This window comes from Camellia sinensis, chromosome 8, assembly GCF_055761805.1.
Source record: "Camellia sinensis isolate YWXY chromosome 8, ASM5576180v1, whole genome shotgun sequence".
Classification (NCBI taxonomy): domain Eukaryota; kingdom Viridiplantae; phylum Streptophyta; class Magnoliopsida; order Ericales; family Theaceae; genus Camellia; species Camellia sinensis.
In genome coordinates this window covers 126176326-126241641 of record NC_138968.1, presented here as the reverse complement: position 1 = coordinate 126241641, position 65316 = coordinate 126176326, and the positions used below count along the sequence as shown (strand labels likewise).

The window sequence follows — 65316 nt, the reverse complement described above, 5'->3', positions numbered from 1 at the left end:
TAGTCCAATACATATTTAATTGTTACTAAAAAATCCTTTTCTTTTTTTTTTTAATTTACAGACACTGTTCACATCTTACTACCGTAAGACTTCCGTCAAACGGTCGCCGGAGACTCGTCGGAATGTTCAACATCACCGGGAAGTCGCCGGAGTTTCGCCGGAAGTTCGCCGGAGTGTCAAGAACGTTAATGGAAGTCGCCGGAATGTTCAGAACGTTCACTGGACGTTAAGAACATCACTGGAGACTCACCGGAATGTCTAGAATATTGCCGGAAAAAAAAAAAAGAATAAATGGATAAATTATAGCAAAAAAACATAGCAAAATGTGCTAAATATTGATAAACTAAAAGAAAAAAAATGAAATGACAAAAAACAGCAACAATGGGGAAAACATATGTTATTTTTTAATTTTTGTAAGGTTCAAGTAAATAATCTCTAAATAGTGATCAAACTGAAAAGTAAGTTTTGAAACTGTAAAATGTTACAGTTTCAAAACAAAAATCTATTAAGCATTTATCCTTATTAATCAAACTGAAAAACATGTTATGAAACTGTAAAATTTTACAATTTTATACCATGATTCATTCCACCACCAAAAAAATTTGAAACTGCAAAATTTTACAATTTTCACCGCCTGTAACTAAAACTCGAAAACTACTTGTTCAGAATTCGAAAATTTTCTCCATTAGAACAGAAAAACAGAAGTGTATAGCAGAGAAAAAAAAAAGGAGATCGAAGGAGAAAAGCGCATGTAGAGAGAGGATTGTACTCCGGCAACTATTTTTTGTTTAGATCTAGCCAAATCTGATGTAGATCTACTCAGATCTGATGTAGATCTGAGTAGATCTACATCAGATCTAAGTAGATTCACTCATCTTCTTCGTCGAAAATATATCATCTTCTTCGTCGGAAATATATTATCTTCGTCGTCGGTGAGAGTGAAGTCACGAGTTGATTTCGATGGTTGGCGGTTATCAGTGAACTCCGATCAATGGAGAAAGACATGATCACCGGTCGTCGTCCATGACAAAGACGATGAGAGAAAAATACAGAAAAAAAAAAACGAGAGAGGAAGGGAAGCAAAAAACAGAGAGAGAGAGGGGAAAGGACTTTTAGGTGTATTCAAAAAGTTACGGGATTAAATGGTGTCCACATGTTCCACATAAGACCTGTGGGTAATTTCCCTTTTTTTTTTTTTTTTTTTTTTGGGGGGTAAGATACTCAATAGATTGCACGGATACAATTTGAGCTTATCGGCCGTACCATTGGCGATTTGATTTGTTAATTATATATTTGTAAAGAAATTCTTAAATTAAATATTAAAAAATTAAATTATTTTGATAATAATAATAATAAAACCTTATTATATATATTTTAAAATAAAGAATAAATAAAATTTTCCAAATGAACGTTTAAAAAAATAATTATAATCAAATCAAATCAATTTATTTTTTTAATAGTCAATTTACACAGAAAAAATTTAAAATAAAATGAATAATAAATTATTTTGAGTTTGACAATTGTTTTTTTAGAAATTTTATTATTGACTTCTTATTTTTAATATTTAAAAAAAAAAACTAGAAAAACTTTTCAATTTTGTTTCCATTAGACTAAGACAGGTCTGAAAAGTAAAAAAATTAAAGAAAAAAAAAAAGGGAAAATTGGTCTAGGGTCCCTCTCCCACTTTTCATAATGGAAGAGATCCACAAAATTATTTTTTAATGTCTAAGGTCCCTAAACATATCACAGAGAAATTTGACCTTACCAAATCAAAACTCATCTCTCTCTCTCTCTCTAAACTTCTCCATTCTCATACCTGTCCAGATCAACTCTTGTTCCTCACCCCTAACTTCATTCTCCAACCAATTGAGCTCCAGCTTCACCGGATCTGGCCTTCAATGGCGTCGCCGAGAAACAAACAGTCAGTAGGAGACTTCAATTTCTCGAAACCAGATCTAAGGTGCCTTCGTCACTTGTTGAACTGGGTATTTGGGTTCTTGTCTCCACATTGATGATGTGATTGTTGTTGTTGTCTAGGGTTTTGTGGTGGTTTTTCAACTATAATCAAACAGTCACTCTTAGTTATCTTATCTATGGTTGCAAACGTATATATATATATATATATATATGATACATACATATATATATACAATGTCAGCACATATATATATATATATATATATCCAGTGTTGAATATAATATCTTCAGGTTCAGAGAAATTTGAATTTTCTCTGGATTCAACCCAGAGAAATTCAACCCAGAGAAAGTGATCCAGAGAAATTTGAATTTTCTCTGGATTCAACCCAGAGAAAGTGATCCAGAGAAATTTGAATTTTCTCTGGATTCAACCCAGAGAAATTCATACCATTAAGTTTAAAGAAAATTTATCACAAACTCATAGAAGAACTATTAATTGCCCAACTATTGTAACATACAACACGTACATTCATGGGCTTTGTAGAGTTGGATGTGTTGAATTTGCTTTGAACCTCATTCTCTGGATTTTTCAAATTTCTCTGGTTTTTAACTGAATTTTCTCTGGGTTAAAACCAGAGAAATTTTCTGGTTTTTGAACTAAATTTTCTCTGGGTTGGTCCAGAGAAATTCTTCCCAGAATTTCTCTGGACCAATTTTCTCTGGGACTGAAATTTCTCTGGATTGATGTTGAGGGACCTTAGACATCATGAAAATATTTGATGTCCTTTTTACTATAAAATCATAATATCAGGGACCTTAAAAAAAATACCCCAAAAAAAAATACTAAAAGCAATTTTTTTAAAATATTGATTTTTTATATTTTTGTTTTTAGTAAAATTTAAGTAATTTAAAAAGAATACTTTTAAGACTGTTTTGGACAAGGCATACTTAAAAGTTAATTTTTTTAAACAACATTATTAAAAAATATTAATTTTTTAAGCAAAGACTTTTTATTTTTTTTTATATTTTGAAAAAACAAGACTCGTGTTAACTCCACGTCACATGCGCCCTCCAATCAAATACAAATTATCACATGAGTTCTAAAATTGTGTACTCGTAAATTAATATTTTGTGATTTATTTAGAAGAAATTATCATTTAGACAGTATTTTTAAAAATTATTATACATTAATAAAAAAAATTTATAATTATAATTATTATTATTAATATTTTTTATTTTTTTATAATTATTTTTTCTGACCACCACATTTCTGTTATTTGCCATTTATTTACCCTGAAAATGTTTTTATTTTCTTAACGGAGAGAATCTAATCTTCTAATAATTTCTGTATCTTTTGCGTACCATCAATAAATCTAAATAACTATTAGGTAGACATTATTATATGTTCTCACCACTAAGCAATCGCGACTTGTTAAGTCCTCTTATTATTTTTCATTCCTCAACATAAAATTTTAAAGGGTTAATTATACTGTGTGGATGATTTTCTGATCACACTGCCTGTTTAGTAATCAGTTAGAGAACACCGGCAGAATAGATGGCTTCAGCTAACCTATAACAGAAAGAGAAGGCTCCGACGGTGGTTCTACCACTCGGGGGCACTCCGACGATCAAGTCAGTATATCTCTCAAAGATAATCAATAATGCTAAACTTAATGCTCAAAGCATAAATTGCCTACCTTAGACCCACGGGGGTGCCTCTCTTTTATAGTTAACTCAATCCTAGTCCCATTAGAAGCCTGACTTCTATGGACTCCAATTCAGTACTTACTTTGGACTCCTCAAGAGATAAAAATAAACTCCCTAAGAGCTTTATCCTCATCTTGACTAAGTCTCCTCTTCATTCTAGGACTCTTGTCCCTTATCCGTTTATCTCGGATTCCGATATCTTCGGAGATAACCTCGGCAACGCCGAGATAAACTCGGCATAATGACCAGGACACGTGGCACCTCGGCTGACACATCGGTGTCACCTTGCCACGTGTTGGTACTCAGAAAATATATCTCAACAACTGCCCCCTAGGTTCTATTACCTCGACATTTTGAGGTGATGGAACCTATATCGGTACTTCCTCTTGTATATCGGCTCAAGAACTCCTCAGCCGAGATCATTCATTTCAGGTCGACATGTTTTCTTCAGAGAACAAGAATTCCAGTGAACTTTTTGACGTGTGTGAGCTGTCACGTATCATTTACTCAACCGTTTCATTCACGCGTCTCCACCTCATTGGACCGTACCCATGACGCGCTTGCAATCTGTCTTGCATTTGTGGGCGCCGTCTGATGTATGCGTTGTTCCAGGCGTATTTAATGCTCCATTTTGCCGCCATTTCAAATTTTTGACAAAATCTTTTCCCCTTTCTTCATTTTTTCACTTTTGCATTCGATTTCTCTTCGCTTTTTCTCTCTCTAGCTCTTGAATACGCCATTGTTTCAGTCTCAAGTTCTGCAATTGTCTTCATTCGTCTTTCTGGTGAAGCTTTCGCTACTCTGTTACTCCTGTAACCATCGTTTGACTTCGGCGAACCTTATTCCGGCCTTACTTCTTCTGGTAAGCTACTGTTCCTTTTGTTTTCAATTCTGTTGATATTCTTCATTACTTGTTGCCATTATTGTTTCAAATCTTGCGAATCACATATCTGAACATATTTATTCAAATGGTTTTGATCTTGCCCATATCTTGAATACATACTGTTCACCACTTTGTTGCTTTCTTGTTACTGTTCTTGACCCTTTATTTCTCGTTACTGTTCTTGACCCTTTATTTCTCGTATTCTTTATGCGCTTGACATCCCATCCCTATTCTTGATTCTAAAGCACGTCTTTGTCTTTCTGTCTTCTAGATCCGTGCCTTCAACCCTTGCTTTCATAGATCTAGGTTTGGGATTTGTTTGTGCAGAACCCATAATTTAGGAAAAAACTGGAACTAGTACTTTACCTAGGTTTTTGCCGAGGTTCCATCAATAAAAAACATCTTCTTTCTGAATTTCAACCCTTCTAATTCAGGCTGGTATTATGGGTATGTGGAGAAATAGGGTAGACACCCCGACTAAACTTGAATACTTTAGGCAAGAGTTCTCCATTCCTGCCGATGTCCATCTGAGGCTGGCTGGAGATGATGACTCCATCATGCCCACAGATGATTCAATGCCCTTTCCCATTGTGGCTTTCACTGAGTGCGGACTCCGGCTTCCATTCAACATCATTTTTCGTGAGATTCTTCACTATTATAAGTTGAACCCTATGCAACTGGCCATTAACTCTTATCGAGTGATCCATGGTGTCATTGCCTTAGCTAAACAGGAAAACGCTAGGATCACCCTAGCCGATATCCAGTACTGCTATATCATGTGTGCCCTTAATTTGAAAGAAAAAGGCTACATTTATTACCTTAAGCCGAGGTCTACAGAATTCAAAATCGTAGCCGACCTCCCAGACTCCAACAAGGGGGCTGGAGATGACTATTTCATTACTTCGAAAAATTGAGAGTTTGCTCTAGACGAGGACGTCCATCTCTACCCTCTTCCTCGATCAGTTTTAGAGGGCAAGGGTAAGAGCCTAGTATTCAACTTTGCCTGTTTTCTTTCAAAGTCTTAAATACTTTGTCTGTTTCTGACGTCTATTCTTCTTGCAGCTGTTCGTAAGCTACCGAAAATTTTTTGCCAATCCTTTGTTCCCAGCAAGGATTTGAAGAAACTTCTGGATTTGCCAGTCTATAAAAGGAAAGCGCCTGTGCTTCTCAATTTTATTCCAACATATAAGTCAACTTTGCCCGACGTTCCCAAAAGGAAGAAGAAAAGCCTTTCTCCACCCTTTGCTACAACTCCATTGACTACATCCACATTACGAACAGATCAAGGATCAACATCCGATCCAGCTGATCAGCTATTAACTTCGGCTCCATACCTGGTCCCAATATCTGAACGAAAATGTCGGCGACGACTTGTCCTTACTGCCGAGATGGGTTGCCCAAAACCAGTTGCAAAAGACCTCTTAGCCAGCATTCCATCATCTGTTGACGATCAACCAGCACAAATCCAACCTCCACCGAAGCTGAAAGAATAAAGAAGGCTTAACCAAAGGCTAAGATAGCTCAGGTTGAATCTGAAGACACCTTGCCTATCTCAAAGTTGGCTGAGAGTGATAAATCTCAGCCTTCTGCTGGGAAGAGGCGCTCTGAGTCTCAACCACCAGAATTCCAAAAACCAAAAAAGCTGAGGTCTTTTTCTGCAACAACCTCGGGATCAAAAAAACCTGATGCCCCCTGGGCCCCCTCAATTACTCTGGAAGACAAGCCTGTTATGACAAATGACAGTGCCGAGGATATTAATGCCGACATTGCGCTCAATACTGCTCTGCTGTTACCAGGCGATTTGGAGCGAAACGCCCAGTAAAGTGAGTATGAGAATTACGCTATAATGCTTCAGCACTCCGTTCAGGTAGATGTCTTCTATTTGGTAATTTTCTTCTTTCTTTCTCTTTATTTCGTACTTTGAATATTCTCTAATACCTCTGTTTTCTTTCAGGCCATCCAGCATGCCCACTCTTTCTCAATGCAGTCTTTTAAGAATCAGGAGAGACTTGTCGAGATGAAGAGGGAGCTCTCTTTCCTCCAAAAGACCAACAAAGGTCTTCAATCAAAGATGAAAAAATTAGAGGACCAAGCCGAGGCTGCAATCAAAGCTCAGACCAATGCCGAAGAGAAGGCTGAGGCTGCTGAGGCTATCAGGAAAGTGGCTGAGTCTCAGAAGAGAGAAGCCGAGGAAAAAATGGTCCAAGCCGAAAAGGAGCTTCAGGAGGCACTGGCCACCAAAAAAGTCGAAATAAAAGACGCCGACGAGAAGGCGTATGCCCAAGGCATAGTCGACATTACAGATGCCTACGAACAACAAGTGAATGAGGCATGCAACAAGGGTTTCACCCTTGGTTGGATGTCCCTTCTAAAGAAACTTAATGTCCCAGAGGACTCACCACTGAGGAAAGCTGATGCCATTCCTCTTCCATTCCCTCCACCTCCTCCTCCAGCTCAGTCCGATGAAGATTCAGAATCTGAAGATGAGAAAGAGGATGATGCCTTGGTGAGAAAAGCAAAGGAGGCTACTGCGTCCAAGTCTCCTTCTCAAAATGAGCAAGTCCTAGACTTAACTCAAGACGAGGAGGTTGAGGAGGGTCCCAAGGATATGATTCCTCCAAAGGTATCATCGGATTCACTTCTTGCTGATAAGAGTATTGATGAGACCCTTGCCCAAATTGATGCCGAGATCGCGGCGGAGAAGGCGGCCGAGGTATCTTCTCAGCAGTCCTCTGACGTCCAAACCCAACCTGCTGCCGATGTTGGGAAATCTTAGTTTTGATGTCATGTCTTTTATTTTCTCGTCTTTTGTACTCTTGTACTTCTTTGTTTCTTTAGACGATGAAAGTTTTGCATATGGCCGATTGCCTTTTTGTGAATGCTAACTCAACTTTCTTTTTCTGAATGCTTGTATCTTTGTCTTCTTCTAACTGCTCTTGCATGATTCTATACTTAGAATATTTTGCATGTCTTACGTACTCTTCCTTCTTTGTGCAATCTTCTCGAGGTGACACACCTCAGTTATACCACCTGACGATTTACCTCGGCAAGTACTTGTCCTGTAAATTGCTTACAAATTTCAATAAGGATTAACATATATTGTTTTAATTTCTATTTTGTAAACTTTTCTTAAGTTATAACAAGTGCCAAACAATGATTTTGGTTTAGCTTCAACTTGTAAATTGCTACAAATTTCAACAAGCGTTAAGCATTACTTCGGTTTAACTTCAACTCGTAAATTGCTACAAATTTCAACAAGTGAAGATAAACAATAATCTCGGCTTAACTTCAACTTGTAAATTGCTACAAATCTCAACAAGTGAAGATAAACAATAATCTCGGCTTAACTTCAACTTGTAAATTGCTACAAATTTCAACAAGCGTTAAGCATTACTTCGGTTTAACTTCAACTTGTAAATTGCTACAAATTTCAACAAGTGAAGATAAACAATAATCTTCGGCTTAACTTTAATTTGTAAATTGCTACAAATTTCAACAAGCGTTAAGCATTACTTCAGTTTATCTTCAACTTGCAAATTGCTATAAATTTCAACAAGTGAAGATAAACAATAATCTCGGCTTAACTTCAACTTGTAAATTGCTACAAATTTCAACAAGTGAAGGTAAACAATAACCTCGGCTTAACTTCAACTTGTAAATTGTTACAAATTTCAACAAGTGAAGGTAAACAATAATCTCGGTTTAACTTCAACTTGTAAATTGCTACAAATTTCAACAACTGAAGGTAAACAATTATCTCGGTTTAACTTCAACTTGTAAATTGCTATAAATTTCAACAAGTGTTAAACATTTTTGTCTTCTCTCTGCCCCCAATGTGAACCTAAGTTCCACTTGGGTTCTCATTATTCAGAAACAACATTATGCATCTTATATCAATTCACAAGTCTTGGAGAATTCTGCTAAGATTTTATTGATGACGTCGGCAAAAAATAACAAGAAACATCTAATGATAGAAAAATTTCAAATTACAAGTGTTCCAGGGTCTTAGCAATGCTTTGCCCTCATTATCTTCGAGCCGGTATGCTCCATTGCCCAATACCGAAGTAATTTTGTAGGGTCCTTCCTAGTTTGGGCCAAGCATGCCCTCTCTGGGATCCTTCTTGTTGCCAACAACTTTTCTTAGGACTAGGTCGCCGACCTGAAAATCCCTTGGATTGACCTCCTTATTGTAAGCTCTAGCAAGCTGCTGCTGGTATGCTGCGAGCTGAATTGCAGCTTTCTCCCTTCTTTCTTCTAAGAGATCCAGATCTCGGGCTAGAAGTATATCATTAGTCCCATTCTCTATTCCCTGGGTTTTGATCCTTGGGATGCCGATCTCCAGTGGGATGACTACTTTTGTGCCGTAAGCCATGGCAAAGGGGGTTTCCCCTGTTGATCTTCTCGGCGTAGTCCGATATGCCCAAAGTACATTGGGCAACTCGTCTACCCACTTTCCTTTTGCTGCCTGCAGTCTCTTCTTTATCCCATCCAAAATTACTTTGTTGGATGCTTCTGCTTGCCCATTGCTTTGGGGGAAACTTGGTGTTGAAAAGTAATTCTTTATCTTGAATTTCGCACAGTAGTTCTTGATGAGTTTGCTATCAAACTGTGTTCAGTTGTCGGCAACTATTGCTCTTGGAATACCAGATCTGGTGATGATGTTTCTCCATATGAAGTTCTTTACGTCCATATCTCGGATTTTGCAAGAGATTCTGCTTCTATCCACTTCGTGAAGTAATTTGTTGCTACCAGTAAGTACTTCCTTTGCCCAGTTGCTTGGGGTAACTGTCCAACGAGATCCATGCCCCATTGGGCAAATGGCCATGGATTGGACACAGGGTTCAGGTCAACAGTTGGCTGGTGTATCAAAGGTGCGAACCTCTGACATTGTTCACACTTCTTTACATAGGCTTCTGCATCTTTTTGCATGTAGGGCCACCAATACCCTTGGGTAATAGCCCTGTGAGCTAGTGATCTACCCCCAGCGTGGCTTCCACAAATCCCTTCATGAATTTCATATAGGAAATCTTCAACCTACAAAGGGTGTACGCACCTTAAAAGGGGTCCAATGAAGGACCTTCTGTAGAGATGTCCGTCCGCTGTCAGATTGAATCTTGCCGACTTCAATCTGACCTTGTGTGCTTCCTTATGGTCTTCTGGCAGCTTTCCCTCGTTTAGGAATGCAATAATTGCATCCATCCAGCTTGGTCCTAAGTCCACACACATTGCTTTTTGTTCTGTGATTGGTGGTTCTATGCTCGAGCCTGACAAATAATCAATCATTATTGTCCTTGTTTTTCCAGTTTGTATTGAACTTGCCAAGTTGGCCAATGCGTCGACGTGGCTGTTATCATCTCGGCTAACTTGAAGAAGTCGGCAGTTGTGAAACAAGGCTGCCAGCCTGATGACTTCCTTTACGTATGCCGACATTCTCTCATCTCGGGTTGCAAACTCTCCTGTTGTCTGATTCACTATAAGTTGTGAATCACAAAAAATTATTACCTCATCTGCTTCTGCTGCCACTGCCAGCTTTAGTCCTGCAATCAATACTTCGTATTCTGCCTCATTGTTTGAGGCCTTGAACCCTAATCGAATGGACTATTCCAATATCTCCCCATCAGGAGATATTAACACTACTCCTGCCCCCGCTCCTTGCCTGTTTGAGCTCCCATCGACAAACAGACGAAAGGAGTCACCAATGTAAATGCTGCAGGGTCTGAGTTTTTCCTTTCTTTGTTCTTTTACCTTTGGCTGGGCTTCTCCTTGTTTGCTTGGACATCGTTCATCTTGGCTCAACGGAACCCGATGTTCGATGGATTCTAGCGTGAATTCGACCACGAAGTCGGCCAAAACTTGGCCCTTAATTGTTGTTCTCGGCCTGAACTCCAGGTCGTACTGGCCTAACACCACTGCCCATCTTGCTATTCTTCCAGTTAAGTCTCCTTGTTGTAACAAGGACTTCAGTGGGTGCTCTGTTAGCACTATAATCTTGTGCGCTTGAAAGTAATGGTTCAGCTTCTTTGAAGCCATTACTAAGGCCAGCATTAATTTCTCTAGTGGTAGGTACTTTGTTTCTGCATCGGCCAAGGTTTTGCTTACATAATAAACAGCCTTTTGCTCCCCTTTTTCCTCTCGAATTAGCACTGCATTTACTGCGTGTTCTGAAATTGCTAAATACAAAAACAGTTCTTCTCCAAGTTCAGGTGTTGAGAGGACTGGAGCCGTGGTCAGATATTTCTTTAGGTTGGCCAAAGCGGCCTCACATTCCTCAGTCCATAGGAAGTCCGTGGCCTTCTTCGCCAGGTTGAAGAAAGGTTTACATTTGTCTGAGCTTCAGCTTATGAACCTGTTTAGGGCCGCGGCCCTTCCAGTAAGCATCTGAACCTGTTTTGCCGACGTCGCGCTTTTCAGCTCTAGGATGGTCTTGATTTGATCCGGGCTGGCCTCAATGCCCTTTCTTGTTACCAGGTACCCCAAAAACTTGCCTGATCCAACTCTAAACGCGCACTTCGATGCGTTGAGTCGGAGCCGGTATGTTTTGAGTATATCAAAGACCTCTTTTAGGTCGGCAAGATGACCCTTACGTTCCTTGGTCTTTACGACCATGTCATCGATGTAGACCTCCACTGTTTGGCCAATCAAGTGTTTAAACATCTTAGTTACCAACCTTTGGTAAGTTGCTCCTGCGTTTTTCAACCCAAAAGGCATTACCTTGTAACAGTACAGCCCTTTCGGGGTGATAAACGCTGTCTTCTCCTCATTTAGGGGGTACATGGCTATCTGGTGGTATCCCCTGTAAGTATCCAGGAAGCTCATCCTTCCATGCCCAGATGTGGTGTCTACCAACTGGTCAATCTTGGGTAGAGGAAAGCTGTCTTTGGGACAAGCTTTGTTCAGGCTTGTAAAATCTACGCAGACCCTCCATTTACCATTCTTTTTCTTTACTGCCACAGTGTTTGATAGGCATGTCGGATAATTGACTTCTCTGATGGCCCTGGCCTCCAGAAGTTTGTCTACTTCCTCCTCCACTGCTTCGACGTGTATCAACGTTGGTCTTCTGGCTCGTTGTATTACTAGTTTGGCTGTCCTGTCAACGTTCAATTTGTGGTATGTGACCTCGGGGTCAATGCCAGGCATTTCATAAGGCGTCCAAGCGAACACCTCTATGTTTGCTCTCAGAAAAGTTTCCAGTTCTCTTTCTTCTTCTTCGGCTATGCCCGAGCCGACAAGAAAGAAGCGTTCTTCATCATCCTCCTGGACGAGGACTTTCTTCATTACTTCTTCACTCTTCGTGGCTGGCTCCTTGCCGACATCCTCTAGGACCTTCATGTCATCGTCTTCAATCTCTGCCTTCTCCGGTTCTCGAATGTTGCAGGTGGATTTCATTGCTACCATGGAGCAATTCTTTGCTTGTAGTTAATATCCTCTGACTTCTTCAATCTCATGCTCTGTTGGGAACTGTAGTAGTTGATGCAACGTTGAGGGAACTGCCCCTATTGTATGCAACTATGGCCTTCCCAAGATGATGTTGTAGGGCGAGGGCGTGTCAATCACCATGAATTCTGTCTTGATCTTCTTAGTGCCAGCATGTACTTCCAAGCTTGTTGCGCCCAGTGGCCACGTCGGCGTTCTATTGAAGTCGACCATCGGGCCATTGGACTGCTCCAAGTCATCAGGATGAAGGCCCAGCTCCTTGTAACATCTAACATACATGATGTTGCAAGACCTGCCTTGATCAATCAGGATGCGTTTCACTTGGCACTCCCCAACCTGGAGGGATACTACCAAGGCATCATTATGTGGATGCTGGACCATCTCTAGGTCGGCTTCAGTAAAGGCTATCGTCGGTCCCTGGCATTCTTCAGGCTGAGGTCTTTTATGTCCGACCTGGTTTACGTGCTATAGGTGTTTTACCTTTTGGGTCTCCCCTCGTATGGCGTTTTCGTTCACCTTTGAGTGAATTACATTAACCACCCGTGGTCCTCCTGCCTGTGGTTGCTTTGCTGGGGGAGGCAGAGCTGCTGGTGCTTGAGGCAATCTTACATGTTCTTCTCTTGTCCTAGCCTCATCGATAAGGTCCCTCAGATGGCCTTGCCTCACCAAGTCTTCTAAGTGTGCTTTTATGGCTCTGCAACCCTGAGTTGGGTGCCCTTCTTCATTGTGGTAAGCACAACGCCTACCGACGTTTCTTCCCATAAATTCCCCTAGTGCTCTTGTCGGTGCTTTGAAATAGGATTGGTTTCGTATTTGATCCAGGACTTTGTGGATCGGAATTCGGAACATAGTCGTCACTGCCTGTTTAGCCCTCAATTTTGTTTCTTGTTTGATCGATCCATTGTTACCTCGGCTTCGCTTCGGCGAGCCGTTTCCTTTCTCCTGCTTTGTCTCGTTGTTTCCCGACATATCCTCCTCGGCTCTGGCGTACTTCTCGATTCTCACCATGAGTTCTTCCATGCTTTTCGGCAATGTCTTTGCCAAAGACTTCTGTAGTGGGCAGTCATCTTTCAGGCCGTTCTTGAAAGACACAACCGCCACCTCTTGGTTGTATTCGGGTATTCGATTGAACACCTCATAGTACCTTTTTGCGTAGGCCCTAAGGCCTTCATCCTTGGTGATTTTTAAAGCCATCAGTGCGTCGACCCTCAAGGGCTGTAGTTTGTTCGTCACAAACCTGGCCACAAATATCTCGGCCAGGTCTTCCCAAGTCTTTACGCTTCCCTTCGGTAGTTTATGGAACCAATCTGATGCAATCTCCCCGAAGGATGAGGGGAATACTTTGCAGAGCAACGGCTCGTTCCCACTATATAATGCCATTGAATTTAGGTATAATCCAACGTAAAAGTTGGGATCTGACTTACCATCATATATTTGGAACCTCGGCATACTGAATCTCTTTGGTGCTTCAAATTTGTCCAGTTCCACCGAGAATAGTGTCCTCGGCTTCAGCATTCTGTTGCTTCCTCTTGAGGTAATCTCTCAAGTCTTCTTTACTCCTCCCTGGAGCTCGGCTATCTTTGGACTTCAATCTTTTCGGCACACTACTTTCGGCCTTGTGGTGGGCCCGTTTTGATCTTTCTACATGGGTTGTGTCAAAGCAGAGCGCCTGTCCTTGAACATGCCGATGTTCTTTGGGCTTTGGGTCCTTCGTGTGATATGTCATTTGGGACTTCTCTCGTCTCGGCTCGGCTACTCTCGTCTCGGCTCGGCTCCTCTCGTCTGACTTCCCTGGAAGGTCGGTGAAAGTGCCTTCCGCTTCTGGTGTGCTGAGGGGCTTCGGGGATTGTTTTTTTTCCTCCCTTCTGGGCATTAGTTGCTGGAATCGGCGTGCCCTGCAGCGGGTACGGTGGCTGCATGACATTGTTTTGCATCATGAAGTTGACGACCGACTGCAGGTCTGCCAACTTGTTTGCCAAGTCATTTACTTCTTCATCCCTCCGCAGGCACCTATCCCTCAATACTTGGAGGTTATCTTCGTTATAGTACTTGCTTTGGTCTGTCTTCTTCGAAGTGTCATCCTCCTGGTCGACATCTTTCTCTCCGTGGCCCTGGTCACGAGTTTCTGCATTGTGGTTGTCTCCTTCGATATCAAGGTCGATTGGTCTGCTACTCCCAGCAGAAGTGTCGTCCCAAATCTTTTTCTTCTGTCCATTACTGGCCATCTATTCTTCTAATTTCCCACAGACGGCGCCAAATTGTGTGGGTGATTTTCTGATCACACTGCCCATTTAGTAATCAGCTAGAGAGTACCGGCAGAATAGATGGCTTCAGCTAACCTGTTACAGAAAGAGAAGACTCCGACGATGGTTCTACCACCCGGGGGCACTCCGACGATCAAGTCAGTATATCTCTCAAAGATAATCAACAATGCTAAACTCAATGCTCAAAGCATAAATTGCGTACCTTAGACCCACGGGGGTGCCTCTCTTTTATAGTTAACTCAATCCTAGTCCCACTAGAAGCTTGACTTCTAAGGACTCCAATTCAGTACTTACTTTGGACTCCTCAAGAGATAAAGATAAACTCCCTAAGAGTTTTATCCTCATCTTGACTAAGTCTCCTCTTCATTCTAGGACTCTTGTCCCTTATCCGTTTATCTCGAATTCCGATATCTTCGAAGATAACCTCGGCAACGCTGAGATAACCTCGGCATAATGACCAGGACACGTGGCACCTCGGCTGACACATCGGCGTCACTTTGCCACGTGTTGGTACTCAGAAAATATATCCCCACATATACTTTTACCTTCTAAACTATTACAATTTTGTTTATGTAGTTCCTAAAATATTAAATTTGTCTTCTTGGTCCCTAAACTTTCAAAAACTTATGCTACTTAATCTCTAATGGCAGATGACGTTAATTATTTAACAGAAAATGGGATCATGTGCACTTCACATGAGCTACAAGGATGGTAAAAGGGCTAAATTAGACATTTTACATATACCTCCATTAAAAAAAAAATAATCTGTAAAATGGTTTGATTTGGATTTGATGAGCATATATAGAAACTGGTGGGAACGTTTCCCTCCTATTGATTTCCTTTTCTTTTTTTTAATAGAGATATATGTAAAATGTCTAATTTAGCCTTTTACCATCCTTGTACATTTTCTGTTAAATAATTAACGTCATCTACCATTGGAGACTAAGTAGCATGAATTTTTGAAAGTATAAGGACTAAGAAGACAAATTTAATAGTTTAGGGACTACATAAATAACATTGTGATAGTTTAAGGAGTAAAAGTGTAATTAACCCAATTATAAATATCATTTTTTTTATCAATCACAACCTATTTAAAATTCTAGGTGACAGAATACTGAATAACCTCTCCAATAAAGCTAAAGCTTCGCTGTTTATCAACCATTTAAATGAGAAATTTTTAGACATTAGTAAAATAGGTGCTATGTGGCATATTGTTTTAATGTTTTTTTTATATTATGATTGAATTTAATACTTGTGTTCAGTACATTTTGGAAGACAGTGAAAAATATATGCATTTATAATAAATAGAAGGTCCAATATCACGTAATAGTCTCTGAACATACAATTTTTTTTTTTTTTTTTTTTAATTTGAAGAGAGTACAATGATTTATTGCACGTCATCCACTATCAAAATTCATGTACGCTACTCATGAAGCAAGTTCTCGTACTACTAGCTGTATTTGAAAGCTACGTGTCAAATGATATTATAATCATAATTTTTTTTAGCTAAATTAAAAATATATATAATTTGAGATTTATTTAAAATATGAATTACTTGATATAATTGTAAAAATTAAATTCGATCTCTGTAATTTTTTAATTACATAACAAATGACTTTTTTATTAATCAATTATTAAGTCAATTAATTTTTTTAAATAATATTATGAATGTATTTTAATTAACAATTAATGATATTTTGTTGTTAAATAAAAAAGTAATAGAAATTGCGATTTTTATGTTCATTCTAGTAAATAAAAGTTTTAACAAGGGATATATACAACTTCCAAAATTATATGAAATAATTCATCCTTTAAGTAAATTTTAAGGAGCATTTGTAATTGACCTTCTCTTTTTTTCAAGAACCACCTATTTTGGAAAATCCCAATTTTAGCCAAAAATTAACTCTAAAAAAGATTACTCTTATCTATTTTATACACATCTTTTTTTAAAAAGTTAAAAAAATTATAACAAATAAAAAAATTCAATCAATAAAAAACGCTGAATTTAATGATAATTCATGTCAACAAAATGAGAATTCTATGGTACACGTTCCCTCTAGGGTGAATATCATATGAATCTTTAGTTACGATCTTCATGTTTTTGGTTATGATTTATTGTGTTGTTAGTTATGACACATTAGCCTTATTTGGAAAGACAGTTAGGTTAAAATAGTCAATTAAAATATAAAATAGATTAAAATAGTCAATAAGATAAATGTCACATCTAACCCATAATTATTTTATTTTTTCTCACAATCATCAAATCAACCAAAAAAAAAAGGCAACCAACTTTCCAAACACACCTTTTTTAGGCTGGCTAAAATAATCACAAAAATCAAATAACTAACTAAAGTAACTAACTTTCCAAACAATGCCATTGTAATATTAGTTATGACATCATATATATATATATATATATATATATTTATATTATTAAAAGTAATGTTTTTCCCATGCTTAGAGGCACATTATAAGAACTTACTTTTTTTCTAAGAAAGTCACGTCAATATATATTTTGTTAATTACGTATAGAATTCTATACAATCCAAACTTAATCTAAATTATACTAACTTTACCTATTTTATATAGATTCTATTTAACAAATATTTCATTTCCATATATTTTTCATCATAAATTGAGATAATCCACAAATCCAATACCAATTTTGGATTTTATGTTTTTATTCTTAATTCTTTTCAGGGTATTAAGATTTTTTTATTGCTAAATTGCCTTTTTTTCTTCTTCTTATTTTTCTGTGCATTATTCTATGCACAATATCAATTCTATATTATTATATATTATAGTGATTCTATATATAAAATTATACTTCATTTTCTACATTATTTTATATAAAAAAATTTGCACAACAATAATACTCTTGAGAACCCTCTAAAATTTGTATTTACTGCTTGAGTTACATTTTCAATTGTTGAACAATAAGTTATTTTATGTATGGATATCATATTATAGATGATTAATTATTTCACACATTATGATATATTTATCGTTTGGGCGTTTTCATTATTTATTTATTTATTTTTTTGGTTTAGATGTTATGTAACTCTTTCTTAGTTAGTCGTTGTTGAATTTCTTTTATATAGTTAATATTTTAATTTGATTAAAAATGTTTATTTTACAATCTTATAATTTAATATCTATATATATATTATATAAAATCATTATATGATAATTCAATAACAACATATTTATATTTATTTTTTTAATAAATTTATATAATTTCTATTTCTACATATTTTTCTTTTCCAAAGAAATATAAAATAAAATAAAATAGTTAGAATTAATTTTAATTTTATATTACTAATTTTTTTTTTCTAATTTAACTATTATTTTTAATATCAAATGAGTATTTATTTTACTATTTTATAATTTAATATATATCATACAAAATTATTATATAATAATTACATTTTTATAAAACGATAAAACTAAAATTATCAAAATACACAAATACTTTAACCAAAATTAATATATATAAGTATTTAAGTAATAATTTTATAAAACAATTGCACCAATATTATCAAAATAAATAATTAAAATCATGCTTTAATTTTAATTTTAAATTTAAATTAAAATTATTCTCTTATAATATACATTATACCATCAAAAAAATATATAATTTAATACATTATCTTATTTTGTTGTACTCAATGGATTTTTTCAAATTTTCTTGTACAAATTTTATACTTTTTAAATATATTTAGATTAAATTGATCTAATCTAGATATAATGGTAGAAATAAAAATGAGAAATTATGTTCATACTTAAAAATTTATACAAAAAAAATATCATAAAAATGTTGTGATGGTGATATTATTGTAAATATAAATAATGTTTATGAGTGTTTTGTTTTAAAATGAAATATTACAATTAAATTATATCATTGTGTTTGAAAATTTTATATAAAATTTATGTTTGTATATTATCACTTAATAAGAATATGTTTAGGTAAAATTTAATGATGAAATGTTATAGAATGTAGGCTATTTTGGAAAGATGGTAAAAAATCATCTTCCAATTTTTAACTTATTTTGGGTCACATTGTATCTCATATTTTTTAGGGTGAATTACACTAATAGTCCCTATAGTTTAGGGCTTACTTTTTAATTGTGACACATTTGACTCTGAATTTTGAATCTTGTTTTAAATAAGGACAATTGAAAATATCATTAGATTTTTCAAGGGTAAAATCATCAATTTGATAAAATATAAATTAGTTTGACAAAAATAAATGTCAAACAAATATTTTTAAATTTTTAAAAATTATTTATACCCACTAAAAATAAAATTATGTAAAATTGATAAATCTTTTAGACATGTATTTATTTTTTTACCAAATTAATTTTTGTTATGTGTTTGGATGATCATGTAAAATTAATTTTTAAAAAATAATCATGTTATTTTTATTAATTTTTATCAATTTTACATAATTTTATCATTGGTGGATAAAAATAATTTTTAAAAAATTAAAAATATTTGTTTGACATTTAATTTTGCCAAATTAGTTTATATTTTATTAAATTGACAATTTTGCTCTTGAAATTAAACAATGGTATCTTCAATTGTTCTTATTTGGAACAAGATTTAAAATTCAGGGTCAAATGTGTCACAATTGAAAAGTCAAGCACTAAAGTGACACGAGTTCTAAACTATAGGGACTATTAGTGTAATTTGCTCTATTTTTTATACGTTTTTTCAAAAAAAAGTCAAAAAATCAACTTTTAACTATCTTCTCAAAACAACCCATAGTCATGATGATAGGAAAAAAATGATAGGAAAATGACAAGATAATCATTTAAAAAATTTTAAAACATGACAAAAGTAACTCAAGAGATAATTTATAATAAAATTACAAACTTAATAAAAAATAATATAATTTTTAAAATATTAAAAAAAATCTGTATTAATTTTTTTTTCAAAAATATCAATATAATTTATCCTAAATTTTACTACTGTATTTATAATGATCAACCACACAAATCGCAGATCTGTTTCCCCAACAAAACACCGCGAGTCACGACTCAACTGGTTTGGGTTTTTTTTAATGATTATTATTTTTGTAGATGTATTTTTTTAATAAAGTAAAACAAATCAAGCTAAAAATCAACATATATTTTAGAAGTAACAGCTGGGGATGATGAGGACATGACTCACTTTAATGGAGTGAGCCTACTTTTTAAGTACAATATGCTCCACTCAAAATTATTTAAGGACCTACTAAAAATAAGTGTTTTTATTTAGGGTATGACTTCTGTCTAGTTTTGGATCGGATTGGACCGTACTATTAGGTCCATAGGGGTCTACTATGGGTCCCGTTTTGATAATCTGAATCTTTCAATGTGTAGAAATCGTCGAGTACTATATGCTTATAAAAAATTACGTTGATCGGATATCGATAGCTATGTGATCAAAACAGTTTTTTGTCAACTGTTAATTTGTTCACTGTCTAATTTTTTTTAATACGAAACTGATTTGATCAAATAGCTATCGATATCTGATCAACGTGATTTTTTACAAGCATATAGTACTCGACGAGTTCTACACATTAACGGTTCAGATTATCAAAATGGGACCCGTGGTGGACCCCCACGGGCCCAACATCACGGTCCAGTCCGATCCCGGACTGGACAAAAGCCATACCCTTTATTTAAGATATATATATATATATATATATAAAATATTGAAGTGTAAACAAACTTGTTTTAGTTCAGTATTTTATAAATTGCAAGTTGCTAGTTTAAAAAATAAATAAATAAAAGTTAAAATTATTTTTTTTTCTTTTCAATAATTATTTTTTAAAATTTATTTAAATTATTTATGTCTCATACATAATAAATAAAAGTTGTAACTAATATTCTAATACTAACAAATAAAAAATTATAAATAATTCAATAAATTACACCAAATAAGTTATAACATACTTTTACTACTCTTAAAACATTTTTTTGCTGATTTTTAATTTTCATAAAAAAATTCCATTATTTTAAAACACATTCTAAACAAATTTTAATATTAAATAATTTCTTCACTGGTTGTCATTTGTCAATTATAAAAATTGTAATTTCTTCGCTCATTGTTTTTGGATTTCGCTTAATACCAATCATTATTTGTTATAAAATAATGATATGCAAATAATAATAAAATTTGTAAATAAATTGATATGATTATTTTAGAAAAAATTAGTCTAAGGTCCCTCTCATATTTTTAATAATGAAAGAGATCCACAATATTATTTTATGATGTCTAAGGTCCCTCAATCCCCAACACTCATATATCACATAGAAATTTGATTCTTTTAAATCAAACTCCCTCTCTCTCTCTCTTCTTTTCTCTTTGCTCTTCTCTCTCCGACAAACTCTACTTCCATCATCTTAGTTCATCGTCGTCGTTTGTACTGGACCGGACCGGATACAGTAATCAAGTATATGACAGATAGTATGCTTCTAAGAGAGATTTTGATTGATGAGAATTTATCTCAGTATTCAGTTATAATGCTTGATGAAGCTCATGAGAGGACAATCCACATTGATGTCCTTTTTGGATTGTTGAAGCAGCTTGTAAAGAGGAGACTTGACCTTCGATTGATTGTCACATCTGTCACATTAAATGCAGAGAAATTTTCAAGTTATTCCTTTAACTGCAATATCTTTACAATTCTTGGAAGAACTTATCCGATGGAGATACTCTATACCAAGTAGCCAGAAAGTGACTACCTAGATATATCTCTAATCACTGTTATAGAGATCCACTTGACAGAACCTGAGCGTGATGTCCTCATCTTCTTGACTGGTCAAGAGGAGATTGTTCTCTCTCTCTCTCACAACTCATACACATATAAACATCCATGTATATAGTATGAAGTTAAACTATTTGACAAAATGCTTCTTAGAACTCCAAAACACATAACTGTGAGATTTGGTTTGACAAAACTCTTTTTAGAACTGTAAAACATATAGCTATGAGCTTTGAAGCTAACCTGTTTGATAAAATGTTTCTTAGAAAAATAATCATAGAGAAAAATAATTACAATTTTCTCTAGTTTGTTCAAAACACAGAGAAAATTATAATTGTTTTTTTGTTTCTAGGTAGCCCAAATTTCTCTAGTTTGGTTTGATTTTGAATGACCAATAATAAAGAAGTTTAGATAACCAAGAAATATTTCCTGGTAGGTAACTAGAGAAATTCTTTGATTTTGAATGACCAATAATGGCTATGAGAAATTTGGAGAATCAGAAGCTTCTTCTGGAACCATATATCCAAAGAAAAAATATTAGAGAGTGAGAGAGAGTTTAGGTTAAGATGAGACTTGAACTTACTTTGTCCAAAGAAATTAGAGTGGGAAATCGAGAGAAATTTGGGGACAGTGGGAAGTCTAGAGAATTTGGAGAGAAGTCCAGAGAAATTTGGCGAGAATTTCTCTAGACAGTGGGAAGTCCAGATAAATTTGAAAAGAAGTCCAGAGAAATTTGAAAAGAAGTCCAGAAAAATTTGGAGAGAATTTCTCTGGACAGTGGGAAGTCCAGAGAAATTTGAAGAGAAGTCCAGAGAAATTTAAGTCCAGAGAAATTTGGAGAGAATTTCTCTAGAGATTGAAATTTCTCTAGATCAATGTATGAGGGACCTTAGACATTATGAAAATATTTGATATCCTTTATGCTATAAACTCTTAATACCAGGGACCTTAAAAAAAATTCTTATTATTTTAAAATTTATCATTTTAATAAAAAAGAATTCATTAAATTATATTTAATTACAAAAATATTACTATCACGGTGCTTTAATAACAAGTTATGCCTTCATTTTACATAGGCTTAAAAGCCTTAGGTTTAGGCCCTTAGCTCAAAGCAACTCCATTGGTCAACTCAAAGAGTATATTAAATTTAGAAATGAGTTAGACCTCACAAAAGAACTTCTCATATGCCACCTACACTAGCTATTAGCTAATCCTTATTTTTTAAACGCCACCTAATCCTCATTTTTTAAACTGTTGTACATGTATGTATGTATATCATCTTTATCTAGACAGTGGAGGTCTGGTGTAGTGACCTGAGAGACTCCCTCCACACATTTGCTCTCCAATGTTTCTTTGAGTTTCTCGAAAGCCATTAAAACAAACAAAAAAATAAAAATAAAAAATAAAAAAATTGTGGGTTATACTTACAGTTACAGGGTTAGTTTCCCAATGCGTTTTCTTTCTCTCTGATCTGACAATTTTCCTTATTCTTTTGTTTTTACTCAAAATGCCCTTTCTTTCTTTCTTTTTTGTATAAAATGTATATATCTTCCTTTTTGCCTATTTTTTATTTTTCATTATATTTTGGTGCCTTTCTTCTCTCAATTGAGTTCTACTTTTCAATGAGGATAATAATAGTACAAGTGTCTCTCTGCATGCTTTCCCTTCTTGGATGATACCCCTCACTCATCACTTGCTCCTCTGTGTTCTCTCTCAATCCAACTGCAAGGTTTCTTAAAGGGCGATTTTTTTAATTTCATTTTAAATTTTTTTCTATTTTTCTCTTCATACTTCGTGTACTCTACTCTCAAAATTGGTAGGGCTTGTGTGATCCTTTAAATATATGGGTCTTTGATTGATCAAACTCTATTTGCCAAATTGGTATTATACATATATATATATATATATATATGTATGTATATATATATATATATTTTCCTTCCTACCCATAATAATTAGTCCTTGGTGATTGCTTTGTATCAATATTATGGCATGAATTTTTAATGGGTTTTTCATTATTTGTTGCAGTTGGAAGGAAAGTACAAGAGGATCACCAAACTTTGATTCTATTCTTTCTTGAACCACTTGGAGACTAATCTTCCTCGAGCTCTGTGGTTTCTGATCATCACTACAATCCAACTTATGGGTTTTGCTTGTTTTCAATCTATCTCAAATGGGTCTCAATTAGATTGTCAGAAAAAGATGGAAAATTCAACACAATTTCATGTGATTTGTAGTTAGGAGTTGGTTGGTTGGGAGGAAAACAACAATATTTAATAGCAGCAAAGCTTGAAAAAAGGGCATTTGGGGGAAAGAAATGGAGGAATCAAATGACAAGGGTCTTGAAAGAGTAGTTTCACAGAAAGCTCTGCAAATGGGAAGTTCATTTCCATGTCAGATTTGTGTGGTTGGTTTTCTCAGTGGGGTTTGTCTCACAACACTCTTTCTGGCTGCTTTCACTTCATTTGATACCTCTCAGTTTGGTGGGATTTCATTTTCTTCTGGAATTACTTCTTGGAATTCAAGTTCAGATACTATTACTAGTAAGTTCCATTTTAATTTATTTTTCTATTTTTGTTATTCAATGTTCTGCTTCTCATGTTTTCATTGCAGTCCATTTACTGTGATCCATATTGGTAATCTTTTGGCTATGATATTAGAAAAATGCTATCTACACATAATTTTTTATCCCAAATAAAGTTAGCCTCCGTTTGGGAAGCGGGTTGGATTTTTGTTTTTTTTTTTTTTTGGCTATTTGAGCCTGGCCTTTTAAAAGCTTCGTTTAAGAAACACTTTTTGACTTTTTTGACTTTTTTTGTGAGAGAAGAGTATAATGATTATGAGTTAGGTATGATGGCTCAAATAGCCTATTCTGTCTTTTGTGGCTCAAAGAGCCAAAAAGCCCAAATGAGCTCTTCCCAAACGACACCTTAGTGTGATGTGGTTAATGTCGTCCATGAGTTTACTTTTCTGGGTAATTTAGTATTGTTATTGTTGAAGATTTTAATATGCGCTTTGTTGTGAGTTGAATTGCCTCATCTCATGTTCAATTTTCATTAAATGCTTTATTTTTGGGGGGTTATCCGTAAAACTGAGAAATTTATCTCTGTTTTTGTGCCTTTGTTAGATGCTTCTTTTTCCTGGTTACTCAATAGAACAGAGGTTTTTTTTTCCACAACAAAAAACTATTATTAATCAATTTTAAGGCCAAATTGCTGTGAAAATTTGATTATTAGCTTTGGAAAACAAAGTGTGGGCACTGTGACAAATGATGATTAGAAAAAATAAAATAAAATAAAATAAAAAATCCTGAATTCATTGAAATATATAAATTTCAGATAATAGTATATTGAAGATTAAACAAATGCTGTTTGCGAAAATTTGGCCACAGCTGCGAGAAATGTAATTTAGATTTTTTTTTTTTGAGGCCCAGTCAAACTTCAGTGCAAATTCATGAGTCAACACTCAACATATGTAATTGAGAATCCTCAAAGAGTGTACTTAAAGTAGTCTAAAGTGGGAATTACTTCTAACACAAAATTTCATTATTTCCTTATGTTTATACTTTACACAAAGTTGCTAGATCATGGTCTAGTTTAATGACTATCTGCTATAAAAAGCAAAGAAAAAAAAAGTAAAATAAAAGAAAAAATTAGAAACTAGAATAATCATTTGAGAGTTAAAATTTTCAATTCTTATGATTGTACGAACAGATTAAAAATTATATATGGCTGAAATTTGGGGTGTTTAAATAAATTTTGACTATTAAAAATGCATCATAAAAAATTGATGCATTTGAAGCCTATTAAAGTTGGAATAATTTCTAATTCATAATTTGTTTCTTTCATTATGTATCAAACTTGTTGCAAAATTTGATCCATCATGGTCTAGTTTAATGACTCATCCATTAATTTCACAAATGTTTCTTTCATTAGTGAAATATAGTTTTGATGGTAAGTATTTGCTAATGATCACAAATGGAGATTGTATTGCAGATATGGTTACAAATGGAGATTGCAATCTTAAACTGAAAGAAACGGAGAGAGTGATGTATTCACATGGAAGCTTCGACCATGAAATTGACGAGAGAGTGTCCTCCTTGTACTCAGCTTGGACTGCTTTATTAAATAATCCAACAAATAGTGAAGGCGAGTTGTTGCAAGGTGTTGGACCGAGCAGATTGAATGTGCCAAAAGCCCCTCACTTGGAGAACTGCAAATTGAGTGCACAATTAAATGAACGTCTCGATAAACATGTTGAGAATGAGAGCTTCCCTCTTTGGACAACATGGAAGGGATTCTTAGATACCTACCCGTTCTCAAATGATGCGCAGCTCAAGTTCTATAGGCGTCAAGCTATATCCGAAGGTGCTTATCCTCCTTGGGTATGTTTCCTGATATTATTAGTTTCGAGATAATTGGAAATGTAATTTTAGCTTCATCGGTTATATATATATATATATATGCAAATGCATCCACATATATGTATGTTTTTCTCATTAAGTTCATTTAAGTTCAAAACATAAAATTCATCAATATTTGGAGATAATTGTTTTAACTGTCAATTCAGTAAAGTCAAAAGCAAAAGAAACTAAAGATGATGAAATGATTTAGGTCAAGTTTGGTATCCCCTAAAAAATCCAAAAAGTCAAAAAGTCACTATCCTATTTAAGTCACATCATCTTATTTAAGTCACATCATCTCTCTAACACATCACTTCAAACCCAACCCAAATCCAACCCATATTTCATAAAAAGTCAAAAAGTACACTTATTTAGTCTTCCCAAACTTGGCCTTACTTTTGCTTTACATGAAATGTAAAGGCTCCAACTTGAAATGCAACAACAACAAGCCGAATCTCTTATATTTGAAATGTCATTGTTTTGACAGCAAATCTTTGGTTTTCTTTTTTCACATTTTCCCCCCAAATTCCTAATCTTCATAATTTTTTTTTTTTTTTTTTTTTTTTTTTTTTTTTGCAGATAACAGGATCGGATGAAGAAAATTATCCCTATACTAGGAAAGTGCAGCGAGACATATGGGTCCACCAGCATCCTGTGAATTGCAGTGATCCTAATGTGAGGTTTCTTGTAGCTGATTGGGAGAGACTGCCAGGATTTGGTATTGGAGCCCAGATTGCTGGCATGTGTGGGCTTCTTGCTATTGCAATCAATGAGAAAAGGGTCCTTGTTACAAATTACTATAATCGGGCTGACCATGATGGGTGTAGAGGTATTACTGGCAACCGTCAACCATACTAGCTCTATGCAAATCCCTTTATATACTCCCTCCGTCTCAAAATATTAGTCCCTTATTCTATTTTTCATTGTCTCAAAATATTAGTCCCTTTTCAAAAGTCAAGTACAAATGTTAGAATTTATCTCCACCTACCACCTCCACTATCACACACTCCACACCTACCACCTCCACTATCACACACTCCACCTACCACCTCCACTTCACTCCTACACCTACTACCACATTTTCTTCTATATATAGGAATCCTTGTAATTGTAACATCAATCATACATAAATCAATAATACATCAGTTTTTCTTTCATGGTATCAGAGCAATAGGTTAAAGATTTTAGTGTTCTTCGCCTTCCGGCGGGCGGCAACCTTGCCTTGACCGCCCGCCGGATCTCAACCAATTCAAATCTCTCTCTCTCCCTCTCTCTCTCTCTAGTTCGATGACGTAAAATACACAAAAAAGTTCCGTCTCTGCCATCTTCTACTTTTCTCTCTCTCCACACAATATTTTGCTTTTGGAGATGTTTTTGGAGCCGCATTTGTAGATATGAATCGGAATTTGAAGGAATCTATGATCGGCGGGAGGAATATTCCGGCTGGAACTCAGCACCGTCGAGGTCTTAGCCTCACCGGAATGTCCAGAGATGCCGACGAGAACTTGGATTTATTCTCTAGGAATCGCCGGAGCCTCTCCGTCGCTTCCTCCGATGAATCTGACGTTTTGGTGAAATTGGGGAAACTTTCAGTTGGATCAGCAAAATTGGCTAAGAGTGGAATGGATGATCTATTGTCATCGGCCGAAGGAGGAAAGCATGACTATGATTGGCTTCTCACTCCTCCTGGAACTCCTCTTTTTCCTTCATTGAATGGAAGTGAGTCTCAACCACTGTCAGCTGCTCCAAGAAGCAGTTCCACGGTTAGATCAGTTTCTACAACTAAGGCTTCAAGGCTTTTAGTGTCACAATCAGAGAACAACCATCACTCAAGACCAATCAGAAGCAGTTCAGTGACTCGCCCTTCAATCTCTAGTACCCAATATAGTACCTACTCAAATAAATCCACCTCAGTCAATAGGTCAGCTTCTCGCCCATCGACCCCTACTCGTCAAAATTCAGCACCTTCTTTACCTTCCGCAGCAGCAACTTCTTTGTCGTGCTTTAAGTGCTCCAGCTTCTGGCAATGGAAACCTGCCTATCGGCAGTAACGGTGTCATTTCAAAAACGGAAACCATATCATTAGGTCTCCTGAAAACGGGACCAAAGAAGAGAATTTTCGGGACTCTGCAAAACTGAGTGAATTGGACATCTATGAGAGCTCGAGGTAGGTTCTCTCTCCAAGTGGTCTGCAAAGGAGGTATTACATTCTCCAAGTGGTCTAATTTTTATTTTTTTATTACTATTATTATTATATTAAATAATCAATGCACTCCACTTTCTTTTTTTTTTATCTTTATTTTATTCCATCTTTTGCAAAGTAACCGAAAGTTTGCACACCCATCATCATTATTTTATTTTACCCACCTTTTTTTTTATTTTATATCTATATATATATATCTCTCTTTTTTTTATTATACTATATTACCCATACTTCTCTTCACCTTTATTTTCTTTTCTTTTCAAACCAACAACCCAGATACATACTTATCTCTGCTGATCCCGCTTTTCCCAATTTTATTTCTTTTCTTTTATCTTCCTTTTTTTCCTTTTCATTAAAAAAAAAAAAAAAAAAACAAAAAAAAAAAAACAAAAAACAAAACACACAGAGGCATAAACTGCACCCCAAACTCCTTTTATTCATGTCGGGGCTCCCCCCGATCACCATTTTACACCAAAAAACAAAAAAAAAAAAAAAAAAAAAAAAAAAAATACAACAACACACCCCAGTGGGATTTTTCTTCTCTACTCTGCTGCAGACCTCTTCTTCTTGCCTCCGTCCTGGACGGTCCTTGCCGGTGTTGCCTCCGTGTTTCCTTGTCCACCGAGCACGTTCACTCCCCCATACTCCTCCACTGCAGCATATGGCGGCCCTCCAAATCGGAACATAACGGTAGCCTTCCGCTTAAGCTCCTTATTTTCTGCCTTCAGCACACTTATCTCTGCTCGCGCATCCTTATACATGCGTTGGAGCAGAGCCAGCTGGGAGTTTAAATGCTGCACCTCATTTGTCCTACTCTGCAGCCGGTTCGACAGGTTTGTGACCGCCGTCATGCTTTCCACACATGCCTTCAAAGTATACTGATTGGCCTCCACATCCGACTGCACTGCCATTCTTTGCTCCACCGACCGCATCGGAAAGTTCAACGGAGCAAACTCCGGGGCGCTTGGTTGAGGTTCTAGTGCCACCGCACCAGTTCTCTCTCTCGTTGACTCGTTGAGGTCGGGAAAGAGGGTGAGCAGTGCACGGGAAGACGAGGACGAGGCCATTTTTCTGGGCAACAGAGTGTTACAGCGTATTACAGAGTTTCTCTCTCAGCACAACAGTGTTACAGCCTCTCTCTCTCAGCACAACGAAGAGTTTTACAGAGGATTTCGCAGGTTTTTTGCTTCTGCCTCGGCCTCAGGCTCTGTCATGGTTAAATAGCCGAGGCAGCCACGCGCATCGCGCGCCTCTTGACGCCCGACACACTGGCACGCCTTTTCATGGCACATCTTTTTAATAAAGTGGACACGCCTTTTTATGGATTGGGCACGCCTTTTGATGGCACGCCTTTTAAAAAATTGGGCACACCTTTTGAGGGTGCACTTTAAAAGGGTCCGACAAGACTCTGTAAACTGTCCCGACATTGATTCCGGTTAGTTTCTAAAAGGGTCCGACAAGACTCTGTAAACTGTCCCGACATAGATTCCGGTTAGTTTCTACAAGGGTCCGACAAGACTCTATAAACTGTCCCGACATTGATTCCGGTTAGTTTCTACAAGGGTCCGACAAGACTCCGTAAACTGTCTGCTACAACGGTCCGACATGACCCCGTAAACTGTCTTCTACAACGGTCCGACATGACCCCATAAACTGTCTTCTACAACGGTCCGACATGACCCCATAAACTGTCTTCTACAACGGTCCGACATGACCCCATAAACTGTCTTCTACATCGGTTTGACACCACCATACAGTGTCCTCTACAACGTTATGACACCACCATACAGTGTCCTCTACAACGTTATGACACCACCATACAGTGTCTTCACCAACGGTCTGACACGACCATACAGTGTCTCCTATCCTTTTTTATTTTTATGTATTTTCTTGTTTTGTTACTCTCTCCAAACTCAAGTTGGTTAGTTTCTCTCCTCCTTGAGTTTGCGGGGGGCTGTTAGAATTTATCTCCACCTACCACCTCCACTATCACACACTCCACACCTACCACCTCCACTATCACACACTCCACCTACCACCTCCACTTCACTCCTACACCTACTACCACATTTTCTTCTATATATAGGAATCCTTGTAATTGTAACATCAATCATACATAAATCAATAATACATCAGTTTTTCTTACAACAAAAATAATATAAATTTCCTACCATTCTTTTAAATTCATTAATAACATAAAAAGTACAATTATGACATTGATATTCCCCAAAAAATGTACTATCAAAGGGTAATTTGGAAAAATCAATTTTTTTAAAGTGCAATAATTGTACTACCAAAAAAAGTTGGATTCCTCAAAAGATACAATTATTTTGGGACGGAGAGAGTATATCTTTTTTTAACTGTGATTTTATTGTTTGAACAACAATCGTGTAATTTATAGGGTTAATTATACTTTACCCCCCTCAACTTCAAAACCGTACATTTAGATCCCTCAATTTTGACAGTTACGGGGTCTAAAGGGGTCTAAGTGTATGGTTTTAAAGTTGAGGAGGTAAGGTGATATTCAGTGATAGTGTGATTGATGAACATTTTTAGCAATTACTGATAATTTTTTATATCCCATGATGCTATAGGGCCATCACGCTCGAGTTGGTTGTGCTACTTCTTTCCAGAAACGTCCCAAGAATGCCGAGACCGCGCGTTTCAGTTAATGGGGGAAAAAGAAGCATGGGAAAGGGGAATCATAACGGGAAGAGATAACTATAAATCAAAAGAAATATGGGCGGGACGGACTCCTAGGCAAGCTCCTTGCACAATTTAAAGTCTTCTTTAATAAATTTATGCACGAAGAGAATGAGCATAATCATGATTTCTTTATGTCTCCCCGTGTAATGTTGTGCAAATAGGGTTTGGGGTATTCCTTGGAGTTATTTACAGCCCACAACAGATATAAATGGGACTCTGCTCGCTTATCATCACAAAATGGATAGAAGATGGTGGCGAGCTCAGGTACATTGAAAAGTTTCATTTGGAATGAGAGATTTTTTTAACTCGAATACTACCATTCATGCACTATTATTTTTTTAAAAATTATAATTTTCTTTTCTTAGCGATTGTTAAATATAGTAACTATATATTCTATCCGTCAATATACCATATTATATTCATTATCATACTTAAGATTACCATACTTAGGTTTCTCTCCTCCTATATGAAGAAATATTGTTTACATTGTTTAATCATTCAATATAATACAGATTTCTCTCTCTCTCTTTCTCTCTCTTAGATATTGTAACATGGTATCAGACTTAGGTTAAGTATTTAGTAATTTTGCTCTACCGGCGGACTGTAGTTTTGCCCCGGCCACCCGCCAGAACTTAGTCCATTCCCTGACCTCTTTGTTTTTCCTTCCCAAAGTTCGTGGGCGTCAAATTTTTTTTTTTTCACCTGAACCGCAGCGCCGCTGCTCTCTTTGCTTGTGCGCCAACGGTCCATTACTTTTCGTCTCACTAGCCAAATCTGTGGTGCTGCGGTTAAAAGTTGCACGACCATGGTAACTACGCTTATATCCACTGGCCGCCGGTGTTCTTGACCTTCGGTACGCAAGGGGAGTCCGATACTGGCTGCTTACTAGTCCTTCCATTTTTTATAAAACACTCCAAATCTTTTATTCTACTCCAAATCTTTTATTCTACAAATTCTACAGATTCTCTTACCTCTGCTAATCCTTCTATTCAGACATTTCAGCTTTGATATTTTTTCCCTCTGCTCCTTGTACACCGGAACAAACTTAGCTGAAGCTGACCGACGGCTCTCTTCCCAAAGTCCTATTTGCCACGTCAAAAAACGATCTACACACATTTGAGTGAACTGCTCGTAATTCTCGGGATACCCTTCTAAGGAGTACAATATTATATAACAATACAATCAACAAAAAAAGAGGGACGAAACAAGGTACCAAAAAACGACGTCACCACAATATCTATCCCACTGCAAAAGCATATTCCTTTCTGCCATCAAATGTTTTCTGGTACCAAATAAATAGCAAAAGTAGCCCGTGTGTAAGGACGAAGAGTCCCCATTCAAAATAATTCAAAAGCATAATCATTTTCCCGCCTTTGCTTTATGTCAATCATTCTGCAAGAATCTTTCTCTCCCGTGGGTCTGACCTCCTCTTCTCTCATAACTTTGCATCTCTCTCTCATAAACACGAACCCATCTTTGTTTTTCCTTCAAAGCACAGACCAATAGGCAGAAATCCACTTTTTCCCACTTTTCATTATTTTTATTTAATTTTTATCATCACACCCACATGGACTTTTACACTTGTCCTTAATCTTCAGCCACTCTTCATTGAAATAAATAAAAAAAATTTCCTTTCTACAATATATATATATATATTTTTTTTGAGAACATCATCTCTGTTTTCTGCTCCACTTTGTATTTCTCTCTGTTTCAACCTCAAATATGGTTCTATTTTCAAACCTATTTGCATTTGAGAGGGGTATTATGTCTATATCATGGTGAGCATGGTTATACACCATGCAAACCACCCAAGTCGCCCCTTGGCACACTACCTAACTCACCGCCTTGAAGCATCACCTAAGTCAACCCCCTTGGCACACTACCTAAGTCACCCCTTGGCGCACTCCTTAAGCGCCCCCCTTGGCGCATTTCTTGTTCCTTTCCAAGTAGCCGCCCTCTGGTGCACATGGTTCATTTGTTGCTATCACCTTTCAACACCACATCATGTTATGTGTGTGTCACGTTTGCGGGTTCAACATTTAGTTCTTCTTCAACGGTCCATGACCCTAAAAATTGTCATTTGGTTGGGATTTTTTTGCTCCTGGCTTCTTCTATGACAATTCGACAAGACCTCACAAAAAATTGTCTTTCGAGTGCACCTTCGCCGCTCCTGGACAGTCCGGCACGACCTCACCAAAAACTGTCTTTCGGGCACACCTTCGCCACTCCTGGACAGTTCGACATGACATCACCAAAAACTGTGCTTGAAGCACATCTCTGGCCAAGCTTCTATAACGGTCCGACACGACCATAAACTGTCCCCCGGTATTAGCTCTTGCCCTATTCCTACAACGGTCTGACATGACCATAAACTGTCTCCTGGCATTAGCTATGTTAGTTCCGGCCCTGTTCCTATAGCGATCTGACACAGCCATAAACTGTCTTCCAGCATTAACTTCTGCCTCTAATCTATCTCAAGCGCCCATGTGCTTCCATTCAGACTTTGCAATTTATTTACCTCGGATCTATCTATATTTTTAGTTTTATTTCATGTTTTAGTTTCTCTCTCCAAACACAAGTTGGTATCCCTACTTGAGTTTGCAGAGGGTGTTAAATATAGTAACTATATATTATGTCTCTCATACGGACCATATTATATTCATTACCATACTTAGGTTTCTCTCCTCTTGTATACTTTGTTAAATCATTCAATATAATACATATTTCTCTCTCTTAGATATTGTGACGACGACAATAAATGTCCTGAAATGATTGGGATAAAAGTTAACGCAGTTTGAGATTATAAAGTTATATGTTGTATGCAAATTGTTGATGTGCATTGTTCCGTTACTGATATAATTATGTCATTGGTGGATCATTGTCAGGCAGTCCGGTACCTAATGAGATTTCAGACAGAGTATACATGCAACTTGCTAAATGCTGCACGCCACGCTGCGTTTGGACGGGAAGCTGCAAAACTGGTTCTTGCGACTACTGTCGAAGGATGGCCCGAGGTTTGTCAATCTTGATTCTTATGTCCTTTTTTTCAAGAAAACAAAATAGTATAATACTCGGTATTTTTGTTTAGCCGTCAAACATTTGTGTGTGTTAAAAAAGTTTTTTTTTTTATGTTTTTATTTGTGACGGGTTTAAATATCCAATTTTGATTTGTCACTCTCTCTCTCTGTGTTGCTCTTTCTCTGCAGGATGTTGTAAGGGACAAGGGTCGAACTGAAATGGAAGAATATGTATGGTCGAATCACAAACCGTGGATGCCGAGGCCATTGCTAAGCATGCATGTGAGAATGGGAGATAAGGCTTGTGAAATGAAGGTTGTTGAATTTGAAGATTACATGCTTCTTGCTCACCGCATCCGAGCCCGCTTTCCCCAACTTAACACCATCTGGCTTTCCACTGAGATGCAGGTTTCCAATTTTCTCATGCTTTAGAGCCTTCTGTTTTCTGTTTTCATTTTCATTTTTTTTAATACTGGAAACAGAAACTTATTTGGAATATATATATTTTTTAATAATGAAATTGATTACAATTTTTTTTTTTTTTTAAATTTGGAAATGAAGAAAAAGTGTTTTACTTGTTTTAGAAAAATGGAATTGATTCTAAAATTTTTTGAAACAAAAAAGGTGTTTTCAAAACAAGTTTTCACTCCTCCCTTTCCCCACCACCTCCGACCTCCACTTACATTTGCCACTGGCCACCACCAGCCACCTTCGGTGAGCTCTGACAAGCTCAACAAAACTAGTGGGCTTCAGCAATTAGACAATCATCGCCCATGACCCTCTGGCTACCTCCATTGTTGACCACTACATCTGTCCACCCTCCATCGCCAGCCACCTCCAGTAACTTACCACCAAATATATTTCTTTATTTTTGTTTTCAAACCATTTATTTCTTGTTTTTATAAATAAAAATAGGAACATTACACCCATACAAAGCTTTTGCATTCAAGTACTCATATTATAGCATTCTTTGTGTTCAGGAGGTCATTGAGAAATCAAAATCATACCCCCATTGGAATTTTTACTACACAAATGTGACACGCCAAGTGGGGAACATGACGATGGCTACTTACGAATCCAGCCTAGGCCGGGAAACCAGCACGAATTATCCCCTCATGAATTTCTTGATGGCTGCTGAAGCAGACTTCTTCATCGGAGCTTTGGGTTCAACATGGTGTTTTCTCATAGATGGAATGAGGAACACCGGAGGAAAAGTCCTGGCTGGATACTTGAGTGTCAACAAGGACCGGTTCTGGTAAAGAGTCCATCGATAAGTATGTAAATTTTGCAGTGACGGGTCTCTACAATATATATATATATATATATATTGTATATGGGTATTATAAGGGTATATTGATATTTTTGTATATTGTTGTATATTTACTAGCCTAAATGCACACAAAATTACCTATTAGGACCGCCATGTGAATAATGTATGTGTTACAACTATTTTTTGATCAATTTTTGCTAGTGTATTATTGTGAAATTTTCCAGGTAATTGTTTGTTAATCATTTTTTGGTTTAAACCTTGATATCATATTTCAACCCAAGCAATCCAATGCTGACCCGACCTACCTTGACGGGTGGGTTGAGAATCTACTGGGGCTTGGGTACTGCTTGCCCCATTTACATTGGCAGGCGGGTTGAGAATATAGCTGGGTTTGGGTACTCCCAAGGAGTGAGCTGGAGATTATTGTGAGGCTATAATGGCTGATTTTGAGAATGAATCAATTCCATCCTCTGAGCTTGTTTGGACAGGAATTAATACACATTATAAGGGGAGATGCTTCTCTCCCGTAAGTGGACTGTACTGGAGGGTGTTGTTGGGCCATCGTGTGGCATCCAGACTTTTTAAGTATAAAGGTATTCTTTTTTTTACAATAAATTATAAATATATTTTTTGAAATTTACTTAAAATATAAATTGTTTTTTGTAGTTTTAGAAATTGTATCCTGTCTTTTTAAGTTTTTAATTGCATAATAAATAAATTTTTTTATTAAAATATTATCAAGTTAATTAATAATTTTTAATGATATCAAATATATATTTTAATTAATAATTTAACTAATTTTATTGTTGTATAAGGTAGATAGTAGTCATGAATTTTATTTTATTTTTTTATTAATTTTGGAGATATTTGTAATTTTTCAAATCATATAATGCCATTTATATTTTAAGTAAATCTCAATGGTGTATTTGTCATTTATTCTTTTTTTTATTAGAAAGGATTTTTTTTTTTCGAATTTTATGTCTTATCTATACTATATATTAAGCAAAAGGGGATTTTTAATCTCAAGGCCTGTGGGAGTTTCAATATGCCAATCCTAATTTTCTAATTTTTTGTTTTTTTTTTAAAAAAAAAAATTAACCTCAACATTTATTAATTTCTCTCAACCCACAAGACTTTTTGACTTCTCTCATAATTACTGCAGTACCTTTTCCAAAACAAATAATTTATATATTAAAAAAAATTATTAACTTCTCTCAACCCACAAGACTTTTTGACTTCTCTCATAATTATTGCAATATCTTTTCCAAAATAAATAATTTGTATATTAAAAAAAATTTAAAACAAATATAAATATCTATCTATTTATTTATTTCTATCTCTAATTCATAAGTTTTGTAGGAGTTCCAATATTTGAACCTTAATTTCTTAATTTCTTTGATTTTTTTTTAAAAAAACGTAGCACTTATTAAATTCTTCCAAATCTTTTTAACTTCTCCAATATACACACTCTTTTTAACTTTCACATACCTATTACAAACAGTGAGTCTCCTTTTTGTTTTCTCCTTCTTGACTTCTTACTTCTACACTTTCAACTTCAGTGACCACGTATGCAAACAATAAGTCTTTTTTTTTTGTTTTCTCCTTCTTGACTTTTCCTTTTGTTTACTGTTTCAATAATGTAGTTAGATAGCGCATAAAAATATTTGTGATTTGTCTAGCGAATAAAAAATTATAATTTGATTTTTCAATATGATTGAAGATAGATAAATATAAACCCTCCCAAAGAGAAAAATGTGATTATAATTAGTTGAATGATTCTTTTTTTTTTTTAATGTGATTGTAGTTAGTTTAATAGTTCTTTTTTTTTCATTTATTTATTTTTTTATGTGAAAAATGTAATGTGATTGTAGTTTGTTCAATGACTCTTTTTTTAATATGATTGTTGTAGTTAGTTCAATAGGTTTTTTTTTAATGTTATTTAATCTTTTTATTTACTATTTTAATTTTATTTTTGATTTTTTAATATGATTGAAATTAGATAAATATAAACCCTTACAAATAGAAAAATGTAATTATAATTAGTTGAATGGTTCTTTTTTTTAATGTGATTGTAGTTAGTTTAATAGTTTTTTTTTTCATTTATTTATTTTATTATGAGAAAAATGTGATGTGATTGTAGTTTGTTCAATGACTCTTTTTTTTAATATGATTGTTGTAAGTAGTTCAATGATTTTTTTTTAATGTTATTTAATCTTTTTATTTACTATTTTAATTTTATTTTTAATATGACTGAAATTAGATAAACATAAATACTCACAAAGAAAAAAATGTGATTGTAGTTATTTCAATGGTTCTTTTTTTTTTTAAATGTGATTGTAGTTAGTCAATGGTTTTTTTTTTCATTTTTTTTTTAATGAGAAAAATGGAATGTGATTATAGTTTGTTTAATGGTTCTTTTTTTAAATGTGATTTAATCTTTTATTTACTGTTTTAATGATTTTTCTTTACAATTATTTATGAAAAAAATATGATTGTAATTAGATAGCATAAAAATGTTTGTGATTTGATTTAATTTTTTTTCTTATTTGATTTTTAAAGTATCAATTATTGATAATGATTATATTATATTTTGAAAAAAAAAATTGTAATTGATTTTTTTAACTCACTGTGTTTTTTGAAAAAAAATTATTGTGTTTTTTTAACTATCAATTCACTTAATTTGTGATTTGATTTTTAACTCAGTATATTTTTTAAAAAACAAAATGAATTGTACTCATTAGGGTCACATAATGTACCAATTATTGGCGTTAGAATGATTAAATATTATAGGATAATGGCGTTAGAATGATTAAATATTATATTTCGTCATGCCAAGACCGTAGCTATGCATTTATCATACATGTACCAGCAATGCCACGTCAACTAGATTGTGCACCGTGCGTAACCTTCGTTTTAAATATAGATTGGTCTGAAGAAAGTCTATACCTCTCATAAAGTAAAAAAAAAAAAAAACATGTAAGTATAATGTTTTTACTTTATAACATTTTATAAATACATAATATATGTGTTGTTCATTAATTATAATACTAACTATAATGTTGACAATGCAGGAATACTGATGGAAGGTTCACAACAATTTAGATTTTAGTTATTTTTTGTTTTACTTATTCAGTGAATTTCGAACAAATGTAATAAATTCTTATTTTTATTACTTTAATTATGCAATGTCATTATTTTCTTTTCAAATTACATATATTTTATGCTAACAATTTAAAAATGTGTTTGACATAACTATGAATGGTTTTTTTTAATCCCATGCATAGCACGGGTGATATGTTACTATACTATATATTAAGCAAAAGGGAATTTTTAACCTCAAGCCTTGTAGGAGCTTCAATCTCCAAATCTAAATTTCTTGATTTTTTGATTTAAAAAAAAAAAACCTCAGTATTTATTAATTTCTCCCAACTCCCAAGTCTTACCCTCATAATAATACTTTAATACCTTAAGAACAAATATAAAAAAAATTCTTTGAAATCCAACAGATATGAATTCCTTAAAAAGTCCCAACACATATGATTATTATCCCTCATAATAACACTTTAATGCATTAAGAACAAACATAAAAAAAATTTCTTGAAAAGTCTAACACATATGATTATTATCAAAATATTAAACTTTAATATAATATAATAATAATAAAAAAAAGACATTTACTTCCTTGAAAAGTCTAACACATGATTATGATCAAAATATTAAACATTAATATAATATAAAAAAGGAAAAAAAGAAGGCATTTAAAATAAAAAAAATATTTAAAAATCGCAATTCACATATATAGATAATTGTAAACACAATCTGTGCATAGCACGGGTGATATGCTAGTACTATATATTAAGTGAAAGGGGGTTTTTAACCCCCAAGACTTGTGGGAGCACCAATATGCTAATCCTAATTTTCTAATTTTTTGTTTTTTAAAAAAAAAAAAAAAAATTAATCTCAGCATTTGTTAACTTCTTTCAACCCACAAGACTTTTTAAGTTCTCTCATAATTGCTGCAGTACCTTTTTCAAAACAAATAATTTGTATATTAAAAACAATTTAAAACAAATATAAATATCTATATCTATATCTATCTATTTATTTATATCCATCTCCAACCTACAAGTTTTGTAGGAGTTCCAATATTTGAACCTTAATTTCTTGATTTTTTTGATTTTTTTTTGGAAAAAAAAACTTAGCAATTATTAAATTCTTCTAAATCTTTTTAACTTCTCCAACACACACACTCTTTTTAACTTTTCACATACTTATTGTAAATAGTGAGTCTCCTTTTTGTTTTCTCCTTCTTTACTTCTCACTTCTACATTTTCAATTTCAGTGTCTACGTATGCAAACAGTAAGTTTTTTTTTTGTTTTCTCCTTTTTAACTTTTCCTTTTGTTTATTCTTTTAATATTGTAGTTAGATAGCGTATAAAAATATTTGTGATTTTTCTAGCGAATAAAAAATTATAATTTGATTTTTTAATATGATTGAAGTTAGATAAATATAAACCTTCACAAAGAGAAAAATGTGATTATAATTAGTTGAATGATTCTTTTTTTTTTAAATGTGATTGTAGTTAGTTTAATAGTTCTTTTTTTTCATTTATTTATTTTATTATGGGAAAAATGTGATGTGATTGTAGTTTGTTCATTGGCTTTTTTTTAAATATGATTGTTGTAGTTAGTTCAATGGTTTTTTTTAATGTTATTTAATCTTTTTATTTACTATTTTAATTTTATTTTTAATATGATTGAAGTTAAATAAACATAAACACTTACAAAGAAAAAAATGTGATTGTAATGTGATGTGATTGTACTTTGTTCAATGACTCTTTTTTTTAATATGATTGTTGTAGTTAACTCAATGGGTTTTTTTTAATGTTATTTAATCTTTTTATTTACTATTTTAATTTTATTTTTAATATGATTGAAATTAGATAAACATAAACACTCACGAAGAAAAAAAAGTGATTGTAGCTAGTTCAATGGTTCTATTTTTTTAATGTGATTGTAATTAGTCAATGGTTCTTTTTTTCATTTATTTGTTTTTTTATTATGAGAAAAATGTGATGTGATTGTAGTTTGTTCAATGGTTTTTTTTTTTAATATGATTTAATCTTTTATTTACTGCTTTAATGGTTTTTCTTTACAATTATTTATGAAAAAAATATTTGTGATTTGATTTGATTTTTTCTAATTTGATTTTTAAAGTACCAATTATTGATAATGATTAGATTGTATTTTGAAAAAAAAATTGTAATTGATTTTTTTAACTCACTGTGTTTTTTGAAAAAAAATTATTGTATTTTTTTGACTATCAATTCACTTAATTTGTGATTTGATTTTTAACTCATTGCGTTTTTTGAAAAACAAAATGGATTATAGTCATTAGGGTCACATAATATACTCATTATTGATGATGATTAGATTGTATTTTGACAAAAAAAAATTGTAATTGATCTTTTTAACTCACTATGTTTTTTGAAAAATAAATTATTGTGTTTTTTAATTATCAATTGACTTAATTTGTGTTTGATTTTTTTAATTATTGATGATGATTAGATAGCATTAAAAAAATTGTGATTTGTATGATTGAAATTATCTCATTTTGTTTATAATTTTATTTTTTAATATGATTGAAGTTAACTCACAAAAAGAAAAATGTAATTGTAGTTTGTTCAATGGCTATAAATAATATTTTTGTTTACTATTTTAATGGTTCTTTTTAATGATTCTTTTTTATTATGAAAAAAATGTGATTGTAGTTAGATAGTATTAAAAAAAAATGTGATTTGTATGATTGAAGTTATCTCTTTTTGTTTATAATTTAATTTTTTAATATGATTGAAGTTAGATAAACATAAACACTCAAGGGGATTTTTAAGGAAAATGAGGTTTTTAACCCCAAGGCCTGTGGGAGCTTCAATATCCCAATCTGAATTTTTTAAATTTTTTATTAAAAAAAAAAACTCAGCATTTATTGATTCGGTCAAAATCTCCTGATCAACATTTGTTAACTTTTTTCAATCCACATGCCTGCATTTATTGATTTGATCAAAATCTCCTGATCAACATTTAAAATCCCCTCATACAAATAATTATCGATACAATCTATGTATAGTTACTGCAGTACCCTTTTCAACTTTTTTCATATACTATGGTTAGTGATAAGATTGTTAAATTATTTTTATAAAAAATCTTAAAAAACATAATTTATATATTAAAAAAAATCTAAAAAAAATATAAATATCTATAATTATCCCGTGCATAGCACGGGTGATAGGCTAGTATTATTCTTATAGAAAATAATATACAAGCTTACTTTCTAGACTCAGTTTATAAAGGCAATGATGTGTACATAATGTGATTGGTTAATAATTAGAAAATATATGAGAGAGCGTATTATGGCGCCGTTTGGGAAGAGGTGGGTGAGGCTAATAGAGCCTAAAATGAGAAATAAGCAAAAAAAAAACGGTACTGTTCACAGTTTTTCAAAAAAAAAAAAAAAAAAGGCTCTGCGTTGGACAGTGTAGGCACAGCCGGAAATTGGTACATCAACGGCAAAATTACCATTTTGCCCCTTTATATCAATTTAAAAAATAAAAAGTTAGGGACAAATTTTTCATTTTAAATTTAAATATCATTTCAACAGACTTTCCAATACAAGAACTCTACTAAAAATTCATCTCATCTTTCCAAACATAAAACTAAAATAGCCTACTAAAATAGCCAAAAAGTCAAATAGCCTACTAAAATAACCACTTCCCAAACGAGGCCTATTTTTAATATCTTAATTGATTGTTACATCAATAGCCTTGAAAATTGAATTTAATTTTTAGTCTTGAAAAACAATGCTATATTCTTATTTGTTTATTCTATAATAATGATCTAAAAAGCAGATAATAATAAAATCCACTATGAGTAGCGGAATAATATGTGCGTATTTAACCGTTGAATATTTTTAAATTTAAATCTTAAGATATTTAAATATTTATCTAAAACTTGGGTATAAATTCAGAAATATATCCTAACTGTATACAGAGAATATTAGTGATAAATTTAATTTAGAAGGTGTTTAAGGCATTAAATCTAGTATACTTTTTTCATTAGTGAGAAGTACACTATTTGTAAAATAATTTAGCGAGAGACCTTTTTAGTTGTTTTGAAGGACATTTTATTTTTAATTTTACCTCTTAATTTATATGTTGACTTTTTTTATTTGTTATTTTTTTTTACTATCTGTTCAAATTAGTTTCTATCTGTTCAAAATTTTCATATATGTATTCAAATTATTTTCTATCTGTCTAATTTTTTTCTATATAATTTTTTTATATGTCCAAATTTTTTATCTGAGTGTCCATCAATTGGTCCAGCTGTTGGTGCCTGGGTGTGCATCATTTTGTAATTTCTTCTCTATTTTTAAGGTGTATAGGTTCCAAAACAAAGTTTTGGTCTTGGGCCTCTAATTTTTTTTTAAAAACACTTTAATTTAGTAATTTTATATGCTCATTTTGAAATACCTTTTTTAACTGGTGTTGCCCAAGGTCCTTAGTGATGGTGAGGAATGGAGGAGATAATGAAAACTCATTTTGGAAATATATGAAAATATCTCATTTTTCAGAAAATTTTAAAATTTTGAAGTCAATTTTACTTTTTTGAAAACAAAAACAACATATAAAACAAGTTTCTATTTGTAGCTTTTATTTAGCATCACTGCAACATGGAACTTGGTCGAGTGCCACCACATAATCCCCACTATCGGTTGGTAATCCACCCTTAGTAGTGGCAGCCACAAGCCGATACATCTTTCTTAGCCAACTCCTCCCAATCAAAGCTTCACTTCCCTTAACAATCTCACAATCACATGTATTCCTTCAAGCCCTAACACTCACAGCCCAAGTTCCAAAAACATACTACTGAAACTTCAATACTCTGGCAGAAAAAAAAAAAAAAAATTAAAATAAAGAAACTAATGAATTATAGCTTCCATATACAGAAAAACAAACTCAAGAAATAGTGAATCAAATTAGATAACTCAAGCAAGCTCAATTTCCTCGAATCAATCAAGAGAATGATGAAACCATAATTTTGCCTGATCATCTTTAACATGGTGAATTGACCAATACAACATCATATATGTGCAAATATACACTCTCAAGTACATACATACATACATGGAATATATACATACATAATATGTGCAAATAAAAGCTATCTATTGAAATTTATCTCTTCAAAAATTCTATATGTTCAAATTATCTGTTGAAATTCTATGATTTTTTAATTATTTGTTCAATTTTTTGAACAAATTTGTTCAACAAACAACAAATTTTCAACAACAATCCAACCCATCATCATCATCCAAAATTCTATATCTATTGAAATTTATCTCTTCAAAAATTCTATATGTTCAACAAACAACAAATTGTCAGCAACAACAATCTAATTTGTCCCTGCATCTCCTTCTTCGCAATCACCAGCAAATACGCTGGTGAAGCCTACGATGGTGGTGGAGGAGGATTAGAATGTGATTACATGGAGTTTTAGAGGCAAAAGGCGAAGGAGCTTTAGGACAATCTAACCTTAACAATAACGATACATATATATATATAGGAAAAGAGCACCTGAAAAGGCTGAAGAAGGAGCTCTACGCGAAAGCTACGGCGATCCAGAACCTGATCTGGATCTGGAACCGAAGGAGCTCCGCGCAAAGGCTACGGTGGTTTTGGATCTGAAATCGAGAGAGTTTGACGGCGATCTAGAGCTCGATCGGCGACGGAGTTGAGAAGCTCTAGTGTGACGGGCCACTATGGGGACAATCTGTTCGCAGCTCTTAGCTTTTAGACGATGGCGAGCGGCAAAGAACGACTGAGCCCACGACGAAGGAGTTGGAGTCGGAGCGGCAAAGGGCGGTGTCGATATCAATGGCGATGAAGGTGCGTGTGACGACGACTGATCGATCTAGGGTTTTGAGACTCTCTCGCACGTCTACGTCTATCTTTAGGGTGTTTGTTTCAGCTTTTCAGAGCCAACTTATGACTTTTAGCTTTGAAAAAGTTATTTTGGACTGTTTGGTTAAACTTATTTCAAACAGTTTCGGATTCTAACAGCTTATTTTAACTCAAAAAAGCTGATTCTGAGAAGCTGCTCACCCCGTGCTTCTGATTATCAGCTTCTGCTGTGGACATGTTAATTTATGGTTATACTCTTAAATTTTTTTATTTTTTATTTTTTTAAAAATAGAAAAAGACTCAAATAGACTATAGATTATTATTATTATTTTTTATGAGAAATGTAGACAAATAAAAAATAAAAAATAAAAATTAATTGAAAAAGCTATTTCACAGCTTATTTAACAAACACTACTCAGCAACTTAAATCTATAATCCAACAGTTACACCAAACAGATTAACAACTTCTAATTAAAGTCATAATCTATAATCTGTTAAGCTATAATCTATAAGCTATTTTAATAGCTACATCAAACGGGCCTTTGTCTCTCTCTCCGCGTGAAATGATTCTTTTTCTATTGCTCTGTGTAAATGATTAATATATATAAGGGTCATTGTGAAAGAGTATGTCCTTATAGACCTACTAATTTCGCACCTGAATTTTTGGTCAATAAAATTTTGAATTTAGACTTTTTGAACCGAATGCCCTTATTTATATATATATACTAGAAGTGGTGGCATAAAGAATAAACAACTCCATTTTGTAGCTCGAAATGGCGTGGGTCAAAAGGCCTGAATTTCTTTGTACACACACCCTCATTCTTTGTACACAGGTCATCCCTTACAATACAAAACTGACATTTTATTTCCAAAAAAAAAGAAAAACAAGAACAGAGTAGAGAGAGTGAGAGAGAGGACGCCAACGAGGCTCATTCAACAGTTTGGCCATATACTCAAACCGAAGAGGAAGGCATCAAGACTAGTGTTATACACATTTCTTGAAAGGACGTCGCTGCTGGTTGGCCATAGTGAGAGAGAGGACGCCACTACTGCTGTGTGTGCCGAAAGGTGTCGCCGCTGCTCCTTGATTCATGCTTCTTATGATAATTTTCTGTTGCTTATGATTGAGGTTGCTTATGATTCATGGTCCTTGACCCATTAGTTGGTTTTGTTTTTAATTTAGGGTTTCACATTGAACTCTGCAAAAATGTTTTGTGAAAAATTAATCCATGAAAAATGTTCTGTGAAAAATTCAGACATTGCTGTTTTGTGAAAAATCCATGATTAATTTCGACCCTATGTTTTTAAAATCTCACAACTCATTGATTCAATGTTCCTTAGTTCAATGTTCTTTGAAAAATTGATGAAATGTTCCCATTTTAAATAATTTGAAAATTAATTCAATGAATAATTCAATGTTCTATGTGTGAACATTTATGATAATCATGGATTTATGAAATGTTCCTTAATTCAATGTTCTCTGAGAAATGTTTCTTTCATAATTCTTTATGCAAATGAACAAGCCCCAATGCTAACTACTTGGGGTTGGTAGTACAGATCCATTGTCTATGGTTTGCCTCATGGAAAGAAATATCCTTGATCAAATTCAAAACAGTAGTTTCAAATATTTTCAAGGAACTTGGATTTGTTGGATTAATTTTGTAATAATGATATATAAACTAAAGTGTGTATCTTCATTTGCAGCTATGTGATGGACCTATTGTTGCCTTCACTGTCATTCACAACGTGTGTTGTAATCATGGTCTTATACATGTTACCTCACAGTTAGGAAAGTGCACTGCTCATTGATTTTTCCTGTTGGTTTCTACATCATGTAAATTTTACCCTTGCTTTACGTTTTCTATAATCAAATTCCATTGAAGGGCACTCCACATCCAGTCACTTACTTTGCTAAGAAGAATCTATACCCACTTATAGTTTCAATTCCAGTAAGTGGATTCTCTTGCTTTTATAACATAAATGTTACTAGCTTCTGCTTGTTCCTTGTGTTCTGATAATCTCCTACGTTTTTTTTTCATGCTGCCTATGATAGTTTGTGCTCTTTTAATGTCTATTCTATTCTATTTCACTTTGAAGCTACAATGGATATTGATTCAATGAATAATTCAGTCAATGTGAGTGAGGAAGTTGAAAAACAAGACAACAATGTTGAATTTAATGAGAGTGGTGAAGTTGAAGAACAGAAGAAGGGGATGTATTTTATCTCAAAGCAAGAAGTGTACACATTTTATGCAAAATATGCGAAACAACTTGGATTTTCTATAGCTTATAGAACACAAAATGTAACAAGGGATGGGGAAGTAAAGTACTTTGGAATTGAATGTACTCGGGCGCGGAATAGAACAAAAAGATCAGAAGTAAATCCCCTCGAACCATCTTTGTCGTCAAAAATAGATTGTAAAGCAAGGGTTAGAGCCACTCTACAAAAGGATGGAAGATATAAGTTAACTACGGTTGTGCTTAAGCACACTCATGATTTGATTCCGACTGACTCACGGCATTTTCCAATGAATAAGAGGATTCTTACTCCGGTGAAGAGGAGACTAGAAGTTAACGATGCAGCAGAGATTGGGGTGGCTAGGAATTTTCATTCCATAGTTGTCGAAGCGGGGGGATATGAGGCATTAACGTTTGATGAACAAGATGCTAGGAATTATATTCAGAATGCTAGAAGATTTAGACTTGGGGTAGGAGACGCCGAATCAGTTACATTTTATTTTCATAAAATGCAACAACAAAATTTGAACTTCTATTCAACAATTGACCTTGATGAAGATGGTCACATACGAAACTTGTTTTGGGGGGATGCAAGGAGTAAGGCAGCTTATAAAGCATTTGGGGATGTTGTCTCTTTTGACATAACCTATTTGACAAACAAATATGATATGCCGTTTGCTCCGTTTGTAGGAGTGAATCACCATGGATAGTCAATTTTGTTTGGTTGTGGGTTGTTAAGTAATGAGAACAAGACATTTGTTTGGCTATTCAAAGAATGGTTAAGTTGCACGTCAGATGCTCTCCCAAAAGCGATAATAACTGACCAGTGTAGAGCTATGCAAAATGCCATAGAAATTGTCTTCCCACAGGCTCGGCATCGTTTGTGTTTACGGCATATTATGAAGAAAATTCTAGAGAAATTGAGAGGATATTCCCAATATGAGTCCATAAAGGTTGCTTTGAGTAACGCAGTTTATGATTCATTCACAAAAGGTGAATTTGAGGAATACTAGGAAGCAATGATTGAAAATTTCAATTTGAATGATAACGAGTGGTTGGGGGTATTATATCGTGAGCGACATAGGTGGATTCTTGCCTATGTTAAAGACATATTTTGGACTGGCATGTCAACTACACAACGAAGTGAGAGTATGAATGCATTCTTTGACGGATATGTGAACTCCAAGACAACCTTAAAGCAATTTGTTGAGCAGTATGACAATGCGTTGAGAAGTAAGGTAAAGAAAGAGACAAAAACAGATTTTAAGTCTCGTAACAAATTGTATGATTGCTTAACGGTGTATCGTTTTGAGAAGCAATTTCGTGCAGCTTATACTAATTCCAAATTTAAAGAAGTTCAATTAGAAATGAAGTGTCTAGTGTATTGTCGTGCAAATCTTATCAAAGAGGAGAGAGCAATTTGTACCTATCATGTGAGGGAGGCTATTGTTGTGGGTGAGGGGATGAAGAAAGTGGAATTTGTTGTGTACTTTAATTCAACTGAATGTGAGCTCCAATGTATGTGTCGGTTGTTTAACTTTAGAGGTATTATGTGTGCCCATTCACTTTGTGTGCTAAGTGAGAGATCCATATATGAGGTGCGAAATAAATACATTGTTTCGAGATGGAGAAAAGACTTGGAGAGAGGCTACACATGCATTCCAACCACATATACTAACTTTGACTCTTCTTTACATCCAAAGTTGCATGATAATTATCACAACACGTTGGATGAGATCCTAGAACTTGCTACTAATGATGATGGTAAACACAAAGTGATTCAACTTGGGTTGATGAAAATCAAGGATGAAGTGAGAACAGTTCGATCAAGTAGTGCGAGTGATGTGCCATGTACTAGTACTTTACCATCTTCAAGTAGTACTTTACCACCTTCCCATACTTCACCAAAAAGTCCGCCTCGTATCAATACTACAAAAGAAAGCATGACTCGCAAGGTACTAAGTCCTTTGGTTGCTCACCGAAGAGGCCATCCATGTACGAAACGGAAGGTTAGCAAGGTTGATACAATAGTGAATCGGTTGAAGGGAAAGAATAAGAAGGCTAATTCGGTGCAGGTACATTTTTCATTCCGCACTACATAAGTATATTGCAGAATTTGTTAAACTTCAAATATTCATCAATGTTTGGTGCTATAGGGTCAGAAGGTGCGTCAAGGTGAACCTCGTAAGTTAAGCTTTCCTTGTAGGGGAGGCGTGAAAGACACTGTATGAACCGGTACGTGTTAAATATGAAGGTTGTTTCGTGTTTTTTTTTTTGGCTTTTAATTTTATTGCTTCAAATTACTAATTAACTTGTGTCACTATTTCATCATTAGGTGCCACCAAATCAACCTTACTATTGTCTTTCTATGGATGCCATAGAAGGCAGTATGTATGTACCGGTATGTGTTGAACGGATTTAATATATTGCACTTTGTTTATTGTCGCTTGATATTGGTGAATATGTTCGTGGAATTTTTTTTGTAATATTTACTTTATTTTTATAGGCACCAGTTAGCACAGTTGGGGATGACATTGGAAGCACATCTTATACTCAAACTGGAATGGTCAACAATATTAGCAGTCAAAGTTCGATAGTACTATCAAATTTTGTTGACTTGAACATCGATGGGGATCCAAATGTCCCATTTTTTTTTGTTAGTTTCGAAGTGTTAATTGTACATGAATTTCATTTGTAAACTTTGGATTGTTTGGCTTCATTTGAAAATTGATGGAATTGGTGGCTGTTCCATTTTTGTTTCAATTAAATTACAGGTTGAACACAATGCTTGGTGGAATTTGTTGAGTGAATTGAAGGACCTATTTTTTTTGTTGACTTGAATGTCTCATTTATTTGACTTGAATGTCCCATTTTTCTTTATTGGAATTATAGGTGGACTTACATGTCCCATCTTACTGTGTTACAAGCTCTTTCCAAGAACTGTCATAATGTAGTTGAATATGGACCATTCATACTCAAGGTCCTTCAATGCTTCTTATTTAAAAATAGAAACCTGTTGAGCATGGACCATTCACGAGTGAATTTCAGAAAACTGTGTGTGTGTTACCAAACTAGAAACCTGTGTGTACGTTTCTCATTCAAACCAACAGATTTCTTGAAATATTACTTATTCATTCAACAAGTTCATTCAAGGTCCTTCACCTTCAACCTATTATACACATTATTCATCAACAGATTCATTCAACAGATTCATCACATACCCCGAACCTGTTATACACATTATTCATCAACAGATTCATTCAAGTTCATTCAACAGATTTCATATCAAAGAAACCTGTTATACACATTATTCATCTCAAAGAAACAGGTTCATTCAAGGTCCTTCACCTTCAACCTGTTCATTCAACAAATTTTATGTCAAAGAAACCTGTTATACACATTATTCATCTCAAAGAAACAGGTTCATTCAACAGGTTCATTCAAGGTCCTTCACCTTCAACCTGTTCATTCAACAGATTTCATCTCAAAGAAACAGGTTCACAAATATTCATCTCAATAGCAACCATCACATTATATACATTACTCATCTCAGAAAAACCATTACATTATACACACTGTTAAGTAACCATCACATATAATAACAGAGCCTACATTCATAAGCAACCAACAGATTTTTAAGCAACCAACATAATTCTATTAAATAAGCAACCAATAGATTTTTCACCTATTAATTAAGTAACCAACCAACAGATTTTTAAGCACCAACCAAAAAATACAAAACAAGTAGAAAAATAGATTACATTCATAACATGTTCCAAAACCTAACAACTGAGTCATTTACATGATAAAGTACAAAAATACACAAAATGCAATGACATAAGTCATTGCCTTGAAAATCTTCTCCATCATTTAAAGCCTTCTTCATGCTCATGAAGTGCATTGTCCATCTCACCAAGCCTTCTCCTTGGATCATAACAGAGCCTACATTCATAAGCAACCAACAGATTTTTAAGCAACCAACATAATTCTATTAAATAAGCAACCAATAGATTTTTCACCTATTAATTAAGTAACCAACCAACAGATTTTTAAGCACCAACCAAAAAATACAAAACAAGTAGAAAAATAGATTACATTCATAACATGTTCCAAAACCTAACAACTGAGTCATTTACATGATAAAGTACAAAAATACACAAAATGCAATGACATAAGTCATTGCCTTGAAAATCTTCTCCATCATTTAAAGCCTTCTTCATGCTCATGAAGTGCATTGTCCATCTCACCAAGCCTTCTCCTTGGATCATAAATTTCTTCTGTTCTTATATCTGTCCGACGTTCAGTATTGGAACGGATTGCGGAGGTAGCGTCATCGTTATCATCATCAACGAACCTGAAGTAATTGCAGTGTTCATCCGCACTCTACAATGCACAAGAATTAGTTAATCAAATCAGACAAATGAAATTTGTAAAAAGTAAAAGATTAATTTATATAACAAATACTAACATATTTTGTTGGGCAAACAAAAAACACACATCCTTGATTTCCATTCTCTTTGGTTCGTACAATATACATGGAAGTTGTTCTTCCACAATCACACAATCTTGGCTTTAATCTTATGTTCCTATTATTAGTAGAAGATGAAGCCATTTTTATCTACATAAAAAATACCAACAGATTCAACTACCTCATACTGATGGATAAGCGTCATACTGATGCATAATGACGCATTCATAGTGATGTGATCATAAACAGGAACCATTCAACAAATTTCCCTTTTGCCCTTTTTTCCTTTGATTCAAAACTATATTTGAATCATTATGTTATGATGTTTTGATCACTCTTTTGTTATGAGGGTTTGAGAGCTCCAGGAAATGCAATGAATCCCATTTAATTGGCACTAAATAAATCAGTGAGGCTTCATATCTGCTTACTTTGATAGTCACTGTGTATTGTTTGCATAATTCTTAGAACTATTGTTTCAGATAATAAGGGCACTTTGATATTATATGTTTGTATTATTATGTAGAATTCTGTTGTGGTCAGAAAGGTCGCGAAGGGACTGCTGAAGAATTAAATTGATCGATGTCGAACTGTGGGCTGTGTGATTATGTGAAATCTATTTAATGGATTACCTAAATGTGGGCATATGAGCATTACAAATAAATAAATAAATAAGCATATGCATCAGTTGCATATTTCACTAAGAGGTGGGTGTTTTTTGTGATTATGTGAAATCTATTTAATGGATTACCTAAATGTGGGCATATGAGCAACAGGAAAATTTTAGAAAGTGTTTAGAATTTAATTTATTTATATGAATCCAACTTTAAAGTGTTTAGAATTTGCATAAAATGTTAATCACATTCTGCAACAATCTGCAACAATCACATTCTTTCATATAAATAGTTAATTACATCCTGCAACAATCTATAGTCGAAAGTGTCTAAACACCTACATATAAATGTTAATCGCATTCTGCAACAATCTATGGTTATTTTCCTTCTTTCATAATTTCCTTTTGTTTTTCAGTATTACAAAAAATATATAGTCGAATCCACATTTTATTATGAGACAAATTCAAAAGCAAATCCCAATAGGTATATTTTGCATGACCAAACTCATCACAGATGTGTATTTCAAGCAAAACCAATCAAATGTATACAGAGGATAACAGATTCAAAGGCAAATCCCAAACCCTAACACATCACAAATTAAAGCCAAATCCCAAACCCTAGCACAAATTGTAAGCAAAATCCAACCTCAAACACTCTAAATCGACTAATTTCTACAAAAATTGAAACCAAACGTAAACCCTAACTTTGCGATTTCAGGTTTACCTCAGATTTGCTGTCACAGGCTGTCGTTTGCCGTCCGTCGTCGTTCGTCGTCCACCGTCTCATCGTTCTTCATCCACTATCTCGTCTTCCTTTGTCCACTGTCTCGTCGTTCTTCGTACTCCTTCAAGAGACAGGTGAGAGAAGCGAGAGTGAAGAGATAGAGATGAGAGAGAGGCGAGAGTGAATGAGAGGGATGAGGCGAGAGAGGTGAGAGTGCTGAGGTGAGAGTGAGAGAGAGGTAAAAGTGTTGATTTTGTTTGGAGAGGGAAGAGATCGAGAAGAGAAAGAAACTTTTACTTTCGAGCCATTCGAGCCCGATATAGTCAAGCTACGGATGATTTTTCAAGAACAAAATTGTAAAAAATCTTATCTTGATTTTAAAATTTAAAAATTAATACATATTTGAAATGGGAAAAAAATTTGACAATTAATAGATTTCAATAGTTTAAAAAAAATAAAAATAAATAAAAAAAAACTTTGACTTTATATTAACTCAAAAGTCGACTTTATGTAATAATATATATATATATATATATATATAACATATGGTATAATATATCTAAGCTAAAATGATGTAAATTATTTAAAATTGTATTTGAAAATTCTCACATTGATATGAAACAATTAAATAATTCTTCACTAGCAAGTATTAACACTTTTCTTCAAATATTTTATAAATTTTAAATATTTAATTATATATACAATATATTTACAAAATTATGGATGAGATTTTTCATGTGACCCATTAAAATGAATGAAAAAGTACAGAAAATACAATCATGGGTTCTGTATGGGGAGTAAATATTCTTCGCTTTCATACTCCTTGCCTCCGCGTTGGTCTCACTACAAATGTCGTTGTCTTTTTTGCAAACACAACATAAGTAAGCTAACCAGCGGGTGTCTCATTGGAAAATCCCTTCGACGGTCAAGTCAACACTTTTTGAGAATAAAGGAGAATGAAAGAGTTCTTTGACTCGATCCATGTGGTGCACGTTATTCCCACTGTCTTAGGGCACGGACATTTTGTTCTCCCATTCCCTTATACACATGTACCTGTCAGAAGTAGACAACCCGACATACAACAATAACTTGGACAAGTCAAAATTTGTATCCCATATACCATTGGGCCATGCGCAGTATTCAACCGAGTCAGTCTTGGCCGAGCTAAAAGTAGCTCAGTCAAACTTGTGAACCTCACCCGTAGGTCTGATGTCGTACTACTACTCATAGCCCGACTGAGCCATTAACTCGGTTGAAGACATTCAAGCTCCCATCGGCCTTGTCTTCCAGTAAAGGCTTAGTTTTGCTCGGTACATCACAGAAAGATGAGCTTAGCTTGGTCCAAATGAAGAGTATCTCGGCCGATATGAGAGGTAACATGACCAATTCTGTTAGGCAGACTCAAATCCATTCTTAGTTCGGTCTAACTGACCGCAAAGTGGTGGATTTAGCTCAACTCACCACATGGATAGCTCAGCCCTTTCTATTCGTCGAAAATTTCCCTCTTAATTGCCCCTTAATTCCATCTGTTGTAACATGATTGGAATTATTTCGCTCTTGCACAACTTAGCTTCAGCTCAGTTTGGTGTTCAGGTGCCATTTTTTCTCGGCAAGCTAAATCCGCTCAACATGGCATCACTCTTTGGTGAGCTAAATCCGCTCGGCAATGAGCCTTTTTTTTAGGCGAGCTAAATCTGCTCGGCAATGAGCCTTTATTTTCAATGAGCTAAATTTGCTCGGAAATGAGCCTTTCTTCTTGACAAACTAAATCGGCTTGGCGAGGCATCTGTCTTTGGTGAACTAATTCCGATCGACAAGGAGCTTTTCTTTTAGACGAACTAAATCTGCTTGGCAAGACATCCTTCTTCGACGAACTAAATCCACTCGACGGGACATCCTTCTTTGGCGAGCTAAATCCGCTACGCAAATAATTCCAAAGTTGATAAAATTCATCAAGAATCCTCTTATCAAGCAAAATCTGTTTCGGCAAGGAACTTCACAGGTGATAAAATCCATCAACAAACCTCTTGCTGAGCAAAATTCGCTTCGGTAAGGAACTCTGGAATTGATAAAATCCATCAACTAACCTCTTGGTGAGCAAAATCCGCTTTGACGAGGAATTTCAAAGTTGATAAAATCCATCAACTAACATCTTGCCGAGCAAAATCCGCTTCGACAAGGAATTCTAAAGGTAATAAAATTAACCTTTTGCATATCAAAATCCATTTCGGTAAGGAACTCCACAGTTGATAAAATCCATGAACTAACCTCTTGTTGAGCAAAACCCACTTCGACTTCTAAAGTTGACAAAATCCATCAACAAACCTCTTGTCAAGCAAAATCCACTTCGGCAAGGAACTCCAGAGTTGATAAAATCCATCAATTAACCTCTTCGCCGAGCAAAACCTATTTTGCAAAGAATTCTAGAGTTGATAAAATCCATCAACAAACCTCTTGCCGAGAAAAATTCGCTTTGACAAACCTTTTGCCAAGTAAAATCTGCGTCGGCAAGGAACTCTAGTGTTGATAAAATACATTAACTAACCTCTTGACGAGCAAAACCCACTTCGACAAGGAATTCTAATCTTTCTATCGAAATAATTGTCAGTTACCCCTTGAACCTCGCTAAATCTATTTGGTGGTGCGAAAATACAACAATTTTTAAGAAAACAGTCTACTTGTTTCATTACATCAATAGTGGAAAGGGTTACAAAAACTTCAGATTGGCAGCGTTTTGGGAATAGATCAGTCATTTATATCCTGCGAATTTTATGCCCATTTTCCTCAACTTTCTTTCCACGATTGTTCAGGTGGTTATCTTCCTGTCTAATGGCATGAACTTCCCCCCCCCAACCTATTTGTCCGCTACTACCAGATTTGTCTTCGTGGTAACTACGGTTGTGTCATCTTCAACCTTTATATGCTCATTGATCCTTTGCTTCAATAGCTCCAACGTTGAGGGCTGAGTCATTGTGAGTGAGTCCCTTAGTTTATGTCTGACTAGTAAACCCCATCTGTATTGAGAGATAGCCAGGTTGGTTGGAAATTATGGATCTCATTGAATGCATGCCAGTACCTAGCGTTAAACGCCTTCAACGCTTCTCCTAGTTTCATGCTCACCCCTAAGAGATGGTCGACCTCCTTTGGCACTGTTGTATTTGTTTCAAATCTGGTGACAAATTCCCGGCCAATTGCTGCCAACTATGAATGCTCCCATCTGGCAATCCTTCGAACCATTTGAGCCCTAGCTCGCCCAAACTTGATAGGAACAACACGTACATTAGGGCGTCATTACGCCTATGAATAGTCATGACAAGACGAAAATGACTTATGTGTAAGTAAGGGTCAGTCTTCCCATCGTAAAGGTTAAACTTGAGCTGGTGGAAGCTCGTGGGGAGAGGTACGTCCTCAACTTCCAAAGAAAATAGAGTGGCATTCAACCTTGCCAAGTCCCTATCTGCAAGTGCGCGCACTGCAGCACATAGTGGCAACATATCGATAGCTATGCTCTCGTGGGATCTTGGTGCTAACCTTTGCAATGCCGGCAACCTTTAGGCTTTCTTCTGCTTTGCTCTCTATTCTAGGACATTTCTTAGGTCCTTGGAATGAGTGGAGTAGGAATATCTAAATGTTATAGTAGGCTGCGATGGGTGAGAGCTGCTCGGCATAGAACCTCTCTGTTGGCGAAAAAGAACTATCCTTTCTGAAGCTTCTAGTAATGGAGAGCGTCAGTGCTTCGCCACTTTTTCGATCATTTGAATGAATGGGCAATGCGCATTTACTGTGGTATCCCACTCTAGGTATGTCATTTCCCTTTAATTATCGCTTCATGGTCTCTATCTTTGCTGCCATGTTTTGGATAACAGCATCTTGGCTCCTTAATCCGTTCTCTAAGTGTTGAGTGTATGACTCTTTATGTCGTCACGCTTCAGGGCCCTTTGAGCGTTTCGGACTCCTTGCATGTTTGTCTCGTGCTTGGATAGTCAATCCGCCTGCAGAGGCATCTAGATTCGCCATCGTTGGGACAGAGGGCAAGTTATCTCGCCTCCTAACATATTCTGGTGTTCCTCTGTCGACGGCGGACATTGAAAGGTCATTGTTGTTTGCCATCTTTCTAGAGAATCGTGGAGAGCAAGGTTTTGTCAAGAAATTCCTACAGACGGCGCCAATTGTACGGGGAGTAAATAATCTTCGTTTCCGTACTCCTTTTCTCCGCATTGGTCTCACTCCAGACAGCATCGTCTCTCCTGCAAACACAACAGAAGTGAGCTAACCAATGAGTGTCTCGCCGAAAAACCCCTGTGATGGTCAAGTTAGCACCCTCAGAGAATATAGGAGAATGAAAGAGTTCTTTGGCTCCAGATTGCTTACCTTTAAGAATGAACTCGTAGGTCTTATATAGACAACTTGTCATATTTCTCCATGTGGTGCGTATTATTTCCATTGTCTTGGAGCGTAGACATTCTGTTCTCTTATTCTCTTACACACAAGTACCTACCAGAATTAGACAACCCGACAAACAGCAATAACTTGGACTAGTCAAAGTTTGTCTCCCACGTACCATTGGGCTATGCGCAGCATTCAACTGAGTTAGTCTTGGCCGAGCTAACAGTAGCTCGGTCAAACTTGTGAACCTTACCCATGGGTCCGACACCTTGTTGTTATTCATAGCCTGGTTAAGCCATCAGCTCGGTTGAAGACACGTAAGCTCCCACCAGCCTTATCCTCCAGCAAAGGCTTAGTTCTGTTCGGTCCATCACAGATATATGGGCTTAGCTCGGTCCAAATGAAGAGTATCTCGACCAATATGAGAGGTAACGCTACCAACTCTATTAGGCACACTCAAATCCATCCTTAGTTCGGTCCAACTGACTGTAAAGTGGTGGATTTAGCTCGACTCACCACATAGATAGCTCGGCCCTTTCTATTCGGTGGAAATTCCCCTCTCAGGTTCAATCTTCTTTTTGTTAATATTCAGGATCAATTTAATCTTCTTGTTTGATAATTCCTAGTCATTGGGCTTTAGTTTTTTAAAATTGGAAGAAACTAAATAGTGTTGAAAATAAATAATTTCTATAATTAATTTCATTTAATAGGTAGTTGCATTGATGCAATTCAATTTGCCTATTTTGGCAACATAAGTAAGAGTCAATTTTTTGACTTTTTGACTTTTTTGAGTCACATTACCTTTTTACTGTTTTATATGTTTTTTTTTTTTAAAAAATTAAAAATTAAAAAGTTAACTTTTAGCCTACTTCTCAAAATAAGAGTGGTAAGAAAATTTCAAATAATAAGATTGGTGCCAAGTTCAAATCTCAACTGGAGAGAACTCGATGGGCCTGTGGAGTCTACCAATAGTCTCGTTTCGATAATTTAAATCATTTATTTTGTAAGACTATTCATAAATATCATTTATGAAAAAAATTAAGTCCATCTGATAATTGTCTCCAAAAAAATAAATGGTCTATTTTATAAACATACTAGTCATTTATTTATTTTTTTAGACAAACATAATAAAATGAAAAATGTTATGATTATTGAATTCGCTTAATTTTTTTTATTTTTTTATTTTTGTAAATAATATATACGAAGACCCTTGCAAAGTGAACGTGGTTAAATCATCGAAACGGGACTCATGATAACCTCCACAGGCTCGTTAAGTTCTCTCAAATTGAGATTTGAACATAAAAAAACCAAAACCCTTTAGAAATCCCACTTCACATGAAGTCCTTTTTTTTTAAATAAAAAAAAAAAATTTATATAGGGGGTGTTTGGCAAAGGCTTATTTTGGGCATTTTGGACTAAAATTCACAACAAAAAAAATAAAAATAAAAATAAAATAGGCTAAAATAACTAATAAGATGATATCACATTAAATTTATAATCATTTCACTTTTTCTCTCATAAATATCACATTCAATTACAAAAAAAAAATTTAACCTAATAAAATAACCAAAAACTCAAACACCCACATTTATATGGTATACACTCTCAATCCTCATTTTCTACTCTTCTCTCCCTCTCTGGTTTCAGATCTTTCACACAGATTTTTCTTTCCTCCTCTACCACCACTGCAGCCGGAGATCCAGAAGTCATGGACGTCGAAGCCTTCTCAGCGACGACGATGGGATCGTCGATGATGACGGCGGTGACTGAGAACTTGAGGACCGTGGAAGCAATGACGACCAGTATGATCAGTGGTCTAATGAATGTCTCAGTCCTTCGCCGCCGATGAATCACTATGCGATGATGATGATGAAGTGTCGGGAAGAGGCGATGAACTGCTGCCGCCTCCTCTTCCGGCACCCTTGACTCCCTCCCGCCATTATCGCCACCATCACCACCACCGGAAACTTCTTCAATACCTGCTTGTACTTTGGATCCAACATCTGAACTAACCTCATCACGCTCTTGACTGACAACAAACCTGACGCAGAACTCTTTATCTCTCTCTCTCTCTCTCTCTCTCTCTCTCTCTCTCTCTACCAGATCTGCCACTGAGGAGATCATAGGAATATTATCTGCTGATATATAAATATGTCGTGTATGTCTTTGATTTTTGTCTCTTTTGTCTGATTTAGTCAAAGATCGGAGCATTATTCTCACTTCAGTTCAATTTTACTGATGTAATTTGTAATTTGTCTATACTTCTGTTTAGTTGGTGAGAAAACCAAAGGAAATAAGAGAAATTCTCAAATAGTTTATTCTTCGATAACAGATGAGAAGAAAATCACCGCAAAAAATGCTTGTTTTAGACATAATTAGGTGAGTTTTTTCCGTTGAAAAAAATTCACCGATTCAGAGTGTTGAATTTGTTTTACCTTTTGGCATTTGCTGTCTATCTTTTGCTTGAGAGCTTCTCACATCTCAAATGTAGGTAATGTTCAAATTCACTAATCAAGTCGTTGTGCATGCTGCTCAACATAGTAAAGCGCGCACACCGATCTTTGTTACATCAAGTCTGAAAGGCTTCAAGATCACGACGATGTTGAGCATGGAATTAAATTAAATTTTGATAATTATCACTAGAGGCACAAGAAATGATTATGAACATAGCAAATTTTTGATCTTGAGATATGTGTAAAATTATCATTATTTAATTTAGATTTTTTTTTTGCTGCAAAATAAATTTTTTTTTTGTGTTGCTATCATTAATATCCCCTGCGCATTTGTTTACTCTATATGTAGAAATGGCTGCTAAAACAGTGGTGGCAGAGCTAACTAAGGGAGAGAAATTGGATGGAGACAATTATGACATATGGCGCCATAAGATCCAATACCTCCTCAATGAGCAAGAAGTGTTGACCACACTTGAACAAGTGATGGTTGAGTCAGAGCAGGGCAATATAGCTCAACATCGTTGTGATCTTGAAGCCTTTTAAACTTGGCGTAACAAAGATCGGTGTGCGCGCTTTACTATGTTGAGCAGCATGCACAACGACTTGATTAGTGAGTTTGAGCATTGCCCGACTGCATTTGAGATGTGGGAAGCTCTCAAGCAAAAGTTTGGTATTACCTCTTTGGCAAAGCTACGTGGGCTGACTATGAAGTTTGACTCATATCAGGAAAAGGCGCATCACTCGATGAAGCAGCATTTGAGGGTCATGTCAGCCATGATACGTGAGCTTGCGGCTACTGGGCACAATTTGACTCAAGAGCAGCAAGTACAAGCTATGATTTGCTCTCTGCCAAATTCTTGGGAGCAAATGAAATGTAAATCAGCAGTATAACGCAGCGGAATAAAAATTATGGTCATACATTTCCTGCAGAGTCTGAATAGAAAAGATCTCGTGGGTAAATCACGTGCTTCCTGAATCTGATCAGTCAACCCAACAGTGGGGTGATATTACAACAGTGAATATCACCCACACAAATCACAGTGCAAACGGCTTTGATCGTTGTTTTGGGAGAGAGTCAGAATATGGGAAATTTCTGTGTGTTTTAGACTTGACAGGAGGGTAGGGGAGAGAAGAAAAGCCTCTAGCCTTTATGGCTGGTCATTAATGCACCATTAACCTCTGCAATAAAGGCAAGAGTTACAAACCCCATTAATGCAGGAGTTACAAACCTCATTAATGCAGGAGTTACAGTTATAAATTCAAAGCATTGAAATGGTCATACCACATGGGCGCCCATTTCTAACAAGATGGACCAATGGACTTGAGTTTTATATGTGAGACATAATTGAATTGAACTGTGTTTTAGGACATATTCCAACTGATACTGCAGAAGGTTATTGCATATCTAGAGAGAGACAAAAGAGCTTTTTTTCTTTTCAATGAATGTTGTTCATGATAAAACAAATCTGTAATGGCTCAGTTCTGTACAAATTTGTTGTTGAGCAGATCTGTAATAGCATTGAAGAGAACAGATCGTAGCTTGATGTAATTCAATAACAAATATTTGAACAGATAAAAAATTTACAAGTAGAAGGGAAAAAATTGAACAAATAATAAATTTTGGACAAATGGATTTAAACAGATAAAAGAGAAAAATTGAACATATAATAAAATTTTGACAAATATTTGAACAGATAGTTAAAATTTTGAACAGATAGGGAAAAAATTTAAATAGATAGAAAATAATTTGAATAGATAGATATAAATTTGAACAGATAGTCAACAAAAAGTCAACTGATAGGTTAAAAAGTCAACAGATAGATAAGGGGTAAAATTGGAAACAAAAAGTCTTCTAAAACAAATAAAAAGATTTCTCACCAAACTATTTCGAGTAATTCTATTTCCACACACCAAAACATCTCATTCCACATCCTTTCTCAATACACATATCAACTGATTTTAAATTTTATAATTTTATTTAATGCACAACTCTTTTTGTCAAAATTATCCTTCTCTTTAATATTGAAACCCTAAACTAACACCATTTGAATTGCAACTCTTCCATTAGAAATTGGATTTTCACACAAGCAAAGTTATATCTTTGTTAATGGACAATATATTCTCTTTCTTTCTATGACAATTATGGGCACAGAGTTTCCTAATGCCATGATTTTATGATCAGCCTGGAGATTTTGATTCGTCGTATGGAGCCCATGTGGACACTAAAAGGGATCTAATTAAACTCAGTGCCTATTCCCATGAAAAGACCACAACGATGCTTTCCAAGGACATAAGATACTTGTATAAGACTTCAATTCCATTTAGCTGACTACAACTAATAGAAGTAGTCATGCTGTCAATAAGTTATCAAAATATATCCTAGGATTACCAATAGTCACCAAGTAATGAATTGCCCAAGCAATTGGTACTTCCAACTTCCATTTATTTAAGTGTGAGATACTTGTATAGAACATTAGAAAAAAGAAGTACGGGCCATGATAGTAAACTGTGATCTGGCTGGAAATGCAAGTAAAGATCTGAAAGTGAAGAGAATCACACCGAGGCATCTGTAGCTGGTTATTAGAGAGGATGAAGAAATTAGGGTTTTGGTAGAGAAGATAAGGACACTTTAGTAATTTTAATTTAGGAGAAAACTGTAATAAAAAAATAAATCATTAAGTGTGTGCACAGAGGTTGGTAAGTGTGTAGAAATAGAATTTCCCAACTATTTCAGAAAGGGTTAACACCTAACAAAAAATTATAGGCGAATTATACTAATTATCCCTATAGTTTGGGGGTTGTAGCACTTTGGTTCATGATTTTTCAATTGTAACATATTTGACTCTAAATTTTGAATCTTATTCGAAATAAGGACAATTGAAGATACCATTACTTAATTTCAATGGCAAAGTCGTCAATTTGATAAAATATAAACTAATTTGATAAAAATAAATGTCAAAAAAAATTAAAATTTTAAAAATTAATTCTAACCACCAAATATAAAATTATGTAAAATTGATAAATCATTTATACATTTATTTATTTTTTTTATTAAATTAATTTTTATTATATATTTGGATGATAATCATGTAATGGACAGTTATTTTTATTTTCATTAAATTAGTTTCTATTTTTTCAAAAGTCAAATATGGTGACAACTTTGATATCACTATTAAATCAGTCCATTAAATAAAAAAATCTAAAACAAAAAATATTTCTGTGGGAGCTGAATAATATTACATTTAGGAAAGCCAAATGAATTTGTAGAAAATCAAGATATATACAATGCGGCTCCGTCCTAGGGGATCCTGAAGCCGAATAATTAAATCGGCCATAAAATCAGCCGTACAAGAGGCCGAGTGAGAATAAGCACACGACTGGATAGCCGAGTGAGTAGTTATCCGTTGGATTAAAAGTGGGCCCGACCCCCGAGATCATGAAGGAGTATAAATGAGAGGAGCATCAACCAAAGAAAGGTATGTATAAACAGATTAAAGAAACTTCAGCCACAAGCAAACGAAAGTATACTAACTTGTCCGTCGGAGTGCTAATTTTGGCACCCCCGACCGGAGTGTTAATCCCTTTTTCAAGTGGCAATCAGAGGATCAGGAACGTCCTTCAGGATCTTAGAGTATTTCCAAACCACTTCTCCACAATTGGCGCCGTCTGTGAGAATACTCAAGCGCATCCATGGCGGGCGTAACAGAAGACCCTTCGATAGTCACTGACAAAACTACACCAAGAGACGACCTCATTCCAAGAAACATGCTTAGACTAGAGAATATCACCGCACGACAGGCTTTGAACTTCGATTCAGTAGCTCAAACCTTACCCTCAACTTCAGGGCATGAGACGATGCAGACGATTATGAAACAAGCAAAGCAAAATGAACAACGGTTGGAGAACATGTTGGCTGAGACGAGCGCCTGCGCCAGGATTTGGCCTTGGAGATGGCGAAATCCCAACAGGCTGCACGCCAAAACTAGGGTCGACCTTCGGGAAAGAAGGATGGTCGACAACGTCAACTTCAGAAACGCAATAATGACAGTGATTCTGATTCACCATCCCCGGAACTCAGAAAGAAAGGACGAGTTGACCTATCCAGCTTATCTTAAGGAAGTCGTACATACGGCATAGACAAGGGAGAAGCGATGATTCGGATGAGGAAGATAAGCACGACCCTTTCGTGTAACAAAGTTCAAGGGTTGTGCTACCCAAAAAGTTCAAAGCGTCGTCGTTCACCCTTTACGACAGAAAATCGAACCCCACTGATCACATTCGTCATTATAAGCAAGCAATGACGCTTCATGCTAACGATAAAGCCTTCATGTGTCAGATATTTCCAAGCAGTCTGGGACCACTGGTCGTCAGGTGGTATTATAAACTAGGGGTGCAACTTAGGCAGGCTCAACCCGAGCAACCCGAGCCTAGCCCGAATTTTTTAGGGCTTGGACAAAATATTTTCAAATTCGGTATAGGCTTGGGCAAAAATTCAGAAGCCCGAATTAAATTTGGGCAGGCTTGGGCAAAGACGTCAAATAACTCAAGCAACCCGAAATCCGAATTATATATATATATATATATATAAATATAAAATATACATATAAATTATTAGTCATTACATGATATTAAAGTAATTTATATTATTAAATTATATTGAATATATATTATATATACAAATAACATAAAATCTTAATTTTTTTCTTTTTATTTTCACTCATAAATTGTAAGGACTACTATAGTGGCATCTCTTTTACATAATATAAATTATTTATTTTGATGGTATTAATGATTTCTATAAATTAAAAAAAATTGTAAATAGAGTCAAATTTTAATAATTTAATAATGTAGCTGCAAAAAAAAAAATTCATTTACAACTTGGGCACTTCGGGCAACTCGGGTTTAACTCAAGTCGGGCTTGAGCAGACAACCTCGGGTTACAATTCGGACTTGGGTGAGCTTGGGCAGGTCTCAGCACAACTTGGGCTGGGCTTGGACAATCTCCCAACCCGTCCGAACTCGCCCGAGTTGCACCCTTATTATAAACTGGAGCTGACATCGATTAAGAACTTCCACCAACTCCAAAACTCATTCAGGGCAAGATTCATCACTAATGAGATCCAGCTGAAGCAAGCCAATTCTCTCTGGGCCATGCAAATCAAACTAGAAGAAACCCTTCGTGAATATTTGGCTCGCTATTGGGAAGTTTTAATCTGGCAGATGATGCTTGCAATGACTCCATGGCCATCACCACCTTTAAGATGGGATTGCATCCTGATAGTCTCCTCCGCAGTTCATTGACCAGGCGCCCCCCTAAAACAGTTTGGGCATTAATGAAGAAAGTCGAAGAGTATTGCAAAGTGAAAGACGATGCCCTACGAGTCAAAGCCGGGCAAAAAGCCGTTAAGATGGCTCCGTCGGGAATCATTCAGCCGATTAGCGTCGTGCCATCAAGAAGCCCTGAGCCGCAGAATCAAACTAAACGAGACAAAAAGCGTGACTCGCGCCGATCAAATGATCAATGTTCACATCGGGCCAATTAGCAATATCAAGTGGATAACAGGTGTACAAGGCACTTAGACAAGAAGTACACAGAGTTAACAGAGCCAATTAATAAGATTTTGTCGAAAGTCCAACACTTTTCGTTCTTTAAGTGGCCGCCCAAGATGATAGGATCTCCCGATACAAGGAGACGGGATAAATGGTGTGAGTATCATAAAGACCACGGTCATGACACCGACAGTTGTTATGCACTAAAGGGTCACCTGGAGGAGCAAGTGCAAGATGGTCGGCTGGTGCAACACGTTCGAAGGAATAGTTCATCGAATGCAGTAGCCTTACGGCCAAATTCGCCTCTACTTGGTGTAATTCATATGATATACAGCTTGCCGACATCATCCGAGGTGCATACGATTTAGGTGCAATCTAGGCCGATCACACTAGCAAAACGACCCCATGAAACTGGGAGGATTAGTTTCGATGACACCAACTTGGTTAGAGTAACTCTCCCTCACACTGATCCTCTCGTGATCGAGCTGTAAGTGAACAGATTCACCATTGAACGTGTTCTCATTGACCAAGGAAGTACTTCGGAAATAATGTATTACAAAACATTTGTCAAGCTCGGCTTCGCTGACTCGGATCTATCGCCGGCAAAGTACCCATTATTCAGCTTCAACGTTAACCCGGAGTATCCTTTAAGCAAAATCATGCTACTAGTTCAGGTGGGCACCAAGTCAGTAGATGTAGAATTCTTGGTTGTTAAACTTCCTTCACCATACAATCTCATCATGGGAAGAACTTGGTTGCATACCATGCAGGCCGTGCTAAGCACCTACTACCAGTTACTTCGCTTCCCAACTGAGTACGGCATTGAACAGATTCAGGGTTCTCAGAAATCGGCACGGGCATGCTATCTGGTGGCCGCAAAAAAACTGAGAGAGCTGGAAGTGAACTCGATTGAAGTACCGGATTGGGAAAGCCTTGAAGATGTTGGAAAGATACCTAGTGAAAAGGCAACAGAAGCCCTGGATCAGGTCAAAATCAATGGAAATCCTAACAAGTTCTTCATGATCGGCGTTTTCTTGAACAAGGCTGACAGGAAAGAGCTTGTCTCTTTCTTACTCGGCAACCTCGACGTGTTTGCATGGTCACCGTATGAGATGCCAAGGGTAGATCCATCCATGGCTTAGCACCGCTTATATGTCGATCCAAAATGTAGGCTAGTCATCCAGAGAAGTCGGCGATCTGCCGTGGAGCATACCTCGACTGTTTTTGAAGAGGTTGACCGATTACTTGATGCCGGGGCAATCCAAGAAGTAACCTATCCTACATGGTTATCCAATATCGTGGTGGTAAAAAAGAAGAATGGATCTTGGCGTGTGCAGACGCGCCCCGAGGGCCTCATGCTACAGTTCGGACTCAA

The 65316-nt window shown here is 35.3% G+C and overlaps 4 protein-coding genes and 1 long non-coding RNA gene across 8 annotated transcripts; 4 read left to right on the top strand and 1 right to left on the bottom strand.

Moving 5' to 3' along the window:
- Positions 1-22188: 22188 nt before the first annotated feature.
- On the top strand, positions 22189-34770 carry LOC114288559 (uncharacterized). Of its 4 annotated transcripts, none has more exons than XM_082883386.1 (9): positions 22189-22393; positions 22985-23499; positions 24952-25340; positions 25938-26187; positions 30156-30321; positions 30429-30531; positions 33153-33281; positions 33474-33692; positions 34265-34770. In XM_082883386.1, exons 2-9 carry the CDS (start codon positions 23274-23276, stop codon positions 34541-34543), a joined length of 1761 nt encoding a protein of 586 aa, XP_082739512.1. In that variant the 5' UTR covers positions 22189-22393; positions 22985-23273; the 3' UTR covers positions 34544-34770. The 4 variants fall into 4 exon arrangements, with proteins under 4 accessions (XP_082739512.1, XP_082739510.1, XP_082739514.1 ...); XM_082883384.1 differs by having other exon boundaries at positions 22244-22685; XM_082883388.1 differs by having other exon boundaries at positions 22257-22837.
- Positions 26624-27541, top strand: LOC145797104 (uncharacterized). Its single transcript, XM_082883389.1, has one exon. The coding sequence runs from the start codon at positions 26753-26755 to the stop codon at positions 27407-27409; it is 657 nt and encodes a 218-aa protein (XP_082739515.1). The 5' UTR covers positions 26624-26752; the 3' UTR covers positions 27410-27541.
- A 7404-nt stretch (positions 34771-42174) lies between the features above and the next one.
- LOC145797103 (uncharacterized) lies at positions 42175-43557 on the bottom strand. The gene is made up of 2 exons (XR_014338186.1): positions 43186-43557; positions 42175-42493 (listed from the first exon to the last, which is right to left on the bottom strand). It is a non-coding gene; the product is annotated as an uncharacterized LOC145797103 (long non-coding RNA).
- An 846-nt stretch (positions 43558-44403) lies between these two features.
- On the top strand, positions 44404-48077 carry LOC145797102 (protein FAR-RED IMPAIRED RESPONSE 1-like). Its single transcript, XM_082883383.1, has 2 exons — positions 44404-47825; positions 47907-48077. Exons 1-2 carry the CDS (start codon positions 46770-46772, stop codon positions 47979-47981), a joined length of 1131 nt encoding a protein of 376 aa, XP_082739509.1. The 5' UTR covers positions 44404-46769; the 3' UTR covers positions 47982-48077.
- On the top strand, positions 45615-46460 carry LOC114288384 (protein FAR1-RELATED SEQUENCE 5-like). The gene has a single exon (XM_028231888.2). The coding sequence runs from the start codon at positions 45615-45617 to the stop codon at positions 46458-46460; it is 846 nt and encodes a 281-aa protein (XP_028087689.2).
- Positions 48078-65316: the final 17239 nt, after the last annotated feature.

Bases quoted from the DNA above. Each gene is read 5' to 3' on its own strand.
- LOC114288559 (XM_082883386.1), top strand. From the start codon at position 23,274: ATGGAGGAATCAAATGACAAGGGTCTTGAAAGAGTAGTTTCACAGAAA. The intron at 30,322-30,428 runs GCAAGCTCCTTG...TTGTGCAAATAG, and splicing joins TGGGCGGGACGGACTCCTAG to GGTTTGGGGTATTCCTTGGA. The intron at 33,282-33,473 runs GTTTGTCAATCT...CTTTCTCTGCAG, and splicing joins CTGTCGAAGGATGGCCCGAG to GATGTTGTAAGGGACAAGGG.
- LOC145797104 (XM_082883389.1), top strand. From the start codon at position 26,753: ATGAATCGGAATTTGAAGGAATCTATGATCGGCGGGAGGAATATTCCG.
- LOC114288384 (XM_028231888.2), top strand. From the start codon at position 45,615: ATGGATATTGATTCAATGAATAATTCAGTCAATGTGAGTGAGGAAGTT.
- LOC145797102 (XM_082883383.1), top strand. From the start codon at position 46,770: ATGATTGAAAATTTCAATTTGAATGATAACGAGTGGTTGGGGGTATTA. The intron at 47,826-47,906 runs GTACATTTTTCA...TTGGTGCTATAG, and splicing joins AGAAGGCTAATTCGGTGCAG to GGTCAGAAGGTGCGTCAAGG.